A 72089-nucleotide genomic window follows, 5' to 3' on the forward strand; every position below is an offset into this window, starting at 1 on the left:
GGGTTAATTAAAATTTCTAATATCATGTATATTATTATGATGCTTCCTATTTCTTTCTTAATGTTATGTTAGTGTCATTCTACGGTTTGTTATTAATCTTGTTAGTATCATGCCTAGGATCTTGCTAATATTATTATGCTTTGAGATGGAGAATATTATGTTGATGATTGTGATTATTGTTATTTTTATTGTTGCTTAGTATATATTATTGTTATTGCTTGATCACGCCCTCTCTTACGGGTTTAAAGGGGATTTGTACTTGTAATCACACTTAATAAGATAATTAATAATCTTGTTTAGGGCTAATATGATTATTATTCAAGTGATCGCCAATAATAGATTTGGTTGTGCATTAATATCCAACCAACATAGATTAAACAGGTTTAGGGTAAACCTATTGATTGCATGTTAGTCAGAAAGTGCACATGAATACGAGTAGAATAAAGTAGAGGCCTATTTTATAGGGCGAGTTCTTTCTCTTTTAGATTGGATTCGTACCCTCATCCCCGAATACCAGTCATGGTTCCAGACCTATTGGAGTTGACGATCTCATGGATCATTAAGGGGTGTGACCTTCACCCTGTGAACGGTTTACAAGTTCCTAAAACTTATTGGCGACTCTTTTGCTCTAGCTTCCTTCCCTTTGGACGCCACCATGCTTAAGTGTATGATCACAGTGGGGCTCAAGTGTGGGATGCTTGAAATATTCCCTACAGTTTTTTGGCGACTCCACTGGGGAGGATTTCTATTTTAATTCCTGAAATTTATTTTGGCAATGATTTAGAATGAGTGGATGAGACTCGAAAAGTTCTAAGTATTTCATGTGCGTAATTTTGATTGACATTATTGGCATAAGCATAAAAAAGGTTCTCATTGGAAAGACCATCCGTAATGAGTAAAAAACATAGGATTTTTACACGTATGAATCTAGGGAAATATCTTTCACAACTAGAATCGAAATAATGCTACGAAAAAACTGGAAAATTCAAGAACAGAAAGCTGTTGAGGCATGTAGGAATTAGCGCTGAGAAAACAGCGTCGGCGCCTAACGATGGCGTCGTCGCCAGGCGACAAGCTTGTTGTCTGGCGACGGTGCCAGCGTCTGGTGACGAAACTGTTTTTTCGCACCAAATTCTTCCACTACCGAGCCAGAAATCTACCTTCTTGTTTCGACTAGTTTTCTAGTACTGTTTGCTCGGTTCTACTTCCTGATTGAGTTTTTCCTTATTTTTTGAAACCCATATGTGTTCTACATATGGACATAACCCTCTGGGAATTCATGCTCCATCTGCCCAATCGAACGCTCCTGGCAACAAAGGGTACATCCGAGAATGTTAAATTCACCAAACCATGGAAGCGAGTTTAACTCGCGGGGTCCCATCCACACACACCAACCCTTCCAAAGGTAAGGCTTCCGCGCGGTGCATCCGGATTCATAACCATGGACCCTCTTTGGCTAACCCATATCCTGAACTTTAGAGAACTAGAGCCATGGTTAGGTTGCAAACTCATTGCATCATATTGTGACTATATGACTACTTGCGCATTATTTGCTGTGCATACTCTATGTGTTTTTCCTAACCGTTTGTTTGACTTCTGTATGAGTTAAATAAATAAAATAATGACTAAAAGGACTTCGATAATTAATTGATTAATTAATAAATGATTAAAGTCTAATAAATTGATCAAACTTGACTGAGTACGACTTTTAGGCTAATCCTTTTGGAGTAAAATACTGGAAACAGTCCTAGGTCGATGTTCTATAACAACGCAAAAATTTGGACTGTGGCGCCATACGCTAGTGTCCGGCGCCAGGCGACGATCTCGTCGTTTGGCGTTGGTTGCCAGCGTCTGGCGACTGTACTGTCGTCTGACGACAGCCTGTAATTTTGTTCGAGTCTTCACGATGTGTCAGTTTAATTGATTTGCTAATACGGCCTAATCAGTTTATAAATGGCAGTAATTATTCAGTCCTTAATCGAGTCTAGGCACATAGTCCCATGGTCTCACAAAAGTCAAACATGCCACTTACACTCATTAATCTTAGCACACACTTTGTGAATATGACACCATGACCATGTCTTAGGTTCATGCATGAGTCGTCCTTTCCGTCATTTGAATTGGGGGTCCACTCTATTCCTAATTCTTTAATATCTCTCCATCTACATCATCTTTCCATTCTCTACATGCTTTCTCCATATCACAATCTTCATTCTTCCAACCTCCTTCTATCTATTGCATGATGAATAGAGTTAGAGTCAAATAATTAACAAAAAGTATCCATAACTTCCCTTTCCGCAGCACTTGGTCAAGAAAGGGAGGGTGGTTAATCAAGGACAACACCTTTGTTCAAATACTACTTTTTGACAAACCAATTAGTCGGAAAAGAAAGGCTACGAAGATAATGGCGTCTCAAGAAGAAGTTAATGAACTCAAGAAGGATGTGGCCAACCTAACTAAATTAATGAAGAGTATAGCTCTTCAAGTTAATGACCTTGCGAGACAACAACAAATGGAGCTCATGCAAGAAAGCTTGAGCAAAATATCTAGTGACTATAGATTTCAGGGCATTAGCTCACAAGGGGTCTTAGTGGACAAGGAACTTCTTCCGCAAAAGTTCAATGCCACTGACATCCCTAAGTTCAAGGCAACAGATAATCCTTACTTCCACTTAAGGGCATTCGAGACAATGATGAACATTAAGGGGATAGATAAGAAAATTTTTCATACATTGTTTTCTTTATCACTCGAAACTGTGTGTCACCAACTGGAGATGCTAAAGCAAAAGGAAAATGAAGGGTTCACTTCTTTCTTTAACAAGTGGAGGGAAACTTCCGCCAACATGGTCGAGGTCCCTACTGAAAAGGAGTCTATAAGGATGTTTATCAAGAACCTTCAAGAAAAGTATTCGAAGCATTTGAAATATCAACACAACTTGAATACTTTCAAAACCGTCTATGACATAGGAATTGAAATAGAAGATGACCTTACAAAGCAAAAAGCTATTAACAATAGCAACAACAGTGGCTGGAAAGGAAAGAAGAACGACAATCCTTCTTCTTCCAAAAACGCCCACTCTAATAATAATGTTAGTACCTTTGATCTCAATGAAGTCTTAGCTATGGATAATCAAGGGTCTAAAAAGCAACTAAGGAAAGATTTCACTCCTATTGGGATGAACTATGATACTGCCTTCGATCGACTCCACGCCAAGGGACTCATTACTCCCATTGGACCTATTCAAGATCCCGCACCTGAGAAGAGATTGCCTAGTTGGAACCCAGATGCACATTGCAAGTACCATCAAGGTAGAGGTCATACCACTGAGAGCTGTTGGAAGCTAAAGGAGGCCATCCAATACTTGATCGATAGTAACAAGCTTCCCATACCTCCAGCTAGCAAGAAGACTGAGTGATAATAAGAGTGCAAGACACGAGGCGAGCTTCAACGACAAGATTTTGTGACCTCCTTTTCTATCTTTTTTTTTATTCCTTTCCCCAAATAAGTCTAGCATAGGCACCCTTTGTTTTCCTTAGATTTTATTTTGTAGGTTCTTTCTTTTTTCCCTTTAATAAAATGAGCATTTATTTTCTTGCATATGATTATCGCATTGCATTGCATATAAAAAAAAGAAAGAAAAAAAGAAATCCATGTCGAACTAAGCACAATGTATACCAATGATTTGAGACACCCCTTGTAGCCACATCATATCACCTTTCACCCTTCAAATATATAATCCTTTCTTGATAAACCACTTTGAGCTTCATCTAACGATAGACCTTTCTTTCTTCGACCCATATCTATCTAACCTTGGGATGGGATGGTGTGCAACTTATGCAATTTTCAAAGAATAAAAGCTTGAGTGATTTTATAAAAATTTCAAAAGAATAAAATAGCAAAAATAATAAAAGTGTACAAAAGGGCAAGTGTTCCAATGTCATTGATATGAACATATCTTTGATAAGAACACGTCTCAGATTGCGTCTCTTATCTAGTGCTCGGTACCGTGCCTGAGAAACATGAATGCAAAGTGAGTGATAAACCGCATGATCGGGATTGCCCACACTTATCAAAATAAAAATGATAAAGCAAAAACAGAGAGAGAGCAAAAATAAAAAAGAAAGAGCTCAAAAGTGAGGAAATCTCAAGCATACAAAACACAAAGTTTAAAAGCAAGGTTGCACACCTTGGAGGCTAATCTAGGGTCTTGAGCTTTTATCCTTTTCTTCTTCCACCTTTAGCCTAACCACGTTACAAACCTTAAAAGACTTCTTTGAGGTATACACATACTTGTGCGAGGTTCGGCTAGAGCTACGTTCGGCCTGATTCCTAACGGATACGTAGGCAACCTCACATCGAGGTGCGACCGTAATAAAAATGCATTCATTCACATCCATATTTACATTCATGCATGATCATATCAAGGGATCTCCTATGCTCATCTCTATGCATTTAGAGCTAGACTTGGGGGCTTGATCCCTACATTATTAACTTACCTAGCCTAAGAGTCACCATCATTTGACTCTTCTTAAAATAATACTTTTTCCATACACTTAGCCTTTGCAGCCTAACTTTAGTATCACTTTCACACACATCACAGATACATGACCAAATAATCCTACCTTTGGGAACCCTTTGTCATAAAGTCTTAGCATAACGTTGAAGCACGCCTTATCATATCAACATCACTCATTATCATTATCATCATTATATCACAAAGTATGAAGTGCTTAGCCTCCGTGCCTAAGTTACCTAAATACTTTCATCTAAAATCAACCATGGAGATAGCCTAGGATGTTACCATCTTCACACCCTAAGACACGACATTGATCCATACATTTGTTAAAGCTCATTCGACATGCATCGTAACACTTTACTCTTCTCTTTTTTTTTTTGCGTCTTTCTTTTTCGGGAGAAAGTCGGTACCCTCCACAAAAATGACGGAAATTTTTGTTTTTTTGCATTTTCGAGTCAGCCATGTATGTCAAAACAACTTTCAGTCGAGTCATGACAAGTCATATGTGTTAAAAACACATTAAGTATTATGCAATGAGTCAAGCAACACTGAGCCTTAGGTCAACCCCTAAAGAAAAGATGAGCAAAGTCCTATAGTCTAAAATATAAATGCAGGTATAAAAGATTTGAAGCAAAAGGACGCAAATGGCTTAGTAAATAGAGTCGGCCTGATCGCAGTTAGATTGACGATCGGCCTGATTGATCGAGCACATTCAGATTTTGATCAAGCACCTCAGATCCTGAAGGATAGGGTTTTCAACAGAGAGCTATCACTTCAAAAAAGCAAGCAATAAAGACATTCCCGGATTTTTTCGAAAAACTGCGAATATAAACGCATAAAATTCTTCCGAGATAAGAAGAGTTTGAGCAAGAATTTGCAAAAGATTTGAGCAGATTTGGTTGTAAGGAAACGACCAAGTTGAAGATTCAGAGCGAAATCGAGCGATGAACAATAGTAATGGAGAAGAAAGGGGTTTTATTTCGAAAACCCGACACCAGTGCCAAACGACGAGTTCGCGCTAGGCGCTGGCCTTCGTCGCCTGGCGACAAGGTTAAATCCTGGCGACAATGCGTTCCACCGTGCGCTGGTGCGCGACAGAATAGATGGTCCTCATAAATGACTATGTGGACCTTATGCATCAATTTTGGGTTCCTTGGTACGCCAGTTAGCCCCTATAAGAAAATTGACATGATTAATAGTCGGCTCGATTACAATCGCAGTAAGTGATCGACCTGACAAATGATCGTCTCACTTAGCTTAAGGCGCCTAAGTATTGGCTCATCGCAAGCACCGAATTAATGGTTGATAAACAGCATAAGGCACTGGCATAATGGTTCATAAATAGCAGAAAGCACCGACATAATGGTTCATAAGCAGCAGAAAGCGCCGACGTACTTGCACCGCAAAAATTTCAGCAAATATCACGGCAGCAAAGTTCAAGCGAGCTTTAAGGATCGACAAGCGTTGGTCTTCGGTATTTTTCTTCGGAATATTATCGCAACAACTGAAGATGGCTGCAAGCGGAGTTATCTTCGACAGCGTTCCCTAGCTTGTGGAGAGTTGTCACAAACAACTGAGGATGGCTTCAAGCGAAGCGGTCTTCGACGACGTTCGCTAAGATTGTGGAGGTTGTCGCCTAGATTTGAGAAGATAGCACGAGATGGGCAGTCTTCGACAGCGTTCACTAAGACTGTGGAGGTTGTCACCAAGATTTGAGAAGAACGGTTCGCGATGAGGCGGTCTTCGACGACATTCTCTATGATTGGGAAGGTTGTCACCATGATTCAAGAAAAAAGCCCGAGATGTAGCAGCATTGATAGACGGCGTTCCCTAGGATGTGGAAGATTGTCAGAAAGCTGAAGATGGCTTCAAGAGAAGTGATCTTCGACGGCTTTCCCTAGGATGTGGAAGGTTGTCAGAAGTAGGAGATGATTTCAAACGAAGTTATCTTCGATCATGTTCCTTAGCTTGCGGAAGATGGTCACAAGGCGGTAGAAGGTCGTTTCAAGCGAAGCAATCTTCGATAATCTTCCCTAGCTTGCGGAAGATTATCACAGTGGAAATTGGAGGTATGGAAGCTAGGGAAGATTATCGAAGAATGCTTCAGGCGTGGCACTCTTCAGGCGGTATCCCCTATCTTGAGGAAGATCGTCAAACGAAATCGGATACTCTAGAGACGTGTGCTCGACGGTGCAAGATACGTGTTTCTTAACTCTTTTATCTGTTTAACTAATGCTAGTTTGCAGGTATCGGCATTACAAGAATGATTTAGGATCGCAGAACGTTCTGAATCATTCTCTGTCCCTATCGCTACTTTGACTTTCGTTTTCGGAACTTGCGTTTCTCCAAACTCAGTCAAAGTGGGGGCTTCTGTAGACACCCAAATGTGTCACCTCAAAACCAAACCCAGTGATGAATACCTTTCGCGTCATTTGATTATCGAACGAGGTGAAGGTGTGGAAAGTCTAATGATGAGGATGTTTTTATTAAAATACTTCTCTTTCTGTTTTCTAAAAATATTTCTTTTCTTACTCCTATTTTATGAAAAATAGCTAGTCCAATTTGGTTTGGTCCATAAAAAAGGTCCAATAATAGTGTAGTTGGATTGGGCTCGAAAAGAGCTTTCTAGTGATATATTATAGACCTAATTCTGATGACTTATGAGGAAGTTATGGATTAAATTAAATTAGGCCCAATGATTTTCAAAGGTGGCCCGATGATCTAGAAGAAGTCCTATTAACTATTATTTTAAAAAAACGCGTGGGAAAGCGCGTTGAATTTTGGACCAGCGCGAGACGACGGCGTCGTCGCCAAGCGCTGACCTTTGTCGCCTGGCGACGAAGATCGTCGTTTGGCGCTGGCTCTTGTCGTTTGCGACAGGAGGAGTTTTATTCCGAATATGATTTTCTTTGATCCCGTGCTATTTTTCTTATAAATAGGGGTCGTATCTCCCCGTTTTTCAACATGGACAACCATCATCTCTATTTTCTCTCTAAAGCTAGAAGCTTTCTCTCTCTCTTCTTTTTCTAAACCTTCCCTCTCTAAAAATTCCTCATTCACAAGCTCTAGACATACCTAGCCAAGTTCGAAGTTGTCTTCGCCCTAGACGTGAAAGGATTGATATTTTTGAGGGTTTGGTCCCAAATCACTATTTTAATTATTTGATTTAATTGTTTTATTATTTTCCTTGAAGTTACTAACGTGTGTATTTTGTTATTAGAAAGAGATACGAGGCATCCAAGTAAGTACTTTAATTGCTTTGTTGATCTTTTGATATAGAAATCATGCTTAGATTATTTTATTGATTTCTAGTATCATGTTAGGACGTTTTATTGCTTCCTAGTATCATGTTTAGGGTTAATTAAAATTTCTAATATCATGTATATTATTATGATGCTTCCTATTTCTTTCTTAATGTTATGTTAGTGTCATGCTAGGGTTTGTTATTAATGTTGTTAGTATCATGCCTAGGATCTTGCTAATATTATTATGCTTTGAGATGGAGAATATTATGTTGATGATTGTGATTATTGTTATTTTTATTGTTGCTTGGTATATATTATTGTTATTGCTTGATCATGCCCTCTCTTGCGGGTTTAAAGCGAATTTGTACTTGTAATCACGCTTAATAAGATAATTAATAATCTTGTTTAGGGCTAATATGATTATAATTCAAAAGATCGCCAATAATAGATTTGTTTGTGCATTAATATCCAACCAATATTAATTAAACAGGTTTAGGGTTAACTTATTGATTGCATGTTAGTCAGAAAGCGCACATGAATACGAGTAGAAAAAAGTAGAGGTCTATTTTATAGGGCGAGTTCTTTCTCTTTTAGATTGGATTCGTACCCTCATCCCCGAACACCAGTCATGGTCCCAGACCTATTGGAGTTGACGATCTCATGGATCATTAAGGGGTGTGACCTTAACCCTGTGAACGGTTTACAAGTTCCTAAAACTTGTTGGCGACTTTTTTGCTCTAGGTTCCTTCCCTTTGGACGCCACCATGCTTAAGTGTATGATCACAGTGAGGCTCAAGTGTGGGATGCTTGAAATATTCCCTACACAGGGCACCTGGCTCTATATCAATTTTGTGATCAATAGCACGCTTTGGGGGGAGATTCTTGGGTAGTTATGGGGGCATCACATCCTTGAACTCGTCAAGGACCCTAGCAACTTCGTCCGGCACCTCGACACTCTTATCAGGGCTAATCTCCACAAGTGCAGCTAGGAATGTGGGTTCGCCCTTGGCGACCGCACTCCTTACTTGCAAGGCAGAGCAGAACTCTGGGTTTTGCCCGGAGTTACGTCGCACACGACTCGGATGGGAGGGACTAGGCGCACCTTTCACAAAGCATGGCCCATCCTCATCTCTAATGAGCATTCCACCAAGGTGGGGCATCACTGATGCTTTAGCCTTACTAATGAACTCGTTTCCCAAAATGAGTTCAAAATCGCCAAGGGTGATAGCAATCAAGTCAGTCTTCCCTTTCCAACTGCCCACTTGTACATCAACACCGCGCACACTTCCTTTTGCCACTAGGGCATCGGAATTCACGACTTTCATGCGACTAATGCAACCGGACAAGGGAAGGTTGAGCTTCTTCGCAGCTCATTCACTCACAAAGTTATGAGTGACACCTATGTCAACCATAGCCTTAATGTCGTGTCCATTGACACACACTCCACATACAGAAACCCTCCGTAAGGGTCAGTGGTTGTGGCTCTCACGGCATTCAATAAGCCTAGAGGGTTGACGCGGATGGGGACCTCCTCGTCCTCCTTTTCCGCTTTAGATTCTTCCGCAACCATTTCTCCAAGTTTCCCCCTTTTGGGGCAATCTCTAGCAAAGTGCGAGCCTCCCTAATTGTAGCAAACGTCATTTACTAGCTAGCTTGTTCCCTGCATCTTTAGCATAAGATACAACAACTTTAGCCTTACCATCAGGTTTCTTGTTCTTACCTTGGCGTTGGCTGCTATTCTTTCCCTTTCCGGAACCAGTCCAACGCTTTATTTTGTTGTTCGATCCCGAAAAGGCTACAACGGTAGTGTTCCCTAGCTTAAGATCAACAAGAGCATCAGCAGCGGCAAAGGCCGCGGACAAAGTCCTAATGTTTTGTCTACGCAATTCAGTTTGAGCCCAAGTTTTTAAACTAGAAACAAAATTAAAAAGCTTATCTTCCTCGGACATGTCTTTGGTGTCCAGCATCACCGATTTGAATTCCTTCACATAGTCACGAACGGATCCAGATTGGTGAAGGCTCTTCAAAGCTTCACGAGCATGCCAAGAGGCATTGTTGGGAAGGAACTGGCCCTTGTGTTCCCTCTTCAGCACCGCCCATTCTTGGATGGGATTCCTTCCAGCGGCTCGATCAAGCTCTATGCGAGACCTCCACCATAGCTTATTATCCCCGGCAAGGTACATGGTGGCAATCGAGACCTTATCATGGTCCGGAACATGAGCAACCTTGAAATAGTGCTCAATGTCCCACAAGAAGTTCTCCACATCCTTAGCATTTTTATCACCCGATAAGGGTTTAGGATCAGGGACTTTCACCTTGAAGAAATCATTCCTTCTCTTCCGTAGTTTTTCAATTTCCCTACGGAAATCCTCGACCTCCCCACTAGAGTCAGCGTAAGGAGATGGACCCCTATAGTTGCTTACGATGTTGTCCAACTTTCCAAGCATCTCGGCTTGCATCTTCCTAGTAGCTTCCAAGGACTCTTCAATGGAACCCACTCGTTCCTTCATCAAAGGCAACTCAGCATTCATCTCCACCACACGACGATTCACATGTTTCTAGTTTGGAGAGTGTGGTGGTTTTTCTCCTTCTTCCAATGGAGAGAAGGGAGGGGAAGTAGGAGGAGTGTCACCAACGGTGCTCGCTTCAGGGGCCTCCCTGCTTTGAGCTGTCGACTTAGTTGAGACTTCGGTAATCTTGGTTGACTTGCTTCTAGCCATGGCAAAGGTGTGGTACTTTAATTTCCGACGGGTCGGACCAAATTGTCGCGAGATATTTTGTGGACTAACTTTTTTTTTTTCTAAGTTAGGGACCAAGGAGGTTCCTGTGATGGCATCTAGACCAAGTCTAGACCAGCCTACTACGATAACTAAAGCAAGATAAGCAATAACAAAGGCAAACGCAAGACTACTTATTATTACTTTGAGGATAAGAGTACAATACAAGGCAAAGAGCCCGAATGAGTAAGTGCCCATCGAATGGGGCAAGTCCTCTATTTATACTACTCTAGGGCTGGCCACATCCAGGCCAAATAGGAATAACTTTCCACTACTTTGTTATTGGTTTTAAAACTTATTTATAACTGATTTAGTTTTCCGCTGCTAATTTTTGATATAGCCTTAACGTTTGAACACGTGGCGGTAACATGCCAGTAATTCTCTTGAATATTGTTCAGGTTACTCCCAGGTTTAAAGAGAGAATTATTGGGGTGTTACATGCCCCCTAAAGAGCTTTATATTGATTTGGTTAAGTAATACAAGTGAACACCCAAATGACAGAAACACAATAATGGTCCAATGGGCCGTTTTCGTGCTCATGGTCCCATCGACGGTGTGGTTGAGAGGTTACTAGGACCTTAGAGTGCCCCGCCCTTGTGGGGTCGGAACGAAGGGTTATTAGGCAAGCCTAACACAATAGGTGGAAGATCGTACTCGTGACTAGGCATGGCCTTGCCATGTGGCTGATGTGAGGTTGTGGCCACATCAGCGGCGGAGGTACTAGCCCCCGTCTTTAACTGTGACACATGGCTAGTAAGCCCTTGCCGCAAGCATCGAGTTGCTAGTGCGCTAGGGCCTTGGCAGCATGCCCTAGCATGCATATGGGTTGGCACGCCCAGCAGCTCGCGCGTCAGGCACATGCTGCTAGCACTAGGCTTGGTGCGTAACAGCAACAAGCCCTCGAATAATTAAAAACGACAGCAAAATAATAATAATTATTAAAAAAACAACAACTGTAATAATAATAATAATATAATAATAATAATCATCACAATAATAAGATCAAAATTTGGTGTCTACTAGCGGCCGGTATGGTACGAGCCACCCCCTTCTGAGGGGAAAATGTTTAGGGTAAAAAATACCCCAACACGTGGTCCAATCCCATAGTGACATGTGGCTCAATCAAATGGCGACACGTGTCCCTATGGGAAGATATGACACGTGTCATGACATAAAGAGCACTTGAAAAAAGAGCAACGGGCCTCCTTACATCAGGAGGCCCAAATCCTGAGAAAGCCGCAAAACGGCGCCCCCATTAGACATGTGTCTCATCCTGATTACGCCGCCAATCAGAGCAAAAAATTCTAGGGTATTAAACCTAAAGGGGCACACTTTCCCACCCCTATAAATACCCCAACCATTTATGATGGGAGGTGAATAGTGACATAACATTCTAAGAGCATTAAAAGAGCTCCAACTTCTTTCTACTTTCTCTCTCTAGATATTTCGTTCTCTGATCACTAACTTGATCGTAGGAGGCGAATATTCGTTGTTTTGTAGGTGTCAAGACCGTCCGAATGTATAAGCGACCAGTGTCCCGAGGGAATTCCAAAAAACCCCGAAACATGAATGATTTTGGATTAATACATTTTAGGTAAGGTTAGAAATAAAGTCAAAGCTTAAGGAAACTTAACGAGACTCTTCAACTCTTTACCAAACTCGTCAATCAAAATGTGAAAGGTACTCATCACCGGGTTTGGTTTTTGGGGAGACACAATTAGGTGTCTACACCCTAAATAGAAAATTCACATCCATAGATGAGAATGAATCAAAATCCCAGAAAATTGAGAAAAACTCAAAAAAAAAAAAAAAAAAAAAAAATTGGGACAAACTCCCACAAATGGAGAGAACCAAGCAAATAAAATCAATTAAATCAAGCAAAAGCTTAATGAAACTAAAGAAAAAGACAATTAGACTATTTCCGACCTAAACGACCAAGGAATCTAAAAATCCTAGAGTAGAGAGCAGGGAGGGGAGAGAAGATTTGTCAATCATTCTTATTTGTAGTTCTTTTGTATAATTTCAACAAAAATATATATCCTTTCAATAATCAAAAGAAAAAAAAAATAATTGTAACATTTCTTAAACATATATCAAAATAAACATGAAAATATTCTTTTATCTACCATAAAATATAACTCATGCACAAACAAACAAAATTTGATCATGCTTGTTGGTGTTGTACATGTTGGAATATTGACAAAAATTTAAGGTTATTCAAATATACATTTTTTTTACATGGGTTGGATCGTGCTAGCGAGACATGCTATTTATGAATGAAATTATGATCACCTCTAATCGATATACATTAAAACAAATCTTATAGATTTGTATATAGACTAATTAATTTCGAATGATACTAGGATTCCATAGCTTTTTAATTAATTTCTTTTATATTTTTTTACAAAGTCTCTTTATTTAATAAATTCTTTTATTAATGTTATAGGTTGTGCCAATTTGTGATTCATAAAGTCGATCATGAGCTATATCGCCTATGACTAATTAAATTTGATTAAGGTATTTAACTGTCCTTACAATCATACCTTACAAAAAACTTTTTTTTTTTTTTTTTTTTTTTTTGGGTGAAAAAGGTAGTTGAATTACAAAGCCTTTAAGTTTAGTATAACCATACATTACATCATTTACATGTGATCTAAGCTAGTCAATAATCAATCAATAATCATCAATCAATAACTATATATTAAAAGACACACCAGCAATGACAAGTGTCATCATCTGGTGTGTCCTTAAATATATTTTTTTATTTTCTTTTATTTCCTTGGAGAAAATATTCTTTTAAGTAAAGATTAATGAGGTAAAAAAAAGTTGACTAAATGTAAACAACCTTAATTGTAAGAAGATAATTATTATTTGGATCTCTAAATATAGAAAGAATAAAATGCAATAACTTTTATGGGAAAAATATCATATACGTAGTAGATTATCAACATAAGATTTTTATTACTTATTTTTGTTAAGTAAATTACTTTGATAACCAATATTTACGTAAGAACATCAATCAATAACTATATAATTTATTGATTGATAACTATTAATTATTATATACAATATAACCAAAATATAATTTAAAATATATTGATATCTAGTTAGAGTTCATATCAGGAGAAAAATTGAATAAGAAATAATATTTTGTTGGAATGATATGTAATGATATTCTTTTAGGTTGCACACTTTGGGTTGATATAATAGAGTTAATTTAATATTGTACAAAGAAAATTTATTCGCAAGTTAGTACATAACTTTAAAAACTTTTATTTAGTTAACCAGAAAAATAACACTTTACAATACCACACCGAAATACATAAAATAACCATATGCTCAAATGCTTAACTTTAAAGTACATATTTAGCTAATCGGTTTTTTCATGACTATATTTCATTTTAGTAAATATTTCGGTAGTTTAATTCACGCTAATTTTTAACAATTTTTTTTAATTAATTAAAATAGTTGTAAATTGATAATTACACTTAAAATTAACGTATATGGCACGAGACCTAAACTAGTCATATGATGATAAGACTTAAGAGTAACACATACATTTCGTTAAATAGAAATGGAGGAAGTAAAAGATTTTGAGGTGGGGTCAAGTTTTGGTACATTTGTAGTTTTGAGTCTTTCGGCTATATAATACGGAGTAATATATATGCGTATACTCGTATAATATTTTCTTTTTCCCCCTTTTAGAGCTTTTACACGTTTGCGCTGTCTTGCTGCACCTCTTCCTCTTCCTCTTCCTCCCCCTCTCTCTCTTCTCCATTGAACCGTACTCTGAATCCTCCATTGAAGTGAGTTGCAAGCTTTCTCTCCTCCATTGTAGCAGCTTCAAAGGTAAGATGAATTTAATTTATAAATCGTTGAATATCAATTTCACAGTAGTGTTAATCGTCGATTTCATTGTCAGTATACTCAATTTTAGGGTTTTTATAAGGTGAATTGTTGAACTATTGGTTATAAATTCTAAAGTTGTGAACGATTGCTAGAAAATTTCTATCAAGAACATATGCGAGAAGAATTTAACATGATTTTTGGACCTTAGTTTGATAATTGAGTCAACTTTGATTGCTAATGTGTTGCAGGATTTTGTTTATATAGTAACCCTTTAATGTCAGGACTAAGCCATGAAAATGGCTCTTTTCTCCCTGGGCTCAGGGCAGCTGCCCCTCCTGTCCTTGCTCAGGGACGAGCCTGATGCTGGAAGATATGCACGGGCCGAAAAATCGGATGTTTCTGATTACTGATACATCACATTTGCCTGTGTTGTTCCTGCTAGAAACAGAAGAAGCCACTATAAATTTCAATTTACTACTGGCATTGCTTTTTATAAATGCTGCATTTGAGGGTTGAAGATGAAGGAAAAAGGTTCAGCACCTAGTAATGTGATTAGTAGAAACTGGGTTTTGAAACGCAAGCGTAAGAAACTTCCGTATGGACCAGATGTATCTGTTAGCAAGGGTAAAGGGGAGGGATTGGCGACCGAATCTGCTCAAGTTTCATGCTCAACAAAAGACTTGTCGGATACCGAAACAAAACTTGAACGGGCAAAGGCAAAGAGAAGAGGAAATGATGGGGTATATTATTAATCCTACCATTGTTAGTATATTTGCCACAAATTACCTAGATAGTAAAGTAGAAATGTAAATGGGTTTATCAAATCTTAGAATTTAAAGATATTATTTCCTTTTGATGTGGTAATGTAATTTTGGTGACTAATATGCCGAATTAACTCCATTTGTTGATCTGTCCAATTTTCTTGAATGAAATTAAACTGGTGGCATCACTTCAATTTAGCTAGCTCATCTACTGTTACTTTTAAAAAAAATGCTTCATTAAAGGTTTATCTTATTGTTACCTAATTTGCAAAGTCCCCCGTGGATTGAAAAAGGCAAATTAGTACGTAGTACATTTAAGATGTATAATCTGGTCTAATTTATGAACTCAGGTAGCACATTGTTCCCATACCAAATCTTGTACTAGCAAACTAAGTAGCAATGTTTTTTTTTTTTTTTTTTTTTTTTTTTTTTTTTTTTTTAATTTTTTAATTTTTTTATTTTGATGTTCCCATACCAACTCAGGCTCTCAAATTGTAAGCAGCTGATTTTTGGTGAAACATAATCATCCTTGCTGTTTTTCATTTTTTGAATATATGAAAGATAATTAATCCAAAGGATTAAATTTCACCAGAAACCAGTCTTGCAGTGTTGGTAACTTGTCCATTTTGGTAAAAAATCTCTATTTACCAAAAAAAAAAAAAAAAAAAAAAAAAAATTCTCGCCAGAAATCAGCTGCTTATGTATGTCGAGAGTCATACTTTTGGACTTTTGGTTAGAGCATATGCACGAGGCTTATGATTTTTATGAAAAGCATTTTGATAGGTAATAGGGTAGTATTTTTTTAGGTTGCAATGTATGAATGTGCATTTGCTGATGCTAATCAGTGAACATCAAAAGTTTTGATTTTTCTACTGGTTTTATATAGCAGACGCCATATTTTTCTGGTTCTATGTAATGGCAAAATGTATTCCTGGAATGTATCTTCTTATGATCTTAATAAAATACACATGTAAAGATGGAAGATTTGCATATCTTGTTTGAGATTATTGATTTGTGTGTTTATGCTGCAATGTCTTTTCTCTCTCCTTTTTTACTCTGTCCTCTCTTCCTATTGTTTGTGGCTATAAATATGAGTTAACTTGTTCATGTTTTTGTCCAGTATTTTTATGAATGTGTAATCTGTGATCTCGGAGGGAAATTGCTGTGCTGTGATAGCTGTCCAAGAACCTACCATCTTGAATGCCTTGATCCGCCTCTGAAGGTATTTGTAATTGAAACCTATTACGTCACCAATCATTTGTTTTGTATCGTTTCAAATGCGTTGTAATTTTCTGAATTGTTTTTTTTTTTTCTTCTTCTTCGTCCCCTTTTCCTATAATTATCTTTATCTACTTATCTCCTTGCTCTCATACTTTTCTTGTTATCTCCAGGATATTCCAAATGGGAATTGGCGGTGTCCCACCTGTTTGCAGAAAGTTAATTCATCAGATTCTGTCAGCCCCCAAGATTTCACGCCAAAACGATCTAGGACAGCTAGTCTATCTGAGAAACTAAAGGATGGCGACAAGCCTTCTGGTACCCTCAAAGTGTCTCAGTTTCTTGGGAGGTCCATTGGTAAAAAAAGATCTTCTACCAAAAGAAAATCTGTTTTATGTGACAGAAGCCTGTCTCTAAGGAAGCTAGAATCTTCAAGAACTGATGGGTCAAGCTGTAACAATATTGGATTTGGTTCTGTGGGTGTTTCCTTGCCATGTGAAAGTGCTGTTGGTGAAAGGAAACTTCGTACAGCAACCAAGGATATTGAAAAGATATCTGAGTCATTAGCAGCTGACAGGAAGTCTAACTGTCTGATGGAACATAAAACGTCCCTTCCTATGCGTACTAATTTAGAGCCGAAGAACAAATCTTCCAGCCGAAGGGATGATATCTCTAGCAATATTCAGTGCACTGCAAAGAATACTGCAACTGCAATAGGCGTTGTTATTGATGCTCGGAAAAGAAAACATAAACCTAGTAAAGGTAGTAACAAGAAAAAATCTAAGATATCTGCTGTGGAGAATCCTGCAAACAATGGCCAAAAGAATAAATCAAATGCCTGTTTTTCTTCTCCAAAGATTAATAAGCCTCATAGAAAACGCCGTTCTGTTCATCACAGGATTTCCGTTTCGCAGGATAATGCTGTAACAGAAAAGATAGAAAGTCAGCCAGAGGAGGTACCATAACAATCCATATTTTTTAAAAATAATGTTATTTATAGAATTATGGTTATATATTTTAAATAATGTTATTTATAGAATTATGGTTATATATTTTCATACTAAGTTTATAATATTATGTGATATATTCATTTTTATTTCTTTTCAAGATAGCTTAGGGGGGGAGTTAGGAGAAGTGAAGGAGCCCTTTTTCTTTCTTTCTTTACTCTTTTTTATTTATTTTTATTTTAAATGTTTTTTAATATTTAATTTTTTTTAATAACTTTTTCAATGTAGGGTTTACTACATTTGTTTATGATTCATTGCTGAATTTTGGTGCTGTATTTTCTTAAAAAGTAGGAATATGAGAAACAGCTTGTAATAGTTAATGACAATAGGTTTCTGGCGGATACTAACTTTCATTTTATAACTTACTGGTACCATAGAGTTCACCTTCTCACCAAATCCCATTTGTTAGAAAGATTGAGAGGAATCTTTGCCATCCCACATGTACTATTGCAGTTTATGTATGGATTCTTAGTCGTTATATCTGTTAATCAGGTGAAAGATCATCAATTACATGACTTTCTGGTACCAAAGAACCTGACTTCTCATCAAATCCCTTTCTAAGGGAGATTGAGAGGTATCTTTTATCATCCTAAATGTACTATTGCAGTTTTGTGTGGGTTGTTGATCATTATCATCCGTTGATCTGGTGAAAGATCATCACTTCTATCTTTATTTACTTCGGTAGTATCACTACTACAAATCCATTACTGATCCTTTAAAAATACTGCTGAAACATTGTAACTGGATGAATACTGCAATCCTCTGATCTAATTGGCTCTCACAATACCGTTTATAGTGGATTCAAGGAGTACGGATATGCAATGTTAAAGTGAAGTTGATAGGGAAGTTTATTGGACCTTAAGAAATTAGGTCTTGAAGTGAGACAAGAAAAATGTTGCATCCAGAAACTTTTACATCATTTGTTACTCACGACTTTTCATTTTAATTTTGCAATCAATTTGAACTCGACTCTTGTAAAAGATATCATATGGAAGTTGGGCACTGCAAATTCAACAATTATTATTGAGGTATCAAGGAAAATAGCTCAGTATGGTCCTAGAATCCCATGCACATGCCTTGGGTTTCTGGGTGTAGCATTAGACTTCATCCAACTTTCATATTGTTTGTTTCTTATTTTGTTGCCTTGTAATGTCATGGTTTGTTAATCCTAATGAGGTTGTCTGTTGCATTTCCGTTTGCTGAATGGTTGAACCTCTTGATTTTTTTCATTACTTTTGAGTATTTTTGGTCTGACTTCTTGTACCATCAGCTGATGCTGTAATTTGTTGAAAATTTTAATTTAAAATTGTTTCTTAGATCTTGTCTTTTTTGTGTGACTGTTTTTGTTTTGGATTAGGTGTTTTGATATAAGGAAGATTTTATTAGTATTTGGCATTGACATAGTTTAGAATCTTTTTCTTTGCTGTTTTATTTTGAAATATTGGGGGGAACCTGAAAAATTGGTAGAAAATAAAAGGAGTCGGTGGAATAATCATTTTTTTTTTTCTCTATATGGTATGGCAAGCTAGTGGTGGTTAACTTGTTTTATTTCTTTTCTGGCTATAGCATATATTGCTGTATGTTCCCTATTTTGATTGTGAGATGAGAGTTCTTAGTTTAATTACATTCTTCCTCCTTTTGCTTGCCCTTCATCAGTAATATAGCTTTCTTTAGCTGATTAATTTTCTTCGGTGCAGGTAAGTCCTCGGGAAGAAGAAGGTTTGTCAACAAAAGAGGACACCAAGCCTGATAAGTTACTATCATCTGATGATAACTCTTTTGAAGAAACATTACAAGTATAGAGCTATTTTAAGTCTTCAAAATTTTCAGATATTTTGTGTTTGCTCTATGTTGTACTGTAATGTCCTTTCAAAAGACCCAATTTTATTTTATTTTTTTAATTATTTTTTTAAATGTTACAGAAATTTATTGAATTGCTGTGGTTGATACTCTGCTTGTTTATAATATCAATATTACAGGTTGATAGGGTCCTGGGATGTAGAGTGCAGGAAGATAAAACACCTCCACATTGCCAAAATTCCGAGTTAAAGCCAAGTGATATGTTGGTAGGTGAACCACAACATTCTAAAGATCGAATGAGCAACCCAGACCATAAAGCTGTTTCTGAACTGATAGAAGACTATCCTGAAAATCCTTCTGCCGCACTTTGCCAGACAAATGAGGGATGTCTTGTGGATGATTGTTCAGGAGATACATTACATGTATATAAGAGAACTGTGTCTAAGGATTTCAACCAAGAAAATAGGGTGGCTGAGGCAGGGAAAGAGTTAGGTTCTAGCATTGTTACTGGTGAAGATAAATGCGAATCTCATTTTTCAAATGAAAATTTGCATGTACCTCAATTGTTAGAGGACCAAACAGTGGCAAGAAATTCAGTTGTAGATGATGGAAAGTGCGAAAAAAAGGCCTCAGAGCCAACTTTGATGGAAACGTATTTTGATGGAGAACATGTCTCTTTTGAATTCTTAGTTAAATGGGTTGGAAAGTCTCATATTCATAATAGCTGGATCCCTGAGTCCAGGCTGAAAGTTTTGGCCAAAAGAAAGCTAGATAACTACAAGGCAAAGTATGGAACTGCTGCTATGAATCTCTGCGAGGAAAGATGGAAACAGCCCCAGCGGGTGATAGCACTTCGGTCATCTAAAGGGGGCAGAACTGAAGCTTTTATTAAATGGTTGGGCCTCCCTTATGATGAATGCACTTGGGAAAGGACAGATGAGCCTACAATCCAAAACTCTTTGCAGTTGATTGATCAATTCAATCGGTTTGAGTGCCAAACATTGGAGAAAGATGCTGAAAAAGACTCTATTTCCTGTAAAGGTGGTTTTCAACAAAATGAGGTTGTCCCTCTAGCTGAGCAGCCTGAGGAACTCAAAGGTGGTTCACTCTTTCCACACCAGCTAGAAGCTTTAAATTGGTTGCGCAAATGTTGGCATAGATCTAAAAATGTTATTCTTGCTGATGAGATGGGCCTTGGGAAAACAGTATCTGCTTGTGCCTTCATGGCATCGTTATACTTTGAGTTTAAAGTAAAGCTTCCTTGTCTTGTCTTGGTGCCTCTTTCCACGATGCCAAACTGGATGGCAGAGTTCTCGTCATGGGCTCCAGACTTGAATGTGGTGGAGTATCATGGAAACATTAAAGGAAGAACTTTGATTCGCCAATATGAGTGGCATGCCAGATATCCGGGTGATTTGAATAAGAAAAGTGCAGCCTTCAAATTCAATGTTCTTCTGACTACTTATGAGATGATTCTTGCTGATTCCTCTCATTTACGAGGAATTCCTTGGGAAGTTCTTATTGTTGATGAAGGGCATCGTCTTAAGAATTCTAGTAGTAAGCTTTTTAGCTTGCTAAATTCTTTTTCCTTCCAGCATCGTGTTCTATTGACTGGTACCCCTCTTCAAAACAACATAGGAGAGCTGTACAACTTACTTAACTTTCTGCATTCAGCTTCATTCCCTTCTTTGTCATCATTTGAGGAAAAATTTATGGATCTCTCTGACGCTGACAGGGTGGAGGAACTCAAGAAACTTGTTGCTCCTCATATGCTCAGAAGGCTGAAGAAAGATGCAATGCAGAATATTCCACCTAAGATTGAAAGAATGGTTCCTGTTGAGCTGTCTTCTATTCAGGCTGAATATTACCGTGCAATGTTAACAAAGAACTATCAGATCTTAAGGAATATTGGGAAAGGAGTTCCTCAACAATCAATGCTTAACATAGTCATGCAACTGCGAAAAGTATGCAACCATCCTTATCTTATTCCTGGCACAGAACCTGATACTGGATCAGTAGAATTCCTTCACGAAATGAGGATAAAGGCTTCAGCTAAGCTAACTGTCTTGCACTCTATGCTGAAATTGTTACATATAGAAGGCCATAAAGTTCTGATATTTTCACAGATGACAAAGCTTCTAGATATTCTAGAAGATTATCTGAATGTTGAATTTGGGTCCAAATCATTTGAGAGAGTTGATGGCTCTGTTTCAGTAGCTGATCGTCAGGCAGCAATTGCACGCTTCAATCAGGATAAAAGTCGATTTGTATTCTTGCTGTCAACAAGGTCTTGCGGCCTTGGAATCAATTTGGCAACCGCTGATACTGTAATAATTTATGACTCAGATTTTAATCCCCATGCAGACATTCAAGCAATGAACCGTGCTCATCGAATTGGACAATCGAAAAGACTTTTGGTGTATAGGCTTGTAGTTCGTGCAAGTGTTGAGGAACGTATCTTGCAGCTAGCAAAGAAAAAGCTAATGCTGGATCAGCTTTTTGTAAATAAGTCTGGATCTCCAAAGGAGGTGGAAGACATATTGCGTTGGGGAACCGAAGAACTATTTTGTGATTCTTCTGGAAAGATCATTGGTGAAAATGATATGAACAAGGACGAAACTGTTCCAGAAACAGATCAAAGAAGTAAGAGAAGAATTGGTGGCCTCGGAGATGTTTACCAAGATAAGTGTACGGAAGTAAGTAGCAAGATAATTTGGGATGAGAATGCCATCTTGAAACTGCTTGACCGTTCGAACCTTCAATCTGCATCACTGGATAATGCTGAAACAGATGCAGAAACTGATGTGCTTGGCTCAGTAAAGGTATGTCACATGAATATGTTATGTAATTTTTTACATTTTCAGTGCTTACAGTTGAGGTTAATGATTTATCATACTTGTTATCACTAGATTATTAAGTTTACTAGGTTAGGTCCCGTGCATGCACGGTAATTTTAAATAATTATTCTTAAATTAAAACTACATTTAATTATAAATGGTTTTTTTTTATCTAAAATACTATAGAAGAAACCAAGCATTAGTATGTTAGCCAGATAGGTATTTTAATATATGCATTTGACAATATCTATATATTTTTGTATATTTCACCAACAAATTGATCATTTTTTTTCTTATTAACCAAATGAATTTCTTAAAATTGCGTAAATAGGTTTCTATTTTTATTTTTTTTAGAGAGAATTGATGTTGTAATAAACGTAGTACATTACACTTAGTATGTCACATGTTAAGAATCCAATTTTTTTTTTTTTCTCTTTCTAATTTATACTCCGTAGTGGTTAATATATTTTTGTGGAAGGTTATATGTTGGATCTTCTTATTCTAAGTATTTTCTTGGAGCTTCTTATGTACTCTATTATTTTAAAAATATATTAAAAAAAACAATATACAAGTATGTAATTGTTGAAGTACATGACACTATGTTTGGCTTTTACTTAAGTTTATATATAGTTGTCAAGGATACATGAAATCTTTTATTTATATTTTATATATGCATAAGTTTGTTACACTTTGTCTTTATTTAAGATTTGTTTCCTAAATAGATTTTATAAAATCATGTCAAAAATAAAAAAAATAGATTTAAAAAAAACTAATGGACACACCATAAAATGACAAGTGTCATTGCTGGTGTGTCTTTGAATATATAGTTATTGATGGGAGATTTAAATTTTAATTTTGTTTGCGATAGGTTATTGGTAATATGATGCTTCTTTCTTTGTAGCCTAAGCAGCTGGAAGTTTTCTTTTGTGAGAGCTTGCTGTACCCTTTGAATATTATTTTGAAGGGGGAAGGGGGAAGGGGGATGGGAAAGGGAAAGGGAAAGGCTGCTGGAAAGGGGGAAGGGGAAGGAAAAGGTGCCGGAAAGAGTGGTCAAAGGGGATCAAACAAGGAATAAAAATAAATTATTCATCTGGTAACCGGTCATCTAGGACCAACGAAAGCGAATACCCCCACAAAATTCGGGTTATTTTAAAATCAAGCGAATGACTTAAAGTTGGGATTATTTTGACTAGTTTTTTTCCGTTATTTTTTTTTGGGTAAAGTAAGTAGATATCATTAATCACCTAAATATATGATAGAGTTACAAAAGGCAAACAAAAATAATGTGTTTAAGAGTAATTAGCTGATTATTGTAGGTACTTTTATATTTAAAGGTAGATAGTTTAGTAAGTATGAATGAAATATTGATTGAGAGTGTTAGTTGGGGCCCCACATCGCATGTGGCATGAAGCAAGAGAGAGCAGTGTAATCCGGAACGTGGGACGGTATAGTGTTCCCCGTACTGGAACGTCCGCACCGAAACACGGATTTGACGTGTTCCAGTTAGCTATCTGGCTTGTCGATGATGGAGAACCCAATTGTAGTAAGATCTTAGTCGCAATCTTGAGTGACAATTGGGTTATTATTTGTTTATAATTTCCCAGTTGTAGTAAGATCTAAGTCGCAGTCTTGAGTGACAATTTTGTGAATAGTTGTTTATAATTTCGGGAATAATTGAAAGCTTAAAACACTAAGGTTTCATCAACAAGGAGGGAGATGAAGAAACGTGTAAATGTAGAGTGATAAGAAAATAAGTCTAGAGCAATAAATAAAGATTGTCCCAATGTCCCCTTCTCTTTCTAATTTTATTATTTTTTAAATTGCCTACACAGTAATCAGTATCTTTTTTTGTACTGTGTACAGCTGTATAGCATGGGCAATTGGGCAATACATTAATTATAATTTCCAGCTTTATTTTTTTTAAATGTATTACAAAGAATGTTATACTCTTTTTCCTATTAATTCACGGTAAATATCAATTATAAAATTAAAAATTAAAAAAACACTGTTAAAGTAATCGACCATACGTTCCGGGAACTCTAAAGGCTACGTTCCATGTTCCCGTACCATGTTCCGGAACATCTCGCGTTCCATGTATCGTTGAGACAGAGAAATTGAGTGGGTTAAAGTTCCATATATAGTAGTGTATTAGTGTTTGGTGGTTGACTATTCAAGGTATCTTCATGTAAATACCCCCCCTCCCCTTGCTATTTAAGTATCATTAGTTCATTACACTATAAAATTTCGTTTGGAAAGCAAAAGTCACTCTTATGCTGGGAGCTTTGTGTGAATGCTAGCTTTGGGTAGGCTCAAAGTGAATGATATGCTTCAAAAACATGGGCCAAGATTGGCTATCTCATCTGTTATATGCTTCCTTTGCTGAGCTTGTATGAGTTCTGCTCACACTATTTCAAAACGGCTAGATACCTTTGGAGTAGAATATTTACAATGTATAAAAAGACTCTGGTTAGTCCTTTAAGCATTCAAAAGTGGTAGATTCAGATTTTGGGGTTTGGTTGGGGGAAAGAGAGAAACCACTTTGGTGAAATGTAGTGATGGCTAAATCATCATAATTGGGTACTTTACTATACTTTGTTTAGTGTAAGCTGGATCTAATTTGAATTTTCTTTGGCTTATTGTTTTCATCAGTGTTTTTCCCTTGTTTTTTTCTCCAGTGCTCTTCTGGACCTTAATACTTTTGCTGCTTTTTATTTTTAAAAAGCTTATCTATTAATCGTTCTCACATGTTGTAACCATATTTGAAGCAGTCTGTGGAATGGGGGGATGAACCAGTGGATGAGGAAGGAAAAGTTGAAACACCTATGGTTATCACAGATGATGCTTCTGTGCCTAGTTCTGAGAAAAAGGAAGAAGTCAGTGTTACAGAAGAAAACGAATGGGATAGGCTTTTGCGTGTGAGGTGAGCATTCAATGTATATTATGTTAAATATTTATTGACCTATTAACTGTGCAAAATCTTGTTTCATAGGCTTTTCCTAGAGCCATTATAGCTGTACCCACTTCTTGTTCTTCTAGCATCATTTGGCTCATTGCAGTAATGGATAGAATTGGAATCTGGAACCTGTTTCCCAAAAGGCTATATGTTGGCGAAGCCATAGATTCTATAGGCATGTTAAATTAGCATGACAATTGCCTATGATTTTTATATTTCTATATCGGATGTGTGGATAACTTTGATTCATGCAAAAGTGCCCAGACCTTATATTAATTTTTCAAATGTTTTGGAAACCGATTGAAAAACACGTTTAAGGTAGGAAATATATAAAGAAAATGGAATTCTACCATTTGCATGGGCAACATGATTTTCTGTGTAAGAGCCATGGTTCAAAATTATGGTTTTGGTATGCTCGCGAGAAAGAAAATGATGCGGTTATCATAGGTTGTGTCCCAATACGAATTTGGTTTCAAAGTCTTTTTAGAATTCTAATATAACTGTATGCTATTAGAGTAGTTGAAGTAGACAATTTGAAGCCTAGAGGCGAGAGCAATTATTGGGGAGACATGAGTAATCTTCTAATGTTATTTTGAATAGCATGTAACATCTGAGTGAAACACAAGATTTAACTTTGATCGTGGGTGATTTGGGGTTGGAACATTTGATTCGTACAAAATCATGAGATTTTGAAACACCTTGAAACTGATAATTTCATTTCAGTAAATTTCAGTTCGTATGATTTTGGGTGAACCAAAGCATCACGGCTGTGTATTTGCGCCATGGAAAGTGCTGCTACCCCTATCCTCCCTCTCCAATCCCAAAATTGAAAGTTGTGCTAGGAATTAGGATAAAAAACAGAAACAATCAAGTTAGCACAGAAGAAATTAGCCCAAGATAGATTGTATTGAAAACAGAGTATTCCCAGTACAACTTCCTTCTTTTGAGAGAAAGGAATTCTCTCCAAGTTTCTGGTAACAACTTTTCTGAATGAATTCCCTTCCCAACCCCTTGCTCAATTTATTACAAGATTCCCTCACTCCAGCTCAGCTAAGAAAAATAACAAACTCTAGTCAGATTTCTTAATTGCCCTTCTCCTAACAAACTCTTGTAACAGATTTTCCAACTCAGAATAACAGTTCAGCCTCCAGTTGCTATTGGATTGGCCTTCTTTGCTGCTGGTTTGGGCCTCTTTCGTGCATACGTGATGTACACTGCAGGCCTGGGACAATTCCTTGCAAGTTGCTAGTTTGATTGAAATCCGAATTATGAAGTTAATTTATTAGTTCATGGCAATATCTCTAAGAGCAGAGCTAAGCTAAGTAATCTAGCACAAAGCAAGGGTTTATGCAGTTGAATAGATTTCCACAATTGTTTAAATATTAATGAGGATTCAAATGGTTCCACTAAGGCTAAGGAAAATATTTGCATTGGAAAAGAATCCCATGATTTGGATATAGATGTACTTACCTTGGCTAGGTTTGATTCCTCAATTATTTGAGGTGGAGAATTCTGAGAGGTGTGTTGGTGATTAGGAAGCTTCTCCAGTAAGTCCTTTTATGCGTTACTTAGCCTGCCTTTACAGCGTTCCTCTTCTCTGTTGATGATTTTATATGGAAACCAGGAGTTACCCTTGTGCCAATTATTTGCTAATAAGGGAAAACATTTATCTAAATGTGAACCATTGTGCCAATCAAGTTCATAATAATCTCTACCACAACTTAAACAGCAAAAGCTATCTGGTAAACTACAACAAAAACAATCAGAGAATAGAGAAAAAACTTCCATAAACCACAACTCTTTAGGGGGTTGTTTTTGTCATGTCTCTGTGTTGGAGAGAGAGAGAGAGAGAGAGAGAGAGAGAGAGAGAGAGAGAGAGAGAGGGGGGGGGGACTATTTTCTATTTTGTAACTTTGTATAATAGTCAAACTTTTTAATGAGTTCTTTGGTCTAATGCCAGGTGGGAAAAATATCAGTACGAAGAGGAAGCTTCTCTTGGTAGGGGGAAACGTCTCAGAAAAGCTGTGTCTTATCGGGAAGCCTTTGCACCTCATCTTAACGAAACTTTAAATGAGGTAATTCCTAGTATTATTGAATATTGACTTTCTTATTTGGACTTTGATCTTTTTTTACTACTAATTGTGTTGACTTGCTACATGGATAAATTCTCTTCATTCAGTTCATTGTAAACATATGTACTGATATATTAACAGGTCTGTTGGCCACTATACCTGTAACTATGGTTTGGATTGTGGTTATAATGTGGCAGGTTTTCTGTAATTGGGGTGAGATGGAAAGTTTGGCGAATGTTGACCGTATCGAGAACCTGACTTGAACTGAACTGGAAAAAGCGGGACTGTCAACACATTCTTTGAATTAAAATTGAATTTTCCTACTCATACAAATGTGTTATGGTTTGGGTCGATTAATATTTTAGTTTCAGCCTGTTCATTATCAGTACAATGACACATTTTCAATCTTAAACCTTACTCAACAATCAACATGCCTATTTTCAAGCTTTATTCTAATCTATATTTTCAATATTCTTCATTCTGTACCAATCTGGAAACCTTGGCCATTTGCCAATTGGTTCTGTTCTCAGGTCTATGAGAGATCTATACATTATTATTGATACAATGATAAGTTTTGAGGTGAGTTCTATGCTTTCCAGCTCTACATTTAGTTTGTAATCATGTTTTTCAAAGAAGTAGTAGCACTGAAGACATTTAGGGTGATTCCATATGGTGTATTTTGGTTGCTGTACAAGGAGTAAAAATTAGGAAGGACCCAAGGAAGACCTGGGAATGTAAAATATACAATTTCAAAATAGGAGCTTTATCTGGTAACAGTTGATGGAGCAGCCAAGAGCATTTATTTCATGCATATCTAGGAACATATTCGTAGATGGCTTTAGTGTACTGTGGCGTTGTTTATTGTGGAAAACTAGATGAGTTTCACATTTAGTGCCTTGAGAGTTTCTTTATATTTTAAAGGTTGAATAACTACTCCACTTGTTATTAGAAGGTCAATTAGCTTTGCTTATTTAGTTTCCAAATTTGATGTAGTAGCATCTTCATTATCATGGAGACATGAATCAAAATGAGAATATGGAATTCACTCTTTGGGTCTTTGATAGTCTTCATTAGTAGTTTCATGGTCAGGCCATGGGTTTGACTTGTAGTAACTTAAAATATATATATATAATGTTGTAATGCTTGGACACCTCTCTTTACCCCCTGCAAAAACACATCATGACTTTGGTGCAGACGCTTGTCGGATGACTTGGGGAAAAACACGTTGACATAAAATCAAGTGGCAAGGGTTAATATATGCCCTAGTTTCAAAATTCTAGTTGTAAATATTGAGGCATCAAATGGAGAGGAAGGATATTTAAGTTTTGGGGCCTTTGGGCTATTGGCTGTATGAGTGGTAGCCCATCTACATGTATTCAGGCCACCAGTGCCTCAGGCATATTGCTGCCTTGCAGGGAGAAAGAGAGTCATGTGTCAAATTTAAGAGTGGGGAGGATAACAAGTACCTTGTAAATGTTTATCCTGTATGTTCCTCAAATTATTTTTACTTACTGTGGACTCTTGTTTCTAGTAATGCAGGAGTTTAAAGGTGGTTGGGTGTAAGAAAATTGTGGAATAAGTAAGAGAGAGTGCAATAAAATGTGTAATGTAGGTTAGGAGGGGTAAGATAGTAAAAGGAGGTATCCAAAATAGGAATAATTTAAAGTAAAACTTTTTGAACGACTCAAAATGCAAAGGGAGTCAAACTTTCGAGTTTTTTTAAACATTTTGTAAAACACTTATTTCCTCCGTTTTTTAATTGCACCTTTTGGTGTGGTCACAAGATTTAAGAAAAAGGGTCAAAGCTGGGAAATGCCAAAATTACCCATTTGATAACAATAAATGAGAGAGATAAGGATTAAGGAAGAGGGGGGGGGGGGGGGGTGAGTAATAATGGCGTTATCAAATGTATAGAGGGCTATTTAGGGTATTTGGTGTGTGAAGGTCAGTGACAAGTTAAAGTGAATAAAGCTTACCAAATGTGGAATTGGTGCGATTAATATGTAACTTCCTGGAAAGGCAAATGGTGAATTATTAACTAGCCGAGGAACTATATCTTTTTTAATTAAAAAAAGGATCAATAAACATATAAGTATTTTCTTGGTATGTATATATATATATATATATATATATATATATATATATATATATATATATATATATATATATATATATATATATATATATATATTTGTGTGTGGGTGTATTTATTTATTGGAATTTCTTGATGTTGATGGTAATTTTAGAGTTTTGAGGCATGCAGACTTTTGTGGAGATGATTGGGATGGCTTTTGAATTAAACCCAGACCTAACACAGCTTAGGATTGCTTCAAAATTTGGTTTTGCTGTGTGATACTAGCTGTTGGGAAAATTCTGAATACCTGGAGTTTGGTCATGACCATGATCATCTGTGATTAATTCTAAATCCACTTTTGTTTGATATCTATGCAGGGTCAAATACTTTGGATTACAGGCACCATTGAATGACACTGTTCATTTTTTCTTACTCTGTAGCTACACTAGGGTTATCACAGTGGCCAGTAGTGCTGGTGATTAAGTTTGAAAATTTTCAACTCAGCTAGTGTATGATTACCCTTCCTAATTTTTTTTAAAAAAAAATATTGTTTCCTTGATTTGAAACACATGAACTCCCAAAAAGCCCCAATTGACGGAGTTGAGAAATCGCCTTATGAGTAACATCTGAACCCAGATTTAATTTATCACCATTGAAAACTGTGGAATCCTATTAATTTGTGTTTAAATTAATGGCGTGATGCTCCACAACATTTCAATCCATATATCTACGGAAATCTCTTACTCTGATGAGCGCTGCCTGAAAGGTATCATTGATGTAGAAATGATTTGATACTAAGTTGTTTTTTGACTTAAGAAAAGTGCTTATCAGGTGTAGATCCCCCCCCCCCCCCCCCCCCCCCCCCCCACACACACACACACACACACAAGTATCTCGCTTTCTGAGTGATGACTAATATTAATGACTTTGCTGCTGATCTTTATAATTTATCTTTTACTTGGCATGAGAAAAAACTTTTATTTGTGTTTGTGAGTTCTAAAATTTTATCCTAAATAAAATATGCCCATTCTTAGTATTGGTGGTTATATTTCAGACTGGTGCTGAAGATGACCGAGAACCAGAACCAGAGCCTGAAAGAGAGTACACACCTGCAGGACGTGTTTTCAAGGCAAAGTTGTAAGTTGTTTGATTCCACATAAGTTTTCAATCCCTTTATTGATGTAGCTGTCAATTTTATGTTTTTTTTTATCCTATGAGTGTTGTTTTGTTTACTTCATTTGTTTGATTTGTTGTTGGTGGGGAGTAGGAAAACCACTAGTTGAGGTACCTTTAGTTATGTATAGGCTATGCATATGGCTGTTTACATACAACTAAAGAAATTGTAGACTTGTTTTCTTCAACATCTTTATAATTTTAAATAGACATTGAGCTTTGGGGTCTTATTAGTATTGAGAAATCTTAATTTTTTATCAAACAAAACACCATCCCACTGATTACACATATTGCCTTCTTTTTTCTCTCAAAAAAAAAATAAAATAAAAAAAAAAAATAAAAGCAGTTAGAGCCTTTCTCTCTCCTTTATTGAAACTCACAGCTCCTCTCTCTTTCTCTCTCCAATGACACACACCACTCCTCTCACTTTCCTCAAATTTAACTCAAAGATCCTTTCTCCTCTATTCTTCTCCTTGCTTTCTCTATCAAATCTCAAAGATGGGATTTTTTTTTTCTCTTGTTGCTTGCTTCGGGAAAAGACATTGAAGCTTGAAGAACTCTACCTATTTTTCTGTCTTTGATCACGCAGGTAATGAGGCCATTTGTGTCCTCTCATTTTTTTTTTTGGGGGGAGAAGAGGGGGGGGGGTTACCATTTGATAATCAAGAGCTGATTTCTTTTTAATCATCAAATTAAGTCATACCTTAAAAATATGATGTATGATGGAACTCAAAGTCTTCTTAAATTTCTCTGTCATACCTTATTTAGTCAATAGATTCAGAGATCCAATATCAACTTTTACCAGCATAATAAAATTAAACAAACAATACAGTATTTGGATCATATGGTATTGTCACGAACAACTATGAGCTCATTGCAAGGACATAAATGCTTGTAAGAAACAAAAATAGAACAAAACACATGCTTGTGAAAAAAATTGAATAATTATATCATTTATATGGCAAAATTATCTATTCTTAGCTGTACCAAGGTTTGATTATCCCAAGCATTAGTCCAATGATTAAATTCCTTCACAATATTGTGCAAGCACATAAAATAACTTGACTAATGAACCTTCCATTCTCATGTTTAGTGAATTGTAGGATGGAGTCACATTATAATATTATTTTACACATCTTGTAAAATGGGTAAGCTTTATTGTTTATGGAAATAATTTTTTGCTTTATTGATGCTTATTTAATGTATAGCTTTTTGCCCCGTTAATATTATTCCTATGGATTGGGTAGATTTTAAGGAGTATATAACACGTCTGAATGTTATAAATTATACCAATTGACTGTTAGTGTAGTGGTGATTGGGGCTACACTTGGTAGGGAGGACCCGTGTTCCATTCCCCGCAACAACAATTGGGAGGGGACTGGAACCTAACCACTTAGAACTGATCCCCGAATTCGGATTAGCCCAAAGAGTGAACCGGGTGGAACACCAAAAAAAAAAAAGAAAATAATGTTGTAAATTATCCAAGTGTCTATTTGCCAGGGACAGGATTTTTAGTGCTCATTGCATTTCATGTTAGATTGGTGGATATTATCTCTTGAATCATTGGATGAATATATACTGCTTGATTGATGAATTTGAACTGCAAGCAGCATCATACAGTGACCTGGATATGACTTATCTCCTGTTTATTGTATACTAATATGTGAACTTGTACCAGTGCTAGGCTTCGTGCTCGGCAAAAAGATCGGCTTGCTCAGAGAAAAGCACTTGAAGGTCTTTCTCGTGGCTGTCCTGAATCTGAATTGCTTTCAAAATGCCATCCACGTAATATTGAGGACAAGGAAGAAGTGACAAGATCTGTTGAACTACCAGGAAAAGCAGCTACATCATTTGAATTGGAGGATAAAAAGTTGAGTGACTATGAGGTTCCCAATAGCTGTAGTGGCACTTCTCAAATGAATAGAAAACTACTGAAACTTAAATTTGACAATCTTCACAACCCATTCCCCAAACTCCACGGAAATTCTTCTTTGAAGGTGGTTTGTGATCATAGTATAGGTGCAAATGTATCAAAATCAGCTGCTTCAGACAACCTTTTGCCTGTTCTTGGACTTTGTGCACCAAGTGCTTGTCAACTTGAACCATCTAACAGAAACATGTCAAGGTTTAGAGAAAATAGACTAGGAAACCAGTCAGATTTTCTTTCAAGCACATCTGCTTGTTCTGGAACTTTTACAAAGAAAGATGGAATGGAACTTGAGACAACAATGGGCAATTTAAAACTTCCTGAAGCACGATCAGAGTTTACACCTCAGTATTTGAAGAGTCGTTTTGATGACAATCAATTCTCATTGCCTCTGGTGCTCTCTCTTTCCTCCCATCTCCCACTGGCAACTCAACTTTCCCATTTTTCTGACTAAATTTGATATGCAGTGAAATTGTAATTAACGTGTTTTATTTTATTTCAGTGTTCTCCATCCTTCTTTCAGCGTAGATTTCCAGATGGTCTAGAGAGCTCAAGTGCCAGTTCTGCTGATTTTATGGAGAAAATGGGATTGCCCAAATTGCCTTTCAATGACAAAGTACTGTCAACGTTTTCTATTCCACCTGAAACATTGCAGAGTCCAGCACCTGATTTCATAGGCGATTTGTCTCTTGGAGGAAGAGATGATGCTGCAACTATGCATCCACCTGCTGCAATGCCATTTTTGCCAAATTCAAAGTTTCCTTTGCATGACTTTCCTTCTTCTAACAAGGAAGAATTAGATATCTTACCCACACTAAGTCTGGGGCACAAGCCAAATGCATATCCTTCAATTCCTGAAAATCACAGGAAGGTTCTTGAGAATATAGCTATGAGGACTGCAGCAGGAACAAGAAATTTACACAAAAGAAAGTCAAAAGCAGATGTGTGGTCAGAAGACGAACTTGATTCCCTTTGGATAGGAGTTCGTAGATATGGACGAGGCAACTGGGATGCCATGCATAGGGATCCGAGACTCAAATTCTCAAAGTACAAAACTCCAAATGAATTGGCTTCACGGTGGGAAGCTGAGCAACAAAAGATATTGGATGCTTCTCCTAGTACGAGATCTATTAAGCATGTGAAATATCACAGTTCTACACTATTCCCAAGCTTTTCTGATGGAATGATGGCACGTGCTTTGCATGGAAGTAGACTAGCTGGACCTGTAAATTTTCAAAGTCACTTGACAGACATGAAATTGGGATTCAGTGATTTTGTAACAAATTTTCGTCCTTTTGAACCTTCTAATTTTTCTGGATCCTTAGATGAAACCCGTGCTCTCCTTCAGACGGGTGCTGGATCATTTTCGGCCAGGTTCTGTGGAGACCCATCCATCACTCCCTCTGATATTCATGGTAATTCACCAAATGTACAATTGGAGCCACAAGGTCCTTGTAGTGCCTTTGGTCCCAGAAACCTGACTATTTTGGGTTTAAATTCCTCAAATGGGTATGCTGTACGGTCTGAAGATGAATTAGATGCACTTACACATCAAAAGCTTCCTTGCCAGCTGGATGATTCAGTAAAAAATCCTCTTGCTCCCAATAAAGATGTGTGTAGTAGTAAGACACCAGCTGCCACTTTGTTCCATCATTCAAACGACGAGTCTCATCTTTCTGGTTACAAAGGGAAAGAAGTGGCAACAGAGAGCAGTTCTGTAAAGAATAGGCTACCACATTGGCTTCAGGAAGCTGTAGGAGCTCCTTCCAAAATTCTAGATGGTAAACTTCCACCTACAGTCTCTGCCATAGCAAAGTCAGTTCGTTTGCTTTATGCTGATGAGAAACCTTCCATTCCACCATTTGTTGCTCCTGGACCACCTCCTTCTCAGCCCAAAGATCCTCGGAAGAGTTTGAAGAAAAAGAAAAAACGAAGACATCACATGCTTGGTCTAATTCCGACTGATATTGCAGGCAGTAGCCAGGACATCCATGGAAGCTCCTCTGGCGATAGTCATGCCTCAAAATCAGCTCCTATTCAGTCATCTTTGCCAATGCTTCCTTCAAATGTGGAACCTATGAACCATTCATCATCTTTACTTTTGGACCCCATTAGAAAAGCAAGTTGTGGATTGGCCCCATTTCCTGAGTTACTGCATCTTGTAGCATCTTGTGGCGGTCTAAGTCCATGTGTGCCTCAGAACTCGTGTGTTGAGCTTACAAATCCATCACCTTCTGTACTTTTGGAAACAATTGGAAAAGTAAGCAGTACATTGACCACCTCTTCTGAAGTATTGCAGCTAGCAGCGTCTTGTGGAAGTCCAGGCTCATGTGTGCCTCAGAATTCGTGTGTGGATCCCATTGTGAGATCAAGCTCTGGATTGGCCCCTTCTCCGGAAATGCAGCTAGTAGCATCTTGTGGAGCTCCAGGTCCATGTGTGCCTCAAAACTCGAGTTTAGCTCTAGATTTGGACGCCATTGATAACACAAGTTGTAGGCTGCCCCCCTCAACTGAAGTTCCGCAGCTAGTAATGTCATGTGCAGCTCCAAGTCCTTGTGTGCCTCAAAGCTCATGTTTAGCCTCCACATCAATCCTCAACAATCAGGAGCACTTGCCCCAAGAATTGGATCATGGAACTAAAGATGCAGTGATAAGTTCCCTTCCAGGAGTTGTGGACCACTCTGGGAATTCTAGTAAAACTCAGTCTGAGCTTCCCAATGTCAACCAGCCAAATGGTGACGATGTATCATCAGAGAAAACCATGTCTAATCAGACATAACATCGAAACTTAAATATTGAATCATTGTAAGTGCTGCAGAACTTAACTTTTGTTGGGAAGTTAAAACATGTAATATTGTGCCATAGACAGTAGGCTTGTTAGGGTGTTTATTAGCGTCTTCGTTACCGTAGATGACAATTGGGGTCAATTGGCCCCTGTTTAAGTCTTAGGCCCGTAGTTTATAATTTGATCACAGTTTTGTAGTTAATCATTGGGGTTGCGAGTGTTAACTTGTAGCCTTAGTACAAGAAAATATCTAGGAAATATTTTGTAAAGCTTGTCTATCTGAAACTGAAGTATATAAATGTACCCCATTTAGTGTGGCATATGCCACCTGTTATTCTTCATTTTAAGAATTTACGTCATCTCTAAATCTTAGAATCAATAAATTACGATATCTAATTCAAGAACGAAATCCATACCACTGTAAATAAACAACTTGCCAACTTAGATTTTTTATAAGAAATTTTGACATTTGCTACTAGTAAAAGAACCTTGGTTGACATTTATTACCTGTTAAATTTTTTATTTTATCTTACTATTATCCTAATCCCAAAATTAAAGATATCACTTCTTGTTGCTTTATGTCATTACTATTTCCGTTAGTGGGGTCCAACTGCCGTCTAGCCACCTCACTGCCACCTTCCAACCACCCCTCTGTACCCAACCACCGCTCCACCTTCACTGCCACCCCTTCCCCGTGCCGGTGCCCAAACGATCCCTCGGTGCCGGCGCCCTTTCCCCCATCATCGTTGCCCCGAAACCATCCCAATCGGATAAAAAATGAAACACTAAAACCTGTTTAGGGTGGTTCCCCACCCCGACACCACCCATTCCCCCTTTCCCCCTGTCGGAATCGGCCCCCTCCCATTCCCCCATCCTAAATCGACCCCCTTCCCTTCACCCAAAAATCGGCACCCATACTCTAAACCCATCCCCGAAACCACCCTAAACGGGTTTTAGGGTTTCGTTTTTACTTGTTCAAGGTGGTTTCGAGCAGCGTGGACGGGGGAAATGGAGTTGGGGTTCGTCGGTGTCGGGGAACGTTTGGGCGCCAGCATGGGTGACATAAGCCGACACAGGGATGGGGGATGGTGGCCGACAGGAAGGGGGACGTGGCTGGGAATTTATTTATTTTTTTAATAAATTAAATTATTATTTAATGAAATAATGGGCCCCACTTAACAAAACCCTAACAGATTTTGTTAAGTGATATTAATAACTACAATTTTGGGACTTGGGTGTTAATAAAGTAAAATAAAAAATGAAACAGGTAGCAAATATCAACCAAGGTTCTTTCACAGGTAACAAATGTCAAATTTTCCTTTATTTCTTCAGTTTAGGGTAAAAATTACCCCAAAACGTGGACCAATCCCTTAGTGACACGTGGCCTAATCAACGAGCGACACGTGTCACTAAAAGAAGATGACATGTATGCAAGCCCTACAAAGAGCACCTGAAAAAGAAAGAAAAGGACCTCCTTACATTAGGAGGCCCAAATCCCTAAGGACACCTGTCCATGCCTTATTACGCCGCCAATCAGAAAACGTCATTCTAGGGTAATAACCGTAAAAAGCACAAATCCCTACCCCTATAAATACCCCAATCATTTATGATGGGAGGGGTGGATTGTGACATAACATTCAATAGATTAAAAACAACTCCAACTTCTCTCTACTTTCTCTCTCTAGCTTTTCCGATTTCAGGTTACTAAATTAACCGTCGGAGGCGAATATTCTGACAATGAAATATTCGTGTTTTGTAGGTGTCCGGGCCGTCTATCCAAAGAACGCGACCAGTGTCTCAAGGGAGATCACAAAAATACCCGAAATATTTGGCGTCGTTTGTGGGGATACTCGTCCGTTATGGCAATAGATTGTTAGACACCTAACACAGGTCTTGGTGAGGACAGACATGTAGAGGATATAGTTGTAACACTCAATTCTAGTGATCCTTTGAGCGCTTCATTTCATGAGGCCAAGGATCCTCCGGTGACTGCTGGTTCACTTAAGCTCGCCTTGAGCAAGCTCCGAAGGGAGCTTGAGGGTAAGGTGACTTTTTCTTCTAAGCCACCGCCCAGAAGAGGAGGAGAGGGCACTCAAAAGAAGACCAGAGCAAGGCGACCAATGCTGAAGATGTTGGAAACACCCCTTTCAGACGACATGGTATATCTCCCAGGGTGCCACGGACGAACATGTCCAAGCTCCTTGAGAAAACATAGTCGGTTGGGGGGAGCCTGAGCCGTCTCGATGCTGGAAAGACGCAAGGGAATATATCCGGCACAAGCAACGGGAACGAGCAGCCTACTCGGACACCGACTCTACTCCCACAATGCTGGACGAATTCTCAAACCCCTCTCTTTCCAAACGTACCAGCTCGGCTAGGACAAGCCCTCCGAACTACAACTCCTATTCTAGTCGTTCAACCGTTTCAGTATCAGACCCCCTAGAATTTCAATGCAATCATGCCGCCTAACCCCCTTGTCTTCGGATAGTACGGGCATTATGGCCAGCCATTCGACCAGGCTATGTACTTGGCCGGACCTGCCGCAACCTTAGCCCATTGATTGGCAAATGCGTTCGTTAAATCTTGGTGACAAGCCGCCTCTGCATATATCAAAGCATCAGATTTTTGTTCGCTCTCCAAAGCAGAACAACCAGCCAAGGGGGCTGAGAAGAAGCAACCTTCTCATCAAGACTCGGTCGTGAAGAAAAAAGAAGGAAACAAGCGAAAGGAAGTCTGGGTGGCCGACAGCCAGCAGAAAAAATCAAAGAAGGCCAAGACGTATGGAGTTCAACAAGGATTGTTAATCAATCCCGATGGAAATAAAAGATAAATTTGAGTTCGAGAAGCCCCAACTTCTGAGAGGCTCGGTTTAGTACCGCAACAAAAACAAACACTGTCATTACCACAAGGACGTGGGACATGACACGAATGAATGCATCAATTTGAAAAGGTTGTTGGATGAACTGGCCGAGAAGGGCATGTTGAATTCGTACGTCTTGAAGTCAAAATTCACATACACTCGGACAGACAACAAATCCTACAAGAAAAAGCAAAATGACGAGTAAGATGATGGGAATAGCACTGATTCTTGTTTTGTGGCCGTCATATCAGGCGGCTTAGCCGCTAGTGGCCTTACCATGAAGGGAATCAAGCAGGACGCTTGGAAATTGGGAAATGTGATGCACAATGTGGGCGCGAAGGACGAGCCCTTCCCTGAAGTGATGGTCTGCGAAGCAGACCGAGGTGAGATCTGAGCCCCTCACAATGACCCTATGGTGTTTATCATGAAAGTAGCTAACTTGAAGGTTGGCCGGGTGCTAGTTGATACTGGCAGCTCATCCGACATACATAATCAGCTTATGATGCCTGAAAAATTTGAAGTTTCCAAAAGATGCCCTCCAGGATATCTCCCATCCACTTGTTGGATTTGGTGGGAGTATCACTCGCCCGGTCGGACGAATTGATTTGCCCGTCTGATTTGGGATGAAGAGAGAGGGAAGGGATATGGTCGTCCGCTTTTTGGTGGTCAAGGAGCTTACACGCTACAATGTCAGGTGTTCTTTGTTTTCGAGAACAATAAATGTCCTAATGATTAAGACGTAAAATTTCAAGGTGCCCCCATTATTGGGGGAATCTCCCCATTTAAAAGGTCCTAGAAAAGCGTGCCCTGTTCTAGGTTTGATGACCTAGGAATTAGGGCAGCGCCGCTTTGCGGCTCTCCTTGGGATTTGGGCCTTGAAGGCCGCCATTTCCCAGGAGACATATCTGCGCGACACGTGTCGTCATCTGGGGAGTCCATTTGGACACCTCTTGGAGCGACACGTGTCACACTCTCACTGGTCCACTTGGCGGGGTATAAATACTTAAATCTATACTCATCATCATATACTAAGAATTAAAACAATTTTCATGCATGTATTGGGCACATGAAAGCATGATTTATCATTCTTTGGATCGTATTTTTGTATTTATATTTTTCTAATTTCTAGTATTTTTTCTATTTTTTCTCAATCAATAAAATCTATACTAGAAAGCAATAAATCTATACTAAAAACACCAAAAATAAAAGAAAAAGAAGAGAAAGATACCTAAATCCAAAAATCTCTCCTAAGCCAAAATCAGACAATGTCCTCATTGACTCGGGAGTCAGCCCAGCGCGGCTAATCCTTATCATCATCATCCATAGCATCTTATCCTCCACCACTGCCACCTGTACCACTAGAAGAACTACCACCAGAATAGTTAGGGTAAACATGCCCCTCCCGTCCCCTTAAAAGGAATGTCTTGGCCGTAGCCTCTAAAAGAGGAATAATTAGTGTAAATGCCACAGGAGGTGTGATCTACATATCCTTAGGGTGGAGGCTGATACCAATCGGGGTAAATAGCATCTTCGAGAATAGCACCCCGACGAGCATAGTCATCGTACATCAGAAAGAGGGCTCTACCCTGGTTCCTCTCAACATACCCTAGTCGCTGGTCTAAGGAGCCAACCATCTTCCTAAGGTCTCCCTGAGTCTGCTCAATGCGACCTATGGCCTGACCTATACTGTGTGTGTCCCATATGGTCTTGGGATCATGCCTAGGGGGTGGTAAAGGTATATGAGGTGGGAATGGTGGTACCATGGGCTCTGGCTGTGGTGCACGTGGTGGCGGTGGTACTTGCCCTTGGGCATGGAAAACTAGAATGTCATATATATAGGACTCTTGCCCAGGGGGTGATAGGAATGTTGTCCTTCGAACAAGTGTATTATTCCGATAAAGGGTTTGAAATTATTAATATGCTAATTATTCAGTGAGGTCAAGTGATCGGAATGCCTAGTTAGAGGCCGCTTCCGATCAGTAATATGAATCTATAATTAATATTACAGCTTAATCCTGACTGAACCCTTCAGGTCACACCCAAGCAACGAACGATTCAACACGACGAATGAATGAGTCGCTCGAGTATTAAATATTTATACGTCGAAAAATCAAGCTAGGAGGCTTGCCGGCAGCAACACCCAGCAGCCCGTATAAATGCGAGGCTTACCGGGGCTTGCTGTTGGGCCGCGCGACCAGCTGGCAAGCCCAGCCAAGGGGCCAGGCAGCCAGCTGGGCTGGCTTGGTTCCCAAGCCTGACAGCGCCAGCTGGTTAGCTCGGTTTGGCTTGTGGGAGGCGGTTTTGGGGATCCTTGGGGAGCAAGGATTTTGGTCCCACCTTGTGGTCCTCACCTAACCTCTCCTTGCCTTGATTAATTAGTTTGTTGCTATTTTCTTTTATTTTTGATTTAAAAATAAAAAGAGAAAATTGATTTTACCAACTATCCCATATTGATGGGAGAGTGGAATTCTCACAAGACATTCTTTATAAATACCCACCTTGGGATTTGGAAAAAGTCACTTGAGTAGGAACTCAATAAGGCATCTCCACTTGAGAGAAAACCTTTAATTTCATATAATACTCGACTAGTGTTTTGGTCCGACTTGGCTAAACTCCAAGTAAGAGACCGGTCGGGGTCGAGTTGCGGGTGGATACCGTAGGAGGTCTCTGCGCTTTCAATACTTGGCTTTGAAGAAAGAGCTCCAAGTGAGAGCGAAGCACGCGGCAAGGGTAAGATCTTCTTTTCTCTCTTTCTTGTTATTTATGTTGTTTTAGTTATATTAATTGTGAGCGGGTCATGGGGTCGGGTTTTGTTCCTAGCAAATTAAGCCTTGTTGCTTGGTGCTAGGCACACGAAAGCGTTGGGCTACATATTTGCTTTTTGCTGATTTAATTATTTTAATTATGTTTATTAATTTTAATTAAAAATTTTTTGGAGGCAAGGTCTGGGTTTTGAGCGGCACTTGCAAAATTTTATTTCGGCAAAATTTTGGGTTTATCAGCTGAATTAATTGGTTAATAAGATGGATATGGAATTCGGTGGGAGCTTCAATTATTAATTGCGCTTAATCATATAATTGGTTAAACAAATTTGACTAATTTTAATTAGGCGCGTTAATCGGATTAACCACCTAATTAGTTACTAGTTTTCGGGTGTTTGTGCATTGTTACTTGTTTATTGTTGTAAAATGCATTGGACATTCACATATAGTGAATGGATGAATGGAATGTATATTCTCTCACAGGTTTTATTATAGGGCAATTAGTGGGGCCCGATTAGGATAGAAAATACGGACTGCGTTCTGTCATGTATTTATGTAAATTTAAATGCGGTCTGCGAACCTTTGAGTATTTTTGTACCTTAATATTTAGATTAGTCCCAATTGTAGATACTAGTATTTGCATTATTTTGGTTATGTCTTGAAGATGGAGGTTCTTGCAAGACGAAGGCATGAAGTTGCAAAAGAACACCCTTGAAGTCTTGAAGACACAAGGGGTCATGCTAGTTGCCAAATGCATCATTTACTTATGTTTTCGATACATATTTATGATTATATATATGAATAATATGTTAGATGCATGTTTAGGATTTCGAATGTTGCGATGATTAATTAAGTTCACTTAAATCAACCAACATAGAAACCCTAGGTCCCTAAAATATTGAGTAAAATTTGCCATTCCAAAACAACACTTACTGACCTATTGAGAGTAGTGATGGGCTATGACAAAGCGAGGCATCACTATTACTCCTAGGAAACGTAAGGCATACCGGGTATACATGTTGGTTTTGGTTATACTCAATGATATGAGTGATGGAGTCCTAACATGTCGTGGCAAAGTGGATAAGTTGTTGATAGAGCATTAGATGCGACGATTTATCTAACTAAGAGTGGCTTGGAGCCATTAGTAAAGAGTTGCTTACCTTAGAATATTAAGTGTTAAGACAAGCCAAAGCATGCTTAACTACTCATTGATTCTTTGGATCTTGGAATCGACTTATTCTCATCAAATGGGGACAATTTTAATGTGTGAATAAGACGTTTAAATAAGTTTGATAAATATGCATGAATTCAATCTTATTTAAGTATTATTAATGGTTTTTCATTTCAAATTCTTTCAACTATAGAACCATGTCTGCAAATAACTCAAACAACCAATTCTCGTTGCGGTCAATTCTTGACAAAGAGAAGTTGAGTGGGCTAAATTTTCTTGATTGGAAAAGGAACTTGCGTATAGTTCTCATGCAAGAGCAAAAAGAATATGTCCTTGATGAGGAAATGCCCGAGAATCCCAATGACGAAGTGACTCAGGCTGCCCTAAACCGATTGCAAAGTGCCTATCAGGATGTCAAATGTATCATGTTGGCCACTATGTCTCCCGACCTTCAGAAGACTTTCTTTGAGAAGGAGACATCTTTTTAGATCAATTCTGAGCTTCAGAACATGTTCCAAGAGCAAGCCAGAACTGAAAGGTTTGAAACCTACAAGCAAATAGTTGAGAGTAAGCTCAAGAAAAGAGAGCCGGTCAGCCCACATGTACTCAAAATGATAGGATTATTTGAGAACATGGAAAGGCTTGACGCAGGGTATTCAACTGAGATGGCAATTGACATCATTCTCCACTCGCTGCACAAAGGCTATGATCAGTTCAAGATGAAGTATAAACATGCACAACATGGAGAAAACCTTCACCGAGCTTCATGGTATGTTGAAGCAAGTCGAGCAAACGCTCAAGGATGAGGGGAAGCATGATATGTTCATGATAAAAAAAGGGCAAGCGATTCAAACGCTAAGGCAAGAAGAAGAAAGGCTTCAAGGGGAAGGGTAAGAAGACCTTTCCGCCTAAGCAGAAACCTACCAAAGATAACAAGGACAAGAAGGTAGCATCTTTTAAATCTGATTCCAAATGCTTCTATTGTAAGAAGAAGGGACATTGGAAGAGAGATTGCCTAAAATTCAAGGAAGACAAGAAGAACAGAACCGTTGCTTCTAGATTTGGTATATTCGTTATAGAGTTAAACTTCACTAGCACAGCATCATGGGTATTAGATACCGGATGTGTCTCACACCTTTGTTCTAATTCTCAGGACTAAGGAACATTAGGAGGCTAGCAAAAGGAGAGGTTGAACTCCGGGTCGGCAATGGAACCATAATTGCAGCCGTATCCGTAGGAACTCTCAGTTTGTCTTTGCCCTCCGGGATAGTTTTTGAACTTGAAAACTGTTATTATATTCCTAACATTACCAAAATCATTATTTTAATTTTGGCGTTGGACACCAAAGGTTTTGAATTTCGAGGACAATGAATGTTCATTTTATCTCGTAAATGTTTTATATGGTATGCACATTCTGAAAATGGTCTGTAGGTGCTTTCGTTAAACAAACAAGTGTATAATGTTAATAATACCACTAAGAAAGCTAAGACCATTGAGTCAAATAAGACGTACTTGTGGCATTGTCGTCTTGGCCACATTAACATCAAACGCATCAAGAAACTTGTACAGGAAGGTGTTCTTGACTCAATCGATTTACAATCGGTTGAGAATTGCGAATGATATTTATTAGGCAATATGATGAAGCAGCCATTCTCCAAGTTGGGAGAAAGGGCAGGTGACTTGTTGGGCCTAATACGCACCGATGTTTGTGGACCAATGAGCACAACCACAAGAAACGACCATCGATATTTATCACCTTCACAGATGACTATAGTAGATATGGATATGTCTACCTTATATCGCACAAATCTGAATCATTTGAAAAGTTCAAAGAATTTCAGAGTGAAGTTGAAAATCAGATTGGCAAGAAAATCAAAGCCCTTCGATCGGATCGAGGTGGTGAATACTTGAGCCAAGAATTCGATGACCATATGAAAGAAAAGGGTATAGTTTTAGAATTGACACCTCCAGGAACTCTACAATAGAACGGAATATCCGAAAGGAGAAATCGAACCTTGCTGGACATGGTACGATCAACAATGGGTCTTAGTGATCTTCCTATCTCTTTCTGGGGACACACACTTCTAACCGCGGCACTAATGCTGAACCGTGCTCCATCACAAGATGTGGAAAAGACTCCATACGAGCTATAGACGAAGAAACCTCTAAGGTTGTCTTTTCTCAAGATATGGGGATGCGAAGCATATGTCAAGAAATTAATTTCTGATAAACTTCACCCCAAATATGACAAGTTTTTCTTTGTGGGCTATCCAAAAGAAAGCAAAGGGTATTACTTCTATAAGAAATCCGAGAACAAAGTGTTTGTTGCTCGTGATGGTGTCGTTTTAGAGAAGGAACACCTTTCCAAAATGACAAGTAGGAGGAAAATCAAACTCGATGAAGTTCGAGAGGACGAGCAACAAAATCGTATTGAAAGTCAAAGTGCTCAAACAACATCTGTTGACGCTGGTTAAAATGTGCAAAGTTAAACCAACAATGCAAATTCTCAGTCCATTACCCTACGTAAGTCGCAGAGGCCAAGGTCTCAACCTGATAGGTATCTTGGTGTTGTATTAACCGAGAATCAGGACATCCTGGTAATGAATGGAGACGAACCAGCAACTTAAAAGCAAGCGATGGCGAGCACCAACTCTGCTAAATGGCAAGAGGCCATGAGATTTGAAATGGATTCCATGTTTGAAAATCAAGTTTGGGACTTGGTTGACTTACCCGAATGTTACGCACCTATTAGATGTAAGTGGATTTTCAAATTGAAAACCGACAAAGATGGAAATATATTCATTTACAAAGATAGACTGGTAGGAAAAGGTTACAGGTAAATTCATGGTATTGATTACGATGAAACATTTTCTCTGGTCGCAATGCTTAAATCCGTTCGGATCATCCTAGCGATTGCTGCGTATTACAATTATGAAATATGGCAGATGGACGTCGAAACCGCCTTCCTCAATGGAATTTTGGAAGAAACTGTGTATATAACATAGCCTGAAGGTTTTGTTGACCAAGACAATGCTGGGAAGGTGTGTAAGCTTAAAAAGCCCATTTATGGGCTAAAGCAAGCTAGTAGAAGTTGGAATCTGCGATTCGAGGAAGCCATCAGTAAGTTTGGTTTTATCAAGAATCCAGATGAATCTTGTGTTTACAAGAAGGTTAGTGGGAATGACATCGCATTTCTAGTCTTATATGTCTATTACATATTGCTCATTGGAAACAGTAGTCCGATGTTAGAGTCGGTAAAGGCCTGGCTTGGAAAATGTTTTTCAATGAAAGACTTGGGAGAGGCTCAGTACATATTTGGCATCAAGATCTATAAAGATAGATCTAAGAGGATGATTGGATTGAGCTAGAGTACTTACATTGATAAGGTACTAGCTCGATTCAACATGCAGGAGGCCAAGAGAGGTCACCTACCCATGTCACATGGCATAACCCTCAGCAAGAATCAGTGTCCACAGACACCTGATGAGCGGGATAGGATGAATCGAATTCCGTATGATTCTCTTATTGGTACAATCATGTATCCCATGATATGTACTAGGCCAGATGTATCATATGCCTTGAGTACTACGAGCCGATACCAATCAGACCCAGTAGGGGAGAATTCATCCTAAAGTACCTGAAAAGGAACAAGGATAAATTCCTGGTATATGGTGGCTCAAAGAATTAGTTGTTGAAGGTTATACCAACACAAGCTTCCAAATAGATAGAGACGATTTCAAATCACAATCTGGATATGTGTTCTGTCTAAATGGAGGAGCGTTTAGTTGGAAGAGAGCCAAGCAGAGCACAACTGCAGATTCTACAACTGAAGCCGAATACTTGGCAACTGATGAAGCGGCTAAAGAGGCAGTTTAGATTCGTAAGTTCGTTGGTGAACTTGATGTTGTACCCTCTATCAAGGGTCCAATAGCCCTCTATCGTGACAACAATGGAGCTATTGCTCAAGACATAGAGCCAAGGGAACATTAGAAGGTCAAACATGTCTAGCGGCGATTTCATATGATAAGGGAATGGAAATCAGAGGGTGAAATCAGAATTTGTAAACTTGGAACGGACAACATTGTAGCCGATCCACTTACTAAACCTCTTCCTCAAGTGAAGCACAACAAGCACATTCAGGCAATGGGAGTCAGGCACGTTGGAGATTGGCTTTGATTTCCCTGTTTAGTGTTTTAATTAATTTTGAACATTTTAATGTAGCACATTCATTTCGAACCCTCTATTGCAACCTCTTTCCTTGACCATGAGTATTGTGAGTTCTCTTGTTTCAGTACTAGTCCGTTTTGATGTTAGTCAAACGTCTGCCGTACATGGAGATTATAATGGCAACACTCAAGCGGCTAGGTCCTCTTAGTAAGAGAAACATGTAAGAGAAACTGATAGCATAAGACTGGGAATGTCCCCCTACTAATAATAGAGAACATGTCTTCGTTGTTTACAAGGCCTCTCGAAGAGCAAGACTGTGAAAGTGCATGGCCGTGCTGAGATGGATTTTAGAAATCATTTGTTTATTGACAGTCAAACTCGGATTTCGAGAAACACTTCTGGACGTAATAAGGATGACGAATAATCTTACCTTATAGTTCATGCAGAGACATTAAGTGACATAGGAGATAGGCTATACACAAAAACTGCACTTGTCTGGAAGGACAAGTGAGAGATTGATAGGAATGGTGTCCTTCGAACAAGTGTATTATTCCGATAGAGGGTTCGGAATTATTCGAAAGCTAATTATTCAGTGAGGTCAAGTTATCGGAATGCCTAGTTGGAGGCCGCTTTCGATCAGTAATATTAATCCATAATTGATATTACAGCTTAATCTTGACTGAACCTTTCGGGTCACACCCAAGAAACTAATGATCCGACACGACGAATTAATTCGGAAGGAATGAATGAGTCGCTCGAGTATTAAATATTTAGACGTCGAAAATCGAGCTAGGAGCGTCGAAACCGAGCGTCGCAAGTCGAGTTGAATTAATAAAAGACGAGACGGTAAAATCAATAATTAATCAACAATTACAGAAATACGCATAGCGTCGGAATGCCCGAGCAAACCGAATGCTAGGGGCAAGAGGTGCTAGCATACGCACCGCACCATGCCAAAGGTGTCGGGTGCGCATGGCTGGGCATCTGTTCAATCGCTAGCTAGGCTAGCTGCACCAGCCGCAAACTAGTGCACCAGCAGCCCGCATAAATGCGAGGCTTGTTAGGGCTCGCTGCTGGGCCGCGCGACTAACTGGGAGGCCCAACCAAGGGGCCAGGTAGCCAGATGGGCTGTCTTAGTGCCCAAGGCTGGCAGCGCCAGTTGGCGCGGGCTGGTTGGCTTGGTTTGGCTTGTGGGAGGCGGTTTTGGGGATTCTTCGGCAACAAGGATTTTTGTCCCCCCTTGTGGTCCTCACCTAACCTCTCCTTGTGTAATTGCCACTTGTTGATTAATTAGTTGTTTGCTATTTTCTTTTATTTTTGATTTAAAAATAAAAAGGACAAATTAATTTTACCAACTCTCCCACATTGATAGGAGGGTGGAATTCTCTCATGGCATTCTCTATAAATACCCACCTTGGGATTTCAAGAAAGTCACTTGAGTAGGAACTCAATAAGGCATCTCCAGTTGAGAGAAAACCTTTATGTTCATATAATACTCGAGTAGTGTTATGGTCCGACTTGGCTAAACTCCAAGTAAGAAACCGGTCGGGGTCGAGTTGCGGGTGGATACCGTAGGAGGTCTCTACGCTTGCAAGAATTGGCTTTGAAGTAAGAGCTCCAAGTGTGAGCGAAGCACGCAGTAAGGGTAAGATCGTCTTTTCTTTCTTTCTTGTTATTTATGTCGTTTTAGTTATATTAATTGTGAGCAGGTCATGGGGTCGGGTTTTGTTCCTCGGTGAGTTGGACTCATCGAAACCCAACATGGGGAAAGGCAGTGAGCTCGGCGTTAGGAAGGGGGAAGATAGGCGAGTGGTTCGATTCTATCCTAACACATCATTGGGGGGTTGGTTCTAAGTGACGCCACCACTAGTGGTGGCATGCCTACCTAGGTGATGAATGATGTATCTACCTATGTTCAATTTACCATACCCAAATACATAGTGCCCGATAATATCTAGTTCATTTGTTTGTGCATTATGTGGTTCATGTCTAGCTAGAAAACAAGTCCACGAATATCTTTGGAAGATTTTAGATATACGGGATGGTGAATAGATTGGGCACTAGCGTGTTTGGAATTCGGGGCCGGTAAACCCGTTAGAACATGGTAAATGTCTTCCATTTTATAATTTTCATGCCATGCGGTAGGGGGATGGGGATCAAGATCAAATAATTTACAAAATTCAACATAGGTAAAACTAATATTCCTATTGTTCAACCTAAATTGCAAATTAGGACCATTTTTTTATTGTTCAACATGCAAAGAGGATAAAAATTCACAAGTTAATTCACGGAAAGTCGGATAATGCATGTCCATGAATTTTCTCATACCAATGTCGTTCATAAACCTCCTAACATGATCATACAAACCTAAGGATTCGACCATGGGTCGGTGTAACCACCGAGAAGGGATTACTTCACGCTCATAGAGCTTAATTAGTTTATGTTGTAATCCGGATGGTTGGCCATTGCTCGAGCTACAACTCCGGGTTGTATGATTGGCTCGAAGCCGAACCCCGTCCTCCTAAGATCCTTTCCCTCTTTGAAGCCATGTGAGATGTGGGTTTGAAAAAAAAGTTGTTCAAAAGTGAACAAAATTAGTGTAAGATTGTAGAGGATGAAGAATATGTAAAAAATTTTAGATTTGGGTAAGAAATAGAGAGGAGATCTTAGAGAAAAGTTAGAGAATTTGAAGGTTTTAGAGAGAGAAAGTATAGAGGAAAGAGAAAATATGGAGAAAATAAGGAGGAAGGAAGAAGAAAGGAGAAGTAAAAGAGGAGTTGGGGCGTGTTATGTGGTGTCGTGCCCGGTCGGGCGCCATCTCGCACGATCGGGCGCAATTGAGGCTTCAAGATTGTAGTGTTCTCGCACTTGGTCGGGCGCCATCTCGCCCGATCGGGAAATCTGGGAGGAAAAGTTTGTTTCCGTCTCGTGCCCGGTCGGGCGAAATTCATGCTCTGTACACATCAACTCTCGCACCCGGTCAGGCGCACCTTCGCCCGATCGCGCGAAATTCATTGATTATTCCAATCTTCTTCTCGCGTCCGGTCCGGCGGTGTTCCGCCCGATCGGGCGAAATTCCCTCTTTTCGAACCTTCCTCTCGCGCCCGATCGGGCGGAGCTTTGTCCGGTAGGGCGCGCTAAGGCAATATGTAGTCCGATTTTTCTTCATTTTTTTTCTCCAAATTTGGCTATCTCTTTTTCTCCAACCTGTGAAAAAACACTCTAAAACACATTAAATTCCCTCCTCTCTCCTCTCACATAAGAAAAATAAAGAAAGAAATCTATTCTAAAAAACAAGAAAATACGGGTTGCCTTCCGCAAAGCCCTGGTTTGTCTTCCCGCACGTCCTTCTTACCATATGTCGATCAAGATGAAACGAACTCGATTAGGTGAAGTAATTCAACCGCACGAATCATATCCCTTCATGGTATAACTTTAGTCGTTGGCCATTAACCTTAAACTCACCACCATGTTCATCAATCAATTCCACATAACCGAATTTGTTTGTGTAACACCCTAGAAATTCCTTTCTTTTAAAATACCTGTTTTGCTCTATTTAAAATCTCAAATTAGGAATATCTAAGATATTACCGCCACCGTGATAACGGCTAAGGCAACTATCAAAGACACACAGCGGAAGGCTAATTTCAAACCCTTTCAAAACAAGTCAACTTAAAAAGTAAATCAACGAATGTAAAGTCAAACCAAAGTCAAACGAAGTAAAATAAGATCAACCTACAACTTGGAACCATTATAGGCCCTTATTAAAACCAAACCAAATTCAAAACCTTTTCGTTAGCCACGCATAATAATATTATCATAAATAATTAAAGCGATAAACACATCATAAACTTATGGAAACTAGCATGATACGCTCTTCACTCATGCCCGTTCATGAATATGCTTCAACACCTGAAAAACTTATCTCTACCTATTTCCACTACTCTCCATTATAAATGGGTCATCATAGGGCCAAGATAAAGACAAGGCCAACAAACACACAAAACACACAATCAGCAAAGCTGAGTACATAAGCGTAATTAACACACTAACATACAATTTCCTATCAACACACGACTTACCTTGTTGCACCTGTTTTTCAAGCATTCAACACTCAACAAAAATTCTCACTAGACACTAAATAATTTATTTAGCATTGATTACGCATCGAACGGGTTTCCCCCTAGCCTCCCCCAATAAATTGAGGTTACTGACACGGGAGCTAACCGTGCCAGCATAAAAAACCACCATAGGTGGCGGAATTCCAGCGCATAATACTAATAAAAAGGAATATACAGCGTCCTGTACTCTATTAGAAGTTATGGTTAAATATAAAACCCCATAACTCCCCCCATATGTTCATACTCAAGGTATATACGTTCCAAGAGTTTTGGTGCGTAATCTCTTTCACTTTACGTTATTTACCAATTATTAAACTTTGTGATGACTCTCAAACCATAATCATTCAATCAACAATAATTATTCAAACAATCAAATATATCAATTTAATTCTTGAATAATTAGTGACCACATAATATTTAATGTTGAACCCTTTTTAAATTCTACCTCGGTGCCAATGACACCTTAAACGCATAAAGCGCCACAAATCCTATCCCTCGGTGTTAAAAACACCTTAAGTGCACTAAGGAACCAACATACAATTTATTCCTCGTGTACATAGACACTTATATATCTCGTTCCTCATGCTTACAGCATCAATAAAAATTATATGAACCATAATAAAACTCCTTTTCAATATTCCAAACCAAATTAAACATTTAGTTTAATCAAACCTGCTCTCTAGCATACCATAAATAAATATGTGGTTCATAAATAATATTCCAAACTATTATTTTCCATCCAATATTCCATCACAAATAAATCATGCTTCATAATCCTATCACCAATAACATCCAAATCATAATTTCCAATCCAAACCTAGCATGATACTACTTGTAATCAATCAAAGACATTTAGCATTCTATTACACCAACATAATTATGCTAAGTACGCGAAAGTACCTTGAATACGATCTTAATATCGCCACAATGAATAGAAATCACTCACTTCAAAGTCTCCTACAATTTAAAATCATAAAAGAATATTAAAACCCACTCTACACAAATTTCCAGCAATATATACTATTATAAAACCCCTCATAATTTATTTAAAATAAGCTGAAATTATATTTAAAACCTCATAATTAAATCTCAATTAATGGGTAATTAAAATTCCTTAAAAAAACTTGATTTCTAACGCTTTACCAAAAATTCCAACACTTTATTTTAATTAAATCTTGCTGTAATTTAGTCTTAAAACACTTTAATCAAAGGTTTACACCATTATATATCATAATCCTTCAATAATTTATAAATCAAGAACCTAGGGTTTCAAAAATTGGGGCTTTTTAATTAAAAACATAATATGAAAATCCTTTAATATAATACTTCTAACCAAACATCAAAATCAAATCACAACACCCATAATTAATATTTAGATCTAGGATTAAATTGATTTTTAAAACAAAATTAATAATATTTTTTTTTTTGTATTCGAAAAAGAGAGAGAAAGAAGGTGGCAGCCACTACCAGCCGGCTACCGGCGCCGGTGGCCGCCTGCTGCCGGCGGCTGGTGCTGCTGGCGGTGGCAGCCACCTGCTTCCGGTGGCTGGCAGCGGTGGTGGTGCGGGTGGCCGAAAAAAAAGAAGGGGAAGGGGAGAAGGAAAAGAAAGAAAAAAGAATAAGGAAAAGGAGAGAGAAGTTTACCTTGGGTTTTCTCCAATCTGGGCAAAGTTTGATTTGCCTCATATGTGGGATATTTATACCCCTTCTCTAAAACCCTTCTCCCTATACTTTCCCTTTTTAATTTTCCTAATCCTATCCCTAATAAAACTTTACTAAAATAAACTTTTCTAAATTAAACCCCAACTTAATTAAAATAATTAATTAAATAAACTTTCCTTTTATAAAATATTTCCAATTTATTAAAATAAATAAATAAAATACTTTAAATAAAACATTTAAATTCAATTAAATACTTCTCAAAATACTTATTTTAAATAAAATATGTATAAAAATACGAGGTATTACAGTTTGCCCTTTTCATAGTAAAAGGACCCGACCACCTTGACTTCAACTTACCTAGGAAAAGTTTAAGTCTAGAGTTGAACAACAAACCTTGTCATCTTATTTGAATTCTCTTGGAAGGATCATCTTGTCATGCCATCTCTTAGTGTTCTCCTTGTAGATGCGTGCACTATCATAGGCCATCAACCTAAACTCATCTTATTGGTTAAGTTGTAGAACCCTCTTTTCTCCCACTAGCATAGCATCAAAATTAAGCTCTTTAATAGCCTAATATGCTTTGTACTCTAATTCCACCGGGAGGTGACATGCTTTCCCATACACAAGTCTATAAGGTGTAGTACTAATAGGGGTTTTAAATGTGGTTCTATATGCCCAAAGGTTCTCATCTATCTTATCGCTCCAATCTTTCCTAGATTTTTTGTCCCACCTTCTCTAGAATAGCCTTGATCTCACGGTTAGAAATTTCGATTTGGCCACTAGTTTGGGGATGATAAGCTGAACCTGTCCTATGGTATACACCATAATTCTTGAGAAGGGTATCTAACTTCCGCTCATGAAAGTGAGATCCTCCATTACTAATAATCGCTCTAGGTACTCTAAATCTGGGAAAGATGGTTTTCTTGAAAAGCCTGTGGACCACCTCGGCATCATTGGTAGGTATGGCAATGGCTTCAACCCACTTGGATACATAATCATTGAAGAAAAGTATATAACGATTCCCTCAGAAGAAGGAAAAGGTCCCATGTAATCAACACCGCAAACATAAAAATTTCAACTTCTAATATACCTATTTAAGGCATCTCATGCCACCGCGAGATGTTGCCAGTCCTTTGGCAAGAATCACAAGCCTGAATAAAAGAGTTAGCATCCTTGAACATGGTAGGCCAGTAAAAACCCGACTCATTGATCTTTGCAACCGTTTTGGTGGGACCATAATGTCCTGCATAAGGTAAGTTGTGGCATCTAGTGAGAACACCGTGAACTTCCCATTCGGGAACACACCTGCGAAATAATCCATCCGCACACTCACAAAACAAAAAAGGATCAGCTTAAAAATAATGTTTAACATCAGAAAGGAATTTATTTTTCTGTTGGTAGGACAAGTCAGGAGGTAGAGTACCACCCATCAAATAGTTAGCATAGTCAGCATACCAAGGATGTTGCTCTACAACTGCATACAAGTGGTCATCAGGGAAAAAATCATCTATAGGAAGAGAATCCTTACCCTCATCATACTTGATTCGTGATAAGTGGTCTGCCACAACGTTTTCTACACCTTTCTTGTCCTTAATTTCTACATCAAAATCTTGGAGCAAGAGAACTCAATGGAGGAGCCTAGGCTTTGATTCCTCCTTGGCTATTAAATACTTTAAAGCTGCATGGTCAGTAAAAACAATAACTTTAGAACCAAGTAGATATGATCTAAATTTTTCTTAAACATAAAATCACAGTAAGAAACTTCTCCTCCATAGTGGCATAGTTGACTTGGGCTTCATCCAAAGTTTTACTTACATAATAAATAGCATGCAAAACTTTGTTCTTTCTCTGTCCTAGCACGGATCCTAATGCAAAATCATTGGCATCACACATGATCTCGAAAGGGAGATTCTAATCGCGAGCACATATGATAGGTGCCGATATCAAAGCCTGCTTAATCTTGTTAAAGCCTCAAGACACTCGCCAGAAAAATCCAATGGGGTATCCTTGAGTAAAAGTTGAGTTAGTGGTTTAGCAATTTTAGAAAAATCTTTGATAAACCGAAGATAAAACCCCGCATGACCTAAGAAACTTCTAAACCCCTTAACATTAACTGGTGGAGGCAATTGCTCAATCACAAAAACTTTAGCTTTATCTACTTGTATACCCTTATCAGATATAATATGACTAAGAACTACTCCTTGTGTCACCATAAAGTGACACTTTTCCCAATTTAAGACTTGATTGCATTCTTCACATCTTTTCAAGATTTTAGTGAGATTAACTAAACATACATCAAATGAAGAATCATACACACTAAAATCATCCATAAAAATTCCATAATAGACTCTATGAAATAATAAAAGATACTCATCATGCAACGTTGAAAGGCAAGGGCATTGCACAAGCCAAAGGGCATTCTACGATAAGCAAAAGTATCATAAGGGCATGTAAATGTAGTATTATCCTGATCTTTAGGGTGAATTGGAATTTGAAAAAATCCTGAATACCCATCCAAATAGTAAAAGAACTTATGATTAGCTAACCTCTCTAGCATTTGATCAACAAAAGGGAAAGGGAAGTGATTTTTTTAGTGGAAATATTTAATCTACGATAGTCAATGCACATACGGCACCCTGTAACAGTTCTAGTGGGAATTAATTCATTTTTATCATTTTTTAACACAGTCATCCCACCCTATTTAGGAACCACCTAAACAGGACTTACCCACTTTGCGTCAGAAATAGGATAAATAATACCTGCATCAAGTAATTTCATAACCTTTTTCATGACTAATTCTTGCATATTGGGATTCAACCTCCTCTAGGGTTGAATGCATGGCTTATAATTGTCCTCTAAGTGTATCCTGTGCATATAAAAATCAGGGCTGATACCCTTGATATTATCAATACTGTACCCTATTGCCCTTTTGTGGGTTCGAAGAACCTCTAGAAGTTGGGAAGTTTGTGGGTCATCAAGAGCGATATTAATAATCAAGAGGTACAATTCCTACTCATTAAGAAAAACATATTTTAAATGAGAAGGGAGTGGTTTTAGTTTAGGTTTCTTGACCTTTGTAGGTTTTGATTCCTGAACTAATTTTACTACCTTCTTGCTCTCTGTAGGATCAAGCTCCTCTATAGCTAGAGCCTTTTCTATTGCATCCACCTCTCTACTCAAAATACCTGCGTCACTTATAATAAATTCAACACAAAGAACTTACTCCAAGGAATCCCTTGCAAGAACCTGTGGTAAGCTATCTTCACAAATAACATCCATTACATCATTCACATCAATCAAGCAACAATTTTCCTCAAGCATAGGACCTTTTAAAACCTTCCCTATATTAAAAGTGATATTATCATCTCCAACCGAAAGGGTTAGTTTTCCATTTTTAACATCTATTATGGCTCCTGAATTGTGGAGGAAAGTTCTACCTAATATAATGGGAATTTGTGTATCCTCAGCCATGTCTAAAACAACAAAATCAACAGGGATAAAAAATTTACCAACTCTGACAGGAACATCCTCAAGAATACCTAAGGGGTATTTAACAGAATAGTCTGCCATCTGTAAAGTAATGTTAGTAACTTTTAAATCACTCATGTTAAGCTTAGAGCACACAAACGATGGCATAACACTAACATTAGTACCCAAATCACATAATGCTTTATCAATGAAGACATTACCAATATAACAAGGGATAGAAAAACTACCAGGATCCTTTAATTTAGGAGGAGATTTATTTTACAATAAAGCACTACATTCCTCTGTAAAAGCTACAATTTCTACCTCATCAAAGGCCCTTTTCCTAGTCAAAATATCTTTCATAAATTTAGCATATGCAGGAACTTGAGTGATTAAATCAGTAAAAGGAACTGTTACCTACAGATTTTCACAACCTCTAAAAACTTACCAAATTGCTTATCAAGCTTACTCTTCAAATGTCTTTTTGGGAATGGAAGTTTGATAGGTGGGCCCTGCACATCTCCATCCTTGTCCTGAGATTTACCCAGCGAAGAAACATTAGAACAGTTAGTTTTCTCCTGGAGCCCTGCAGGGTTAGTAACATTAGCACTTGGTACTAGGGAATCAGGATTAGTAATCGTTGTTGTAACAGGTTCATCATCTTTGGGCATAGAAGGCCCATCATAGTGTGAACCACTCCTCAGATTAATTGCATTAGTATGATCCGTAGGGTGAATTGGTTGCGATGGTAGGGCTCCTTGCTAGCGGGTTTATAGAGTAGAGGAAATTTACGCAATTTGATTATCCATGATTTTATTATAGGCTAAGATCGAATCAATTTGAGCATCCCTACTCTCCATGTGCTTTTGCAGATTTGATAGCATCGCTCTAATTTCTAACAAGGCAGGGTCAGAAGATGGAGGAGGAGTTTGTGATTGGATTTTCAGGCCACAGTTAAGATGGTAATAGTATTGCTATGGTGGTGGTTGTTGTTGTGGTTGTTGTGGAGGTGGAGGATTTTGCACATTGGTTCTCCGGTAGGAAAGATATGGATAGTTCCAGAGGCCAGGATTATAGGTGTTGGAGCATGGCTTATTTTGTCTATAGGTTTGGAAGACATTAACTTGCTCCATGGAACTCCTACAATCTTGCTCCCAATGTCCTACAATTCCACAATTTTCACAAAAAGCTTCATTTAAATTATTAACAGCAGAAACATTAGCTATAGAATAGGAATAGCAGTACTAAGATTATATAATTTCTGGCTAATTGAAGTTAATTGAGCTTGCAAAAAGGATACTGAATCAACACTATGTTTGCCTTTGTATGCAAAGCCTCTAGGATTCCTATATTGGGAATTGTGAATTTCCATCTCTTTGATAACTTGGCTCGCATCATCTACGTTAAGATTCATAAATCTACCATTAGCTGCATAATCTGGATGAATTTCCGATCCCATTGTAAAAGGCTTGGATTAATTGCAACCGTGCTAGATTATGATGGGGACACTCTCTCTGCAGATCCTTGAATCTTTCCTAAGCCTCATATAAAGTTCCGTCTGGCTCTTGGGCAAAGTTTTGAATTACACTCCTCAATAAAGTTTTCCTCTCTTCAGGGTAATATTTATTACAGAAATTCAAAGCAAGAGTCTCCTAGTCAGTAATACCAAGTGCAGTTCTATTCAATCAATTATACCATAATTTAACTTTACCACACAAAGAAAAGGGAAAAAGAATCTCCCTGATTTTTATCTTGCGTGACCCCAGCTTGCCTAATGGTATTATAATATCGATAGAAATCTACAATATGAATATTAAGGTCTTCACCCTTAGCTCCACTATATTGCTTTCTTTCAATCATCGTGATATACTGGAGTTTGATCTCAAATTGCACTCTCTCGAGATCTGGAGTAGGGGTAAGATATGGAAAATCCCTTAGGGGCGGCTGCGAATAATCGCTGAGCTTGCAAGGTGGAACAGTTGTCATCTCTGATTCTGGTTCTGAAGAAGCTTCCAAATGACTAGAATCAGATGGAGGGTCTCTAGGAATATTACCCCCTGAACCCGCCAGTATTTGCATGTATAAAGTTTTTTGTCTATGAAAAGAGCGCTTGATCTCAATATCGAATGGGATATAACCTGATCTAGAACACTTGGGCATAAACAAAGAACTAAACAACAAATATGAGAATTGTCTCGAAGAACTTACATTCTCTGAGACAAAAGGAAATAATCTAGACTACAAAAACAATCAGAAATAAAAATAAAACCGTCTCCCCAGCAACGACGCCAAATTTTGACTGGACAAATTCGTATCTCCTAATTAAAAGAATTACCTAAGTCCTCTAACTAAAGCAGATAGGGAATTAGGGTCGAATCACAGAGAAACAAGTCAATTTATTCCTAATTAATTAATATAATCTAAACTATTGAGTAACCAATTTATTTTTGTAAAAAGAATTAAACTAAGGAGATTAAAGTATAAGGAGAAATCAATTAATAAAAGCCTAGGGCATAGGTTCACCAATAGTAAAACACAATAATCAATCGTCAATGCAATAATTAATCATATCAAAAGAGCTTTCGCTACGTATTACAATCACAGAATTAATCTACCAGTATTAAATCGCATCTCTCGAATCTTGACTTAACCATTTATAGATTAACCTGCCTATTGAAATAAGCCTAAACATCATCAATTCTCATCTCTCGAATCTCGAATCGATAGATATTGCATAACTCATACAATTAAACCAGGTCTAATCCAATTGCATAGCATTAAATCAATCAATAGGAAATTAATCAAGCATTAACACTTAAAAATAATAAGTTACCCCTTCATATTATTTATGGATCCCCACAACCTTAGAAAATAATCTACTCACACATAATAAAATCTAAACTAATCAAAGCAATTAAACAAGACATGATGAATTAAAGCAAATAAATTACTGAAAATAAAAGTGGAAGAAATCGTTACCAAAGTTAACAAAAATAATGAATTGTATAAAATCAAGAGTTGTAGAGAGAGAAACAACAGAGAAGTCTAAGCTTAAAAACTAAGTATGAGAGAAATTAGCTAATGAAAGAGATAATTGTATCAAGACTAAACAAAACATATTTATAAAAAGCCTCCAAATCCTAATTAGAAACTAAGTAAAAATCATCGAAAAACACACTCCAAAACAAGCTCCCGGTCGGGCGCCATCTCGCTCGGCCGGGCGCGCCTTTTTTCTTCTAGGGTGTATCAAGACAAGGCGAAGGCTGCTTCTTGGTCTTCTTGATGCGTGGTAATCTAGGTCGTTGAAAACTAAAGCACCACCAATCAAACAATTAAGAAAATCAAACTTATTCCTAGTATAGGACAAGTCCGAGTCGAACCACGAGGAATGAGAGGGAGATTGCTATAGTCTATGGTCAAGCTACTTCGAAGAATGAGAGATAAGATGAATTGGATTGTAACTAAGGTATCAAATAGCTAAACAAATAAAGAAATTCAATAAGCTAAACACTAGGGATATAGGTTCCACATGCAAGCTCAATGATTATGCTAATCGATAGATGACTCGATTGATTCAAACATTACAAAGGACAAACAATAGTTGTAACTAATGGAATCCAAAAGCCGTCTCCTATAAACCAAGCTAGGGTTCACTATGAATGGCTAACAAGAAAAATCACAATCAAATTCAATCAATTAAAGCAATTCTCAAATTAAGGGTTCATGCCATCGAAATTTGCTATGCAATCTAGATTAATCTTATAGGTTGATCACTCCTAGTCTAATTAATCACATGCACAACTATGTCAACCAATTTAATTGCAACAATTCAATCAACCAAGAATCATTAACTAGCAATAATCATCAATCAAGCATGCTTCCCCTTCCCCCTAGCTAATAATCTACTCACTAATCATGGTGGAATTGAAAAACAATACAAATTGAATACAAACATCATCATTTCAAGCTTAATCAAAGATAAAATCAAACATTCAACAATTCCTCAACCAAAGATCTAAATTCAAATCAAACATTCAAGAAATAAAGGAAATAGCAACAAAAGTAAATTCAAAGGAAAGAAATCTCACAAACTTTCATTGAGTGAAGATGAAATCCAAGCTCAAAGTTGAAATCAAAGATGAAATTGACGTACAAACAAGTAATCTTAAGCTTCTCTCTCTACTTTCTCTCTCTTCTCTTTCTTGAAAATAAGTCTTAAGTACATACAATGTCGTCTCCCCTAAAAAAGGAAAATTCAATGGCTATTTATAACAAATCGAGCGAAGGGATGCGGAGCACCCTCGTGTGCACGCACTAGACTAACCGTGTGCGCGCACGGCAGGGTATGCGCGCACGCACAGAGGGGTCTGCGGGCACTCTCGTTCATCCTTATCATCGGTGCTCCCGAGGTAATGCCCGCGAGGAGGGCAACCTTTTATTCTTCAAGTATTTGCACACTACGGACCTAAAATCAATGAGAAAACATCCGTAAGGGAGCGGCAAACAACATTCCAAAACTTTACTTGCAAGAAATAAAGTAAAAGCAAAAGAGAAAGCAAAATGAATAGAAATGAAATTAAAATAGCTAATTAAGAGCAAAAATCATAGAAAACTCAGAAAAGTGAATGGAAAACCAAAATGAGCTATAAAAGAAGGAAAATAAGAGAAAAAGAAAAATCATAAGAGAATAAAACGAGAAAGTATAGTAAAAGGCATCGTAAACTACTCTAATGAGCGCCATAAATGACGCTCATCAAATTCCCCCAAGCTAGACTTTTGCTCGTCCTCGAGCAAAACAAAATCAAACTTAAGGAAAGATGATGACATTATTTAAGCTAAACAAGAAACGAGAAAACTAGAAAATAAGAGAATGTACACTAACTCACTTTCGTAGGAATCACGGTCAATTTTAGCAACAATTCACAAGCCATTTAAACCTCTAGATCGCTTTAGAGGACGAGTAATGCTCTCGTAAGGGTTTCCTAAGAAATTAACCTATAACTCTCAAGTAAAATGAGGCAAAGCACTAAAAGAGAAAAGAGAAAGTTAAAACCAAAAGGAAGAAGGTGCTCTTACAATGGACTTTTGCAAATGGACAAAACACAAGTAGATACCAAGCTTCCTAAACAAACAATGGTAAGCACGTTCCGAGATATCTAGGGTTGATTGAAACATAGGACATGCTAAGTATAGAGAACTATCAACACTCTATTCACTTTCATCTCAAAACATGTTTAGCACATTCTCCAAATTGGCTTCAAATCTACTTTTAGCAAGCATCGCTATAGTTCCTCGAAGGAACTGGAAAAGGAAATAGATTTGAGGTTTCTCGACATCTCAACTATTGCATGCCGCTCTATAAGCTTGACCTACATCTCCCTCCACCGACTAGTGACTCAACCACAAAGGTCAAAAGGTCTTGGAAAGGATTGTAATGCAAGGGCGAGAAGGGTGCGGGTAGGCTAAAATTTGAAATTTGGTGGTATAACTAAATTGTGAAGCAAAGATTGGCCAAATCTCAACACCAAAACCAAGTAATCACCAAACCAAACAAAAACACAACACCCCCTAGCTTATTCAAAGCCAAGAATCACAAACATATGTACAAAAAAGCGTAAGAACGCTTCCCCCCCAAGCTTGAACAAAGCATTGTCCTCAATGCTTGAATAAGGGAGGAAGAAATCTACATCAAAATATCTTTGAACTTTTTCATTTTTCACTTTTTTCAATTTTTTGCCAAAGCTTTTGAATGGGCTTTGGTTTTTCTCATTTTTTTCATGTTTTAATTTTTCATTTCACTTTATTGTGCTCGCCTCTTTTAACCATGGACGGCTTTCTTAACATTTGCATTTTCTTTTTATTCACAAAACATTTACAACAAAAACTTGCTTTCATTACAAGAACCATACAATCAATCTCATCCACCAAAACTCCAACATAAGAGACCAAATGCTTCACAAAAACCAAAGATGGGAACAAAAATGAAACAAAAGGCCCAAGAACTAAAGATGTGGCTTGAAAAGAAGGGTATATGGCAAAAATGGTTAGCAAGTAGGCAAATGAAAACCCAAAATAAAGATATAGAAAACTATCCTAGAAAAAGAAAAATTACCACCCCGAAAAGATGCCTTTGTCCATCCTAAATGGCTCGATCGCGATCTCAGGAGATGAAAGTCAAATTCTAGATAAAGCATAAAATAGCCAAGGATCCAAGCGCCGCACATGCAAAATATGGAGAAAGCTAGAAAAGAAAGAAACCTTAAAAGGTTGTGGCAAAAACTCACTATAAGCTTCACCAAAGGGGAGCAATTGCAAATTTTCAAAAATAATAAAATCCGGCTTCAAGGTCCTAAGAGTTCTAAACGACTACCTTAGCATGCTCTATCCTAGAGTCAACCAATGATACTCTCAAACCATGCTAACCATTGTCATGAGGAAGGGTGATAGCCAAAAGTGCAAGTCTAGGTGGTACTAAGTCCAAAGCAAAAGCAAAACGATTAAGAAAGAAGAGCAATGCCTCAAAAAATTTGTTTTTGTTTTTTTTTTAATAAAAAAAAATTTGAAATTTTAAATTCAAATATGAACATATGATTGCAAAATGTAAAAAACCGAAATGTAAAAGAAAAGAGATAAAGATATTAAAAAGAAAAAAGAAAAACAAAAAGAAAATAGAGAAAGAGGAAAAAGAAATGAAAAAGAAAGATAGAAAAACAAAGGAGAAATAGAAAGTCACAAGGAAGCAAGCTAACACATATGTCTCAATCGAAAAACAAGTGAAGATTCGGCTACAACGCCAATGTTCCCAAACACGCTAAGGTGTTAAATTGCGAACAACCTCGAACCGTTCAACTTCTCTTAATCTAAACCTAAACTAAGCATCCAAGAAAAGTAAAGAAATAAAAGAAAGAAAATTAGAAGGTCTCACCGGGCATCCAAGCTATGCTATAACAAAATAAGGTGAAAGAACAACCATCTTCATGGAGCACCAATAACCATAGCACAAACTACGAGGCAAGGTGAGAAATAGAATAGACTATATACAAAGAAAAATATTAGTAACTTCAAGATAAAAGAAAAGAAAGAAATAAAAGAGATATAGATACTCAATAGGGATACAGTAATGCAGGATAGCAGCAGAAACATCAAGAATAGAATCAGGAAGCGATATCAGGAAGCATAATCAGCAAGAACTAGAGAAACACATCACACAACAATCAGTGAAACAAGCAACAAAACCATGAACTGAAGCAGAGAAACCGTCAGCAAGAGAAACATCATTATCCATACAGAATATTAGAGAAACAAGAGATAAACAGTGATCAATACCAACAAGCAAAAGAGACCTAGAGTGAACTATAAAGTGAAGGGGGAAACGGTGAAACACACAAACAACATAAATCACCCCCAAGCTTGAAATGAACTCCCCCCAAACTCTAATCCTAATAACACATAGGAAAAAAGAGAACAACATATAAAGAACATAAGAAAGGGGGTAGACACGATAGTCTCACTCTGCGCTATGGTAAGGGGTAGAGTGGGAACTCTCCTCACCGGTCTCTAAAACATGACTCAAGCTAGCCATTTCACTTACCTCCATAGGGGCCTTTCCCCTTAACCCCCCTTCCTAGCATGATCTATCGCGAAGAAATGAGACCAATCATCCAAGACCAGCTTGCCCGAAAATCCCCACCTATTAAAAGTCTCGGGGTTCGGGAAAGGCATCGGGTTAGCGGGATTATAAGTATAGTTGCATCCACCGGGTCGCCTATAATCGTAAGTGGCCGGGGTGGTGCCAACAATAGCACTAGGATGAATATGAGGACCCTCCCAATAGGGGTAACAAGGTCTAGGTCCAGTGGATGGGTCAAAGGGTTCCTATTGAGGGATAGGTCCTTGTTGCACCGGGAGGTATGGATAGTTCAAGTAAGGTTCAATCTCCCCCCTCCTCACATGAAAATAATACACTTGACTAGCATGGAAATCATAACCAAGAGATAAATCCCGCCCTAAAGGCATGGAATACAAGACATTAGCAATGGAATCTATCTTGGCATGCAAAGTGGATAATTCAAGTGTAGTAGAAGAAGTAGAAGGAGGGATAGGAGCACCTTCCCGTTAAACCGTGGGCAAGGCTTGAAAATCCGCCAAGATAGCATCATTGGAAGAGGTTCTTGTATGGTTAGTCTTCTACCGAAGAGAAGGATTGATGTTGCACTTTGGAGGCTTCTAAGTAAATGAATTTTTCTTTGTCTTGCGGTCGGTAGCTTCCTTACTAGGGATTAAGAACCAATCCTTCACACGAGAGACCTTCCAAATGAAAATATCTTGTCTCTTGGTTCGATCGATGAACTTTTGGTTGACAAAAGCATAGATGTTTGATGTAGGGAAAATGTAGGTCGTTATCTAATCCTCCCTAGAGCCAAACAAATTTATAAACACTTAATAAACCTAAATACGAGTATAGAGTTAAGTCAAGGGTCGAACCCAAAGGAACGGTAATGTTCAAGCACTCTCAATTATGCGCCTAAGCTAGGTCGAAGTCGAAGGTGAAGAAGGAACATTAACAACTAACAAACAAACAATCAAACAAATAAAAAACTAGGAATGGGGATCAACAAGTAATCATGACAATTGCAACAACTTGGGAAGAACATGCCAATCAAAGGTTGTGAAGACTAATGATAAGAGCTATCAATTGGAATCAAAGAGCTATCTCCTAATTATTAAGCTAGGGTTTAATATGAATAACAAACTAAGAGAATCACAATCCAAACCAATCGATAATTGGAATTCCTAAATCAATTGCTCGTGTCATTAGCAAGTACAATGCAATCTAGCATAATTCTCAAGGCCTAATCGAATTACACACATGTAAACCTTCATTAATCACTTTAATCTCAACGATCAATCAACACAATTCCCAAATTAATCACAATCAATCAATCATACAAGTTTCACCCAATTCCTAGCCAAACAACTACTCAAGAATCATCATCTATCAACAAACAACTAAAGAAATCAAGAATCAACAAAATATCAAGAACAATTACACTAATCAAGAATCAAACATCAAAATCAAACCAAAAAAACATGAATTTAAACAAAGCAATAAAAGGAGATAGAGTTAGAAATCCTCATTGATTGATTATGGAGATCTTCAATACAATTGTCACCTTGAATCTTCAATCTCTCAAATCCCCAATGAAATTCCTCACTTTCTTTCTCTAAAACTACTCCTAAACTAACCCTAGATCTAGAGAGAGAAACTCTCAACCTAAGCTAAAATATGAGAGAGAAATTCTAAGCTAGTCTAAAGTTGTTCAAAAATAGAAAGGCCTCAAGTATATATAGCAAAGAAAAACAAAAGGGACGGAGAGCCACGATGAGCACGCACAAGAGGGTGTGCGCGCGCGCACCAACCTATGGTGCGCACGCACGGGAGGGTGTGCGCGCGCGCACCATATGGTGTGCAAGTCATGCACACTGATGCGCTCACGCACCATAGTGATGGTCGTGCACTCGGCCTCTTGCTTTAGTTCTAGCGCTCACAAGCATACTCCTCATCGACGCTATCGAGGTGATGACCGCGAGGAGGGCAGCGTTTTAATCTTCAAATATTTGTGCACTCCGGACCTAAAATCAATGAGAAAACATCCGTAAGAGAGCGGCAAACAAGATTTCAAAACTTCACTTGCAAGAAATCAAGTAAAAGTAAGAGAGAAAGCAAAAGGAATAGAAATTAAACTGAAATAGCTAATTAAGAACAAAAATCATGGAAAACTCATAAAAGTGAACAGAAAACCACAATGAGCTATAAAGACGGAAAATAAGAGAAAACTAGAAAGATTTTAAGAAAATAAAATGAGAAATTATAGAGAAAGGAATCAAAACTACTCTATTGAGCGCCATAAATGATGCTCAACTATTGGAGTAAGTTCACAAAGAAAATCCTTGTATGAATCATCAAGGCATAGGGCAAGAATAGAGATCATGCCCCCAATTTGAATGCTTCCTGAAAGTGAAAGATCATCTCGAATATCTAGAAATCGGGTGATCAAATGTTGAGTGAAATCAACAAGCTCAAGCTCTTGCGGATCATGATCGGCTATCCAAAGCCAACATAATTCTTCACGGGAATTGGCTCCCAATGAGTCTTTAGAGCATAGGGCATAGGTGAGTGTACGATTGAAGTATCTCATAGCCGGATGGATGATTGATGCGGACTTTAAAGTTTGAGGTTTATATCTTCCTTCATCGGAGATTCGCCGCCACCACTTGAGCTCATCATACTCATGATCATCACTCATCTTAAAATTGGCCGGATATACAATGTGATTTTCATCGACGGCCCAAGGAAATCGGAAGTATGAGCAAAGTTGAAACTCCGATAACCGATGATCATTGTTAAACTTGAAAAGTCAACGTCCTTGAAGAATCACCACTAGTCTCACGGACCACCTCAAGGGACGAGAGAAACTCATATGTCACCCTAGCATAAGTAGGTGCACTCAAGTCCAAGAACTCCAAAAGACTGAGATTCTTTGCAAGGAGACAAACATCATCATCAATTCCAAGCAATTTGGTAGTCGCTTGATCATAGAACCTTGTGGATTAAAGCTTCCTCTTTGTTAGTTGGATGATTCTATTCCAATGCAGTTCTTTAGAGAATTCAATGTCGTACGTCTCCACCACCTCGGGAGGAGGTGGAACAACATGTTGGGATTTACTTGTGCTTGTTCTAGCTTGCTTCTTTCGACGAATAGGGGCCATCTACAAGAAGAAAGGCTAAGCATGAGCAATTCATCAAGAAATTGGTTCAAACACATAAGAGCATAAGAGATAAAATCATGACCAAATAGTCATAGAGAATTGCTCAAGAAATATCAAGCACAAAGATAATCCATAGAAATATTCAATGAAAAATAAGAAGGAACTAATCATGAATCAAAGGCCAAAGTTTAACATGAAAGACCAAAATCATGAATCATCATAAGCAAAATAATCCAAAAACATTGAATAATAAAAGAAACAAAGCTATCATGAACAATACCCTTGAAAGAGAAAGATGACCAACAATGGTGGTTTCAAGAATTCAAGCAAGGTAAACAAAGTCATCATGAAAAAGCTTCAAATTATCATCAAATAACATCATTCAACACAAAATACAAGCAAGAAGACCAACAATGGAGTTCTACCATTAAAGCATAAACAAGGGTTTCAAGCTTCAAAAATGAGGAAGAAGATGACTAGAAAGTGAGAAATTATACCTCAATGAAGCCTTAAAAATCTTGAAAATGGCACAAATGAAGATTATAAACCAATTAGAACACCAAGAAGCAAGTTCCAACACAAAATCAAGCACCCAAATTTTCGAAATTTTTGACCCAAATTTTCGAATTTGAATTCGAAATTTCAGATTTTTTTTTTATTTTTTTTTAAATGAAATTGATGATGTGTTGTTGTAATTTGTGAGGAATGTGATAAAATGAGTAAATTGATGAAGTTTGGAGTTGATTTGGAAGGAGGAAGATGAGAAAGGATGAAAGGGGGGTGATGGGGGAAGAAGGTCGGGAGAGAGAGAAAGTGAGAATAGGGGGTTTGGTAGGGGTGTGAGACACGAAAAAGGGGGGTGGGCTGGCCGAGCTGGTGCGCGCGCACACATCCCTTTGTGCTTGCGCACCAGCTCGGGACTAGAGGGGGCTATTTGCTTGGGTGAGAGACGAAAATGAGGGAAAATTTCTGACCCTGCTTGTGCGAGCACGCAACCCATGGTGCATGAGCACCAGCCAAGGCCAAGGGAGGGCTTGCTCCCTCTTGTGCTTACTCTCGTGCTCGTGCTCTCATTGACGCTCAAGAGCGTTATGATCAAGTGATACCCATGAGGGGGGCAGACCAAAAATCACACAAAATTTTTCAAAAATCACTTGTTCATGATTAAATATCACGAGAACACAAGCACGAGAGTGCACTTGCACATCAATTTCTCCTTCACCTTAATTCAACTCAAACCTCTTGAAACCTTAAATATTCACCAAAATTGTTGGAAATCTTAATCAACTTAATCCCGAGGTACCTAAAGTCAAGAAAACAAAGAGAAGATAAGAAAATTTCTCAAAAATAAAAGAAATAGAAAGATTTAAAAAATCAAAAGAAAGGGTTAGAAAACCGGTTGCCTCCCGGGAAGCACTTGTTTAACGCCATAGCTCTACGTTCTCCACCTATCAAGGTGGTTGACGGAGAATCAATTTGTGAACTAGGCCAACAAAAGCACCATCTAAGTACTTCTTGAGTCGATGACCATTGACCTTGAACGGAGATGATGAATCTAACATAGAAATTTCCACAACACCACTTGGTAAGACATCTTGAACAAAAAAAGGACCACTCCACCTTGACATGAGCTTTCCGGGGAACAATTTCATCTTTAAATTATAAAGAAGAACTTTGTCACCTATACAAAACTCCTTCTTCTTAATGAGTTTGTCATGAGCATCCTTAAATCGAGATTTGTAGGTACTTGCACAATCATAAGCATCGAGCCTAAGTTCTTCTAATTCATGAAGATCCAACCACCTTTGCTTTCCCGCACTTGCTAAATCAAAGTTGATTTTCTTGATTGCCTTATGAGCGCGGTGCTCAAGCTCCACCGGAAGATGACAAGACTTTCCATAAACAAGGCGGTATGGTGTGGTACCTATCGGGGTCTTGAAAGCCGTTCGATATGCCTATAAAGCATCATCAAGCTAATCCACCCAATCTTTCCTATTCCTAGCAACCGTCTTCTCAAGGATCAACTTTATTTGACGGTTAGACACCTCAACTTGTCCACTGGTTTGAGGGTGGTAGGGAAGACCGAAACATTGATGAACTCCATGCTTTTTCAACAACTTTTGGAAAGAATTGTGAACAAAATGTGATCCATTGTCACTTATTACCGCCTTGGGCACACCGAATCTCGGAAAGATGACCTTTTTGAATAGCTTCATCACTACCTTGTGGTCATTTGTAGGAGAGGCAATGGCCTCAACCCATTTAGAAACATAATCAACCGCCACAAGGATGTATTGGTTTCCAAAGGAAGAAGGGAATGGTCCCATGAAGTCAATCCCCATACATCAAAAACCTCCAACTCAAGGATGGGTTGTTGAGGCATCTCTTTCCTCTTCGAAATGTTTCCGTTCCTTTGGCATCTATCACAAGACTTGATAAAACCCCAAGTGTCCTTGAAAAGATGCGGCCACCATAAACCCCACTTTGGAGAATCTTTGAAACGGTTTTCGAAACTCCCATGTGGCCTCCATTAGGATCTGAATGACACATCTTCAAGACATTTAGCACTTCTTCACTTGGAATGCAACGACGGAGTAAACCATCAACTCCTCGCTTATACAAAATCGGATCATCCCACAAGTAGTGTCGGGCTTTTCTCTTGAGCTTCTTCCTTTGATTCTTCGCAAATGAAGGTGGAAACTCCCCTTATGCTAGAAAGTTGACCAAATCGGCGAACTAAGGGAGTTCCTTCGCATCTATAGCATATAGAAAATCATCAAGCATCCTATATTCAATAGGAGAACCATCATCTTGGACTTGAGACTCCTCAAGGCGAGAAAGGTGATCCTCCACAACATTCTCTGCCCCTTTCTTGTCTCTAACCTCAATATCAAAAGTTTGAATTTCAAGCACCCACTGAAGCAATCTAGGATTTGATTCTTTCTTAGCAAAGAGGTACTTGAGAGCCGCATGATCCGTGAAAACAATAGTCTTGGATCCCAACAAATAACAACGGAACTTCTCAAAAGCATGCACAATTGCCAAAAACTCCTTTTCCGTTGTTTTGTAGTTTCGTTGGGCTCCATTGAGAGTCTTTGACATATAACCCGGCATGCCCCGAGAAAGATCTCACACCTTTCACATTAAACGGAGGAGGAAGCTTTCCAATGACCCCAATCTTTGCTTGGTCCACCTCAATTCCCTTGTGAGAGATCGTATGACCAAGGACAATGCCTTCCTCAACCATGAAGTGACACTTCTCCCAGTTCAAGACTAGATTCACTTTCTCACATCGAGCCAAACACTTTTTAAGATTCTCAAGACAAGCCTTAAATGAAACACCTCCCACCGAAAAATCATCCATAAACACTTCCATTTTTTCTTCCAACATATCTCCAAAAATGCTCAAATGGCATTCTCCTATAGGCAAAAGTTCCATTTGAGCAAGTAAAAGTTGTTTTCTCTTGGTCATCTGGATGAATAGGAATTTGAAATAAACCGGAGTAGCTATCAAGAAAACAATAATACTTGTGCCTTGTTAGTCTTTCAAGCATTTTATCAATGAAGGAAAGGGGGAAATGATCCTTTTTGGTGGATGTGTTTAGACGTCGATAATCTATACACATCCTCCATCATGTGACCGTTCTTGTAGGAATGAGCTCACCTCTCTCATTCTTTACAACGGTCATGCCTCCCTTCTTTGGGACAACGTGGACCGGAGAAACCCACCTTGAGCTAGAGATGGGGAATATGATTCCCGCATCCAATAACTTGGTGATTTCCTTCTTGACCACCTCCCTCATTTGAGGGTGGAGCTTTCGTTGTCTTTTAATAATTGGTGAGGCATTATCCTCAAGAGTGATGTGGTGCATGCATAGGACGGGACTAATACCCTTGAGGTCATCAATGGTATAGCCCAAAGCACCTTGGTGCTTTCTTAATACACCACATAACTTTTGGGCTTGGCTCTCACTCAAGGAGGAACTAACAATCACAGGAAAAGTTGAGTTAGGGCCTAAGAATTCATACCTAAGGTGTGATGGAAGAGGTTTGAGCTCAACCATGGGGACACCCTTACCTTTGATGTAGCCACTTGCAATGTTTCTTGTCTAGTAATGCTCATGCACATTTGCTCATCAACATCCTCAAGGCTTCCATTGAGCACATCTTCATACAAAGCCATCTCCTTGCTAGGAGCACCTATCTTTTCCTTATTCAACAAAACATTCTCAAGAGCATCATTAGAGATGAGTAATTACTCATGCATGGAAGACACAACATGATCAAGAGAGTCAATCATCATACAATTCTCTAAAGAAAACATGGATACTTCATACTATCATTCAAGTCAAATTCTATCACCTCATCCCCTACTTTAAGTGACATTTTAGCACTCTTTACTTCTATCATAGCACCTGAAGTAGCGAGAAAGGGTCTCCCTAGGATGATAGGAATGCTAGCGTCTTCATCCATCTCAAGCACCACAAAGTCCACCGGAATAACAAATTTTCCAACGATCAAAGGGACATCCTCCACCTTACCCTTAGGAAACTTGATTGACCTATCGGCTAATTGCAAAGTGATGTTAGTAGGTAAGAGTTCCCCTAGTTCAAGTCTTTGGTACAATGAATATGGCATAAGGCTAACACTAGCTCTTAGGTCACATAAGACATTGGCAATTTGCATTTTGTAAATGGCACAAGGGATGGAAAAGTTTCCGGGATATTTTAGCTTAGGTGGCATCTTGTTCATTATGATTGCACTACATTTCTTTGAGGAATTTTGCATAGTTAGGCGTTTGGGTGACGACATCGGTAAATGATAGAGAAAGGTGAAGTTGCTTGAGCATGTCAATAAATGTTCCAAATTGTTCATCCAACTTGTGTCTCATGAACCTTTGTGGATAGGGAAGCTTAGGTTTCACAATTTCTCTTTCTTCCTTCACCTCCTAGGGTGGCTCTACCATCACTTCACTCAAAGATACACCATCTCCCTCATCCTCAACTAAAACCACATTGACACCCTTCTCACTCTTGCTCCTGCTAGGCAAACTCTCCTCAAGCACCTTACCACTCCTTGTTACTATGGCATTAACGGGTCTCTTAAGGTCTAGGCCTTGAGAAGGTAAAGAAGAAGGGCTTGCATGGCCTTTCAAAGCATTAGCAATTTGAGAGATTTGGTTTTCAAGCATCTTATTGTGGGTCATCATTTCATTAAACTTCTTATCGCTCACCGCCATATAAGTGTTAAACAACTTAGTTTGATTTTCAATGATTTCCTCCAAGTTAGTCCTAGAAAAAGAGGGTTGAACATAGGAATTATCATTTTGGGTATTTGGAGCAAATTCGGGTGGAGGACCCCTTTGAGCATTGTTTTGAAAATTTCCCCTATTTTGATTGTTCCAATTACCTCTATTTTGATTTTGACCATAACCTTGATTATGGTTACCATAACCTTGGTTATGATTACCATAACTTTGGTTTTGATTTTGGCTACTATAACCTTGGTTGTTATAGTTACCTCGGGAATTTTGGTTCCCTTGGTATCTATTACCACCTCCTTGGTTATAGTTGTCAAAATTTCCATGGTTGTTGTAATTCCTATTCCATTTACCTCTTTGATTCTCAAACCTAGAATCATTATTGTTTGACACATAATTCACATGCTCTTTCACATTTCCATCTTGATCATCACGAACATCCATACATGCATTAGGCAATTAGAAGCATCATGATCATACAATCCACAAACATCACAAAACAAGCTACCACTAGGCATGTTATCAGAAGAGGGAGAGGGTTGAAAGTTATAAGACATACCTCTCCCCTTAGATTGGGAGGGAATATTCGAAACTTGGGAGGTAACACTTTCCAACTTTGCCTTGATAACGGACATTTCTTTCCCCAAGTTTGTCATTTGTAAGGATAGATCGTTGATTGCGTTTAGATGATCAACCGAGTACACTGAAGAGCTACTCTTGCTAGTTGACTCCCTTTTTCCATCTTGCCAATCTCTATAGTACCTCACTACGTCTTCAATTATGTCTACCACTTCCTCCTCTGTTTTATTCATAATGGGACCTCCGTCTCCTCCATCAAGACATGACTTCCCTTG

The 72089-nt window shown here is 38.4% G+C and overlaps 1 protein-coding gene across 5 annotated transcripts; it reads left to right on the forward strand.

Annotated features, from left to right (window-relative positions):
- Window positions 1–14250: 14250 nt before the first annotated feature.
- On the forward strand, window positions 14251–35335 carry LOC145570451 (protein CHROMATIN REMODELING 4-like). 5 transcript variants are annotated; one of them, XM_081629538.1, is made up of 11 exons: window positions 14251–14387; window positions 14636–15127; window positions 16269–16370; window positions 16540–17322; window positions 19071–19169; window positions 19353–21995; window positions 24776–24930; window positions 26924–27038; window positions 30164–30246; window positions 31961–32603; window positions 32712–35335. In XM_081629538.1, the coding sequence occupies exons 2-11, from the start codon at window positions 14906–14908 to the stop codon at window positions 34986–34988; spliced, it is 7122 nt and encodes a 2373-aa protein (XP_081485664.1). In that variant the 5' UTR covers window positions 14251–14387; window positions 14636–14905; the 3' UTR covers window positions 34989–35335. The 5 variants fall into 5 exon arrangements, with proteins under 5 accessions (XP_081485664.1, XP_081485668.1, XP_081485665.1 ...); XM_081629542.1 differs by having other exon boundaries at window positions 24779–24930; XM_081629539.1 differs by having other exon boundaries at window positions 14669–15127.
- Window positions 35336–72089: the final 36754 nt, after the last annotated feature.

The sequence above is a fragment of the Chenopodium album genome, chromosome 12, assembly GCF_948465745.1.
Source record: "Chenopodium album chromosome 12, dcCheAlbu1.1, whole genome shotgun sequence".
NCBI lineage: Eukaryota > Viridiplantae > Streptophyta > Magnoliopsida > Caryophyllales > Amaranthaceae > Chenopodium > Chenopodium album.

Excerpts from the sequence above, each read along its gene's own strand:
- LOC145570451 (XM_081629538.1), top strand. The coding sequence starts at position 14,906 with ATGAAGGAAAAAGGTTCAGCACCTAGTAATGTGATTAGTAGAAACTGG. Across the intron at positions 21,996-24,775 it reads ATGTGCTTGGCTCAGTAAAG|CAGTCTGTGGAATGGGGGGA; the intron begins GTATGTCACATG and ends CCATATTTGAAG. Across the intron at positions 30,247-31,960 it reads CGTGTTTTCAAGGCAAAGTT|TGCTAGGCTTCGTGCTCGGC; the intron begins GTAAGTTGTTTG and ends AACTTGTACCAG.